Genomic DNA, 72,089 nt, shown 5'->3' with positions numbered 1-72,089 from the left:
ATGGAGTAAAGCTGGAGGGCCCCAAGCACAGGAGCTTGTGTTCCTATGGAGTTGGGGCGTCATACTCCCAGTGCATGAATATATTCACCAACCTGGATGCTCCTCGAACACTTTACTATTGGGATTCTATGAAGACTTCCTCACAAAGACATGATAAATTATTAGCTCCATTTCCAGCCCCTCTCCCCTCTCTGCAGGATAGGGGGTAGGGCTGAAAATTCCAAGCTTCTAATCATAGCTTGGTCTTTCTGGTGGCCAAGCCCCAAACAGGAGGCCACCAAGAATCACCTCATTAGAACTAAAGATGCTCCTAGTGCTCTTAACACTTAGGAATTTACAGGGGTTTCAGAAGCTCTGTGCCAGGAACCAGGGACAGAGATCAATATGTATTTTTCATATTATCTCATATATGCCAGGCACTCTTCTGGGTGCTAGAGGTGGGGAAGGACAGCATAGCCACTGGTCTTGGGAAGTTTACGGTCCTAGGGAGGAAAGACAAGCAATAGAAAAATATATAGAATAATTTCCATAATAAATTCTATAAAGAATATAAAACAGAATATGGTATGATAGAAAGTGATTGGGGGTAGGGGGGTAATACATTAGAAGACAACTGAGCTGATACACGAATCATGGAAACAAACTAGCCATGTGAAGATGAGAAGAGGGTGTTGGGCAGAACCTAATTCAGAGGGTATTTCATAAGGACTCAACGAGATAAAGTGTGGAAAATCTTAGTACAGTGCCAGACACAACAAATGGAAGTTACTCATCAAATGTAGGCAGCCATTGTGATTCAGAGGGCTTGGAAAAGTTCCCAGAGTCAAGTCATAGGGAAAATGAGAGAGGGATTGTCAAGAACACTGGGCAGGAAGTTGCAGCTGGAGGGTTGACTGTATAGCCTCAACCATGGAGAGCAGATGGGACGTGGGAGCGGTGGGGGTTGTGAAGGAGACCAAGGGAACCCGGAGCGCTCACAGCCCATCTAGAAGGAGAAGCCAGGGAACACTCCACTTCCTCCATTTATCCTGATCCCGGTGACTTGAGTTTGCCACCCTGGCCTGCACATGGCATTCCTCTCAACTCATTCTGCCCATCACCTCCCCTCCTACACCTGGGCTGCCTCTGCCCAGCCTGTCCTGGAATCTTGGGCAGGAGGTGGACAAGAAGTCAAAGGCCATCTGTCTAATCTTCCTGTTTTATATACCGATAAAGAAACTGGGGCCCAGGGAGGTGATGAGATTCTAGTAGGAAACACAGTCTTGGCTGAAGACTGTACCTCCCCTCCCCCAAAAGGTTGTCTTCTTCCACTGTGGCTCTTTCTATGTCTGTCTACAGCTCAAGAGGTGGCATGCCAGAGCAGTGGGAGAGAGAGGGACCCCTGCCCAGCCAACCAATCCTGGTGGCCCATGGGACACCAGTGTCACAGTGGGAATATCCCCACACCCAGAGAAATAAAGCTCCAGTGCACCTAGGTTTTCAGAATTGTCAGAAGTATTTTGGGGCAGGTTGTGGGGATAAAAGAGGGGGCCTTGGTGTTATCACCACCGAGGGTGCTGATTGAGCAGGCCATGCACACATCAGGGCAGGACATTGTGCGCAGCCCTGGAAAGCAAATCTGACCAAGTGAACAATTCCATCCAAGAGTGTTGATGGTACGTACAGCCTCAGACACACAACTGCAGAGGAGCCTGAGAAAAGTAGTGACACCCATTCCATTTGAAAACTGCTTTCACATTCCTTGTCTCAGACAGTTTACAGAGGAGACAACCATGGCCCAAAGAGGTTAACTGAGATGTTGTGACTCCCTCGTGCCCTCCTCTCTTAAAAGTCAAAGCCCATGGTATTTGGGGATGGCTTCCATTTGTGATCATGCGTGAAATGATGAGAGAACAGAATAATAACATGCACAATCTCAGGAGGACCTGCTAGTCAGGGCTCCGGACTTTTGAACAACTTCTAAATGTAATTTCTGGAAGACACTGACTCTTCCATCTGTAGGTTTTTGTAAATACCACTTCGTCTACCTGAAATCCTCTTCCTCTACCTGAAATCCTTTTCCTCTCCCCACCATGACCCTCACTCACCTGTCTGAATCCTATTCACTGTGTCACAACTTAAAGCTCTGACACCCATGTGCAGGTGCCCCATCCATGTGCCTCCTTGTCACGTGAAACCTCTTAGAGCTGCGGTTCTCAACCTGTGGGTCGCGACCCCTTTGGGGGTCGAATGACCCTTTCACAGGGGTCGCCTAGAACCATCGGAAAACACATATATAATCACATATTGTTTACAGTAGCAAAATTACAGTTATGAAGTAGCAACAAAAATAATTTTATGGTTGGGGGTCACCACCACATGAGGAACTGTACTAAAGGGTCGCGGCATTAGGAAGGTTGAGAACCACTGTCTTAGAGCATTCACCAACCACACTGTCCTCATAGTGACATTACTGTGTTTCAGTCTTTCCCATTGGACTGATGGCAGAGGCTATGGACTCAAATAGGTACTCACTAGGTTGTCATTTACAGACTCATGAACAGGACCGGAGCCCTCTAAGAGCTCACAGTGTGATGGGGAGCTCACTGCCCAGGATGTTTATTCTACAGCAGACTCACCCTGAGAGCCCAAGGCCTCTTATGGCTCGTACTCTCTCTTTTAGGAATGTCTACCCTCCTTCACTGTCAACAACTCCATGCTAGTCAGATGAGATCTGGATAATGCCAACCCATTCCGGGAGCCAGCCAGCTCCTCTCTGCAGACTGGGCACCAATCCATCTGATTTCTCTTCTCCACTGGCATGAGAGGTCCAAAGGCAGCCAGGAAATCGGTCTTGGGAATGTTTGTCCTTCCTAGGCCCTTGGGAATAAATCTAAAAATTTGATCCAGGGAGACAAGCTAAGAACCCATTCCCTATTTATTGGTGGGGATTCCTTATTTTCACTCACTGGGCCGACCTGTCTTTTCTCTCTCATTCTTCCAGTTCTTTATCACCATTTGTAGGTTAAATTTTGTTTTTGACAGTGACTGTATATATTGGCTACAGTGAACATTTTTTGGGGTGTCTGCCCAGTTTACACAACTCCTTAGGCATACCACTTATTGGCATACCTCATGCTCTGTCCCTCACCAGTGTTGACTGATCCAGGATTGGGCACCTGGGAATTGGGACTAAGAGAGTCTAGTTCAGTCTAAGCTGGTCTCTTAAATGGAGGCGATATAACTAAGCAGCTGCATGATGACCTCCTCTTACCCACAAAGCAGACTGGGCCACATGGAAGGCTGGTCGTCAGAGAAAGAAAAAGAAACCAGAGACACTAGATTAAGATGTCTGGATTGTTTTTCTCATCCCTGGTTGCAGCCTCTTCCTGAGATCTAGTCACTTTCCTTTCCGTAGTTACCTCTTCCACATTCAACAGTTAATCACTGAATACCTACTATGTGCCATGCAAGAGGGTCTAAGCACTTCATCTAAGTGGCAGAAAAAAAAAATAGACAAAATCCCCGCCCTCATAGAGAGTACAATATAATTAATCAAATAATGCAAAACTAAATATATAATCACAAACTGGTTTAACTAGTATGAAAAAAGGACAGGGTGATTTTAAAATATATATGTACCAGGAATACCTGACCTAGCCTGGAGAATCAAGGAAGGCTTCCCTGCGGGAGTGACATCGGGGTGAGTTCATGAGACAGAGAAGCACCCATGGGATGGCAAAAGGATTCCTAAACCAAACCTGTACAGCGGTGGCAGGGTTTCAGAACAGAAGTGACCATGGGAATGCAAACTTAGTCGTCAACAGGGAGGAGTCTGGGAATTCAAGTGAATCTTATCTAGATCTTAAAAAGCAAGATGATACTTGGGTCCATCTGATTTAACTGGTTGGGTGGTGCTTGGGCACTGGGAGTTTTTAAACTCCTCAGGTAATGATAATGTGCAGCTATCGTGGAAAACCGCTGACTCCAGGACCACAGTGACAGCTAACAGACTGCGAAACCATGACTTGTAGCTCCCCAATCCTCACAGTCATGTAACTTCTCCAGCATCATCAACTGGCCCATTCCTGTGATCAAACCTTGCACACTCTGTCATACTGATGAGGCTCCTGCCAGGTGGCATGCTGGGAATTTAGACCAAAAAATAAATAAAGAGAGTGAACCTGAACCAGCCCAAGGTGTGATCCAGGCTCATTGAATAGGAAAGAAAAGCTCAGATTCCAGGGAAAACAAATAGATATAAGGCCAAGAAAGGGAAGGAGGGAGGACAGCTGGACTGGGGTAGGACATACAGAACTGAGAACAATTCTCCTTAGCCACCTAACCTCAGTCGCAGAATCCCAGGAATTTAGGAGGCAGAAAGCCGTGCAAGGGTGCCCCTGGGGTCTTGCATGAGAGCCAGAGAGAGGTGTCGTGTCAGTGGCTGCAGCAATAATGTGCTGGTAAATGTTTAACAATCCACAGTCAGAGAAAAGCCCTGGTTTGTTGCACTTGCTAATTTCCGTGGTGTAAATGCTCCTGCTATGTGACATTGCTGAAAGTGGAGCTGGGAAGAGAAGTGCACAATTGGCACTTGTGAGGTGGTGTGAATCAGCTCTGGCACACCCCTAGCCACAGAAGTAATACCCTCCCCCCCTCATGAGTTTTGTAGGCTGGTGTCACCCAGGAGCTGTGGGAATGTAGCATTCACATTTATTCATTGACGTAAGAAAATAAATAGCACTTTCTGTTCATTGACATTCTAAATGTGAGAAGGGAGAAGATTAATTGTCTTATAGTTTCCCTGCCTTCCTAGGAGGATGAATCCCAAAGAGAATGTGTTTAGGTAGCAGGAGTAGCTACTGAAGGGGGCGGGAGTATATTTGGGGAAGGAGGAGACATGAGGTTGCTTGTGTTGAAAGGAGCTTTGGGAAAACAACAGAGATGCTTAAATTTTTTAAAGTTTTGCTATGTGGTATGCAATATTATCATTCAGATTCCCTAAGAAATTTTCAGTACAGTCTGCATTTATCACCAAAACTATTGGAGTTCAATTGGGTTTGAAGGAGGGACCCAGTAGGGTGCTGAGTTGTTTTCAAGGTGGACACAGAGTGAGAGGAGGGGCTGCCCAAAGGGTCATAGTTACATTCAGGTTAGACGGGAAATAACAATAAGACCACAACAACATTAACAAGCCCCAACCTTGTGCCCAGCTCTGCTCAACTCACTTTATGAATATTAATCCATTTACTCTCACAACATCTCTATGTGATAGGAACTATACAGATTAGCAACTGATCTGAACCCAGACAGGCTAGTGTATCTTTTTAAATAAAGAGTATATATTTCAATATAGAACATCTCAGATCTTTGTAGTTAGGATGCTTGCTCTAAGATTCAGCTATTTCCAGGAGAGCTGGAAACTGGTCGCCCCTTTGGTAAGCTGTTTGAAGTGAAATGAAAGCCTTACCTTAAGGGGGGCTCCAGACATATCTGCCAGGGAGTTGAATATTTTCTTTCTGGGGCTCCTGAAATCGTAACAGAAATGCCTTGTACATCAGCTGCATACAATTCCATTCAACAGACACTATTAAGCACCCTTTGAGGGCTACAACAATGAGAATGACAGTCTCTTATGCATCTCACCCAGCCAGCGAGAGGAGACAGGAAGTGGAGTGGAAAAGCAAGTATCCCTTAACTAGGTGACAGGGAGAGTGAAATGGGTGCATGAGAGGCACATCCAAGGTGCAGCTAAGCATGTGGCATAGAAACCATGATAAAATTAATAGGTCTCCGCTTTGAGGGGTTCCAACAGGCACAGGTAGAGAGTGAGGGCATTTCATGGTGAGAGAAACGCCCAAGCTAAGGTGCTGGGATGGCACTGACCAGGGCAAGGAGTGGGACCGGGGGCACAAAGAGAGAGCACTCGACAGGAATCAGATGCTAGTCTTAGGGAGCTCACAGTCTTCTTCACGTTGTTTTATAATAATAAGCCATGATATAATGATAATAAAGTTATTATGAAAATCTGAAAAGTCAACAGGACTATTTTAATTTTGACAAAATAAAGAGCACCTTAAAGTTTAAGTAAACATAACCATACTTCTATTAACCCTGATTCTAATAATTAAATATCAATTGGTTCATTGAGGTTTAAAATTTTAAAGGCTAAGCATACTCTGCACAGATCTGTGACACGATGCATTTTATAAGTACCTCCATTGCTTTCTCCTGCTCCCCGTCTACATTTTTCCATCTTCCTTTGCCAATTCCTCCTCTCCTCCTCCCCCCCCCGCCCCCCACCCCACCAACACCACCACCTGCTCCCTGCTCAGTTCTTGAGGTTGCATATCAAAAGTTGTCCCTTCTGTGCCAGGCCTTTGGTGTCTGAGATGACCCTAATCGGAGCTCAGGTGATAATGGTTAATTATGATCTTCAGTGGAAATATGTTGGCTTAGAAACCAAAAGTGCAGGTAATGGGAGAATTTCAGGCCAATTAGAGAGATTGGGGTGGGGTCATCCAATTCTCCTCTATCACATCCAAAAGGAGACTCCTTATTCCCCCTACAGGGCTGGCATTGGTTGGGAAACCATTCTTTAGGAAACCATAGGCCAAATTTCTTAAAGGAGAAGATAGAACATGGCTAGAGTGTCCTCTGTGCCCTCTTGTGCCCTGGTCCCTGTTTTCCTTCCTCCCCTGAGGAAATGCAGAGATATTTTTGGAATGTAACTAGATAACTCAGGCTATCAGGTTACGTTTCATCTGGCAATCCAGACAGGCTGCATGAGCCAGGGTAAAGGGAGACCAGTGGTGGGGGAGGGAGGAAAAAGCCACAGGGGACAGCAGGGTAAAAAGAAAGGTGATGACATGAGGAGCTTCTGGAGGCAAAGACCTGGAAATCTGGACCCAGCGGGTTCAGCTTCTGAGCCAATGTTCTTCTGAAGGCCAAGGGCACTGCCAACAGCCCCATGGGAATCTCCAGAATTTCCTAATTGCCTTGGCCAGGGGCCACCACAATTCATTATCTCTAGACATTTCACTGTTTACAGAGCCCTTCGCAGACAGAATGCCTCACAACTGCCCTGGGACAAGGACGGCTGCCATTACTATCCCAGTTACAGATGAGTAAACTGAGGCTGAGGAATCCAGTGATTCGCTCAAGGTTACGCAGTGAGTGAGAAGGGACACTGGAACTTCACTCAAAGTCCACTCATTTTGAAGCCAATCGTCTCCCACCTGCCCCTTCTTCTCCACTATCATGAACAAACGACTACCCAGAATTCTCTCTGATGTTGGTGAGTTGGTGTCCTCTCAGAGATCTACTATAACAAGTCTATGGTACTAGGCAATGTCATAGGAAATAAGGAGATTGGGAGAAAGTGTCCTGTCTCCTCAAGTTACTCACAAACTTGAGCAATTTTGAAATAACGATACAGAACCTTTTGGCCTATGTGCTTTCAAACACAACCATGAACTCCACTCTCCTGCAGTCATTCATTCAACAAGTATGTCTTGAGCACCTGCTCTATGACAGGCCCTGTCCTAGGTATTAAGGTTACAGTGAGGACAGGACAATTAGCTCTTGCTCTCATGCAGCTCATATTCTACCAGCAAGAGATAAATAAGAAACCTGGAAAATAAACAAGTGCGTGCTAAAACTAAAACAGACACAAATAGAGCTTCTCTTGGGCAAAAACAAGCTCAGATCACATGAATATCAAACTGGGCTTCAAAAATCAGCCTACAGTCTTCTAAATTAATACCAAGAGTTCCTTATTTACCAGATCATATAAAAACAAGTTCCTTTATTAGAAAAACCACACACACAAAAAATCACATGAGAACTTAGTCAAACGGGGATGGACTATTACAAGACCTAAGAAAAGAGGTTATTGCTAATAAACCACAGCTCCACCTTCAAGGCTGTAATGGATGCAGAGCCTGAGAAAAGGGCAGACTCTTTCAACAGTGGAATGATCCACGAAGATGACATTATTGTTATGACTTCAGGGTCGAACTGGAGACTCTTGTAAATCAAAATTAAATTACACTTTCAGTATCACAAACAAGGATTTCAGCGTCCAGGGTACCAATATGTGTTTGTTCACATGTGGCTTTTAGATTTCAAAGATAAAACCATCTGAAGCTAGCCCAGCCCAACCCACAGAGAGTGTTCTCTTTCTGAACTTGATGTACAGTGGGGCCTTGACTTACGAGTTTAATTCGTCCTGAGACCGAGCTCGTTAAGGAGCTCATTAACTCAACTTACTCTGTCAACTCAAAGCAAAAAATCGGCCGAGAGACAGCTGGTATCTCAAAAAACTCATTAGTCGGGACACTCGTAAGTCAAGGCCCCACTGTATTTGACATCCACTGTGCTTGTTTGGCAATTAACCAACCATGCACTGTCTGTGAACTCAAATTGTTGTCTTGCATCGTTCCTTATCTCTTCCAATCTTAAACTTCTCATGCAACAATGCCTCATCTACCAATAACTTACAGGGATCACCTCTCACCCTTGTGCTGTTTTAACCTTGCACTATAATATAGCCTTCATTTAGTCCACAATTGGTTGAATGGCCACTACGTGCTGGGCACTGCATTTAGACACTAGGCAGGTAGCCTTCTTAGAGATTTCAGCCTCAAGAAATAGGTATACATTAGTCCTCACTCAAATGAGCCTACAGTTATACATTACAGATCAAGACAAGTACAATGAAGGAAAAAAATTAAATTCCATGAGAATGGCTTATATTCAGGAAACCCGACCTGGACTGGAAGGAAGAAAAGGATTTCCTAAGAAAATAGAACCGGAGCTGAGATGGGAAGCAGAGAAAGAATGTGCAAAGGCCCTGGATGGGGGGAAACGTGGATCAATATGTGCACTACACAAATGTTTGCACTGTAGACCAGCACTGGGGCCAAAGCAGAGAGAGAAATGGGGAGGAGGGGAGTGAGGCAAGAGACTTAGGTGGGTCCTTGCATATACACCTTTGATTTATGTAATGTTATGTAGTGTACATTTTTATACTCACATCTGTATATATAAAAACCTAAGTGACCATTACGACTGAACAACCAGAATGACCAGAACGACCAGTCGACCAGTCGCTACGATGTGCACTGACCACCAGGGGGCAGACGCTCAACGCAGGAGCTGCCCCCTGGTGGTAGTGCATTCTCACAGTCAACCTCCTGTGGTCGGCCAACCTCCTGCGGTCCCTCCCCCACCATCCTTCCCCCAGCCAGCAGGCCTAAATCGGCCGGCCCTAATCGGCCCACCCTGATTGGGATTGGGCGAGAGGGCCCCGATCAGCCAGGCCTAGGGACCCCACCTGTGCACGAATTCGGGCCTCTAGTATACTATATATAGAGAAAAATGTTTAAAGGAATTAATGACAAAAGAAGCACTTTTTAAACTCTTGTTTTGACAAAATGCTGATAATTGTTGAAGCTCAGTGATAGGCACATGGAACTTAATTATTATACTTTCTTTCTTGTGCATGTTTGAAAACCATGATGACTGCCTACTATCGTTTGTTAGTATCTCAAGCACAATACACACTTAGGGTGAGGTTTGTTACCAACAACAGTAGATGTTGTTCCACATTCCTTATCATAACTCCATGAGGTAGTTAACTATATTTGCCTGCATTTTACAGATGAAAAAAAGACAGAGAGGTCCAATACTTGTCTAAGGTCACACAGCATGAAGGATGGAGCAAAGACTGTATTCAAGATAGCAGGGAATAAAGCACACTACACCATATTCAAGAGACTTGAGTTTGAAGCCCAGCTTTCCCAGTTAATATCTATGTGGCCTTGGGCAACCTCAGAGCCTCAGTTTCCTCCTCTGTAAGTGAGGAATGAGATGATCTCCAAGGCTCCCTCCAGCTCCGACATCCTATGAATCTACTGAGATATAATCTTCCGTCCACCTGTCCTCCACCCTAACCACACACTTTCCCTTGAACACAGTTTAACTAGCCACTCTGTGCTCTAGCTCAAAGAACAGGCACTATTTCCAAAGGACAACCAGGTATTACAATGGTTGTGTTTCTTTAATTCTTAAACTGAAAAAGCTGCTCTGGGTATTCAAAGGCCTGGGTGGAAAAGAAATAGCAACCTGCTGAGTGGACAGGGCAATTCGAAGTCACGCTGGTGTGCTATAGCACTGTGTTGCCGTAACCAAGGCTTGGGAGGCTTAGTGCTTCAGCTGTTCTATCAGCTGGAAACTATTCGTGTTTCTCAATTCTCAGTTACTCTGCCTTAGGCAGAATTATTTTCCACACAGACACAGGACAGGTGGCCTGGGGTTCCCACATAGCACCCAGGAAGTGGTAATGACCTTTCCAGAAGAGGACGTGCCTTCTTCTATAACCTGGAGGTATCTTCCTCTGAAGCCTGCCTCTTCTTGATTCATCTCAAGTCTGCTCTGATTATCCCATTAATAAACTACACCCAGCTCTGGCCATGGGGCTCATAAATCTCAGTTTTGCCACTTATTAAGAACAGCACCTTGGTTAAGCCAACTAACACCTCTAAGCCTCAGCCTCCTCACCTGTAAAATTGATATTATAGTGCCTTACAGGGTCACTGAAAATATTAAATAAGAGATTATTATATGGGAACATGTTTAGCATAGGGTTTGCATACTTTACGCATTCAATAAACATTTATTCAATCTGTAAGCTGGGAAGGGAAAGTCAAAAATTTTATGTCATTCAGAGAAAATGATTTTGGAATTTCTTCAACCCTCAAAAGTAACTAGAAATGTAATTCCATTTATTCATGCAAGTCTTTATTGAGTGCCTACTATATAGCAGGCTTTGTTCTAGGCACTGAGGAGAAAGACATGAATAATACACACAAGAACTTGCTCCCATGGAACTGATTTAGGGTAAGCCATTTGAACCTTTCAAAAGTTTAAAGTCACTAAGCCTGGCCTCAGTGGAGGGCAGCCACACACTCTTGCGATACTTTGATTGGTGGCCCTATCAGAGAGCCCTTTCCAGTGCTACAAGGACTACAGCTTTGACTCAGTGTGACATTTCTAATGTCCTCAGGTGTCCTTCCTTGCCTGAGTGGACAGGCAGCATAGTGTAACACAGCCTCTCTCTCCTCAAATATGATCCTCAATGATCAATGAGGAAGAGTTCCTTGTCCACACAAGTTCAAGAAACAATGGATTGAATCAAGTTCAATAGAGTTATTTGCTGCAGACCTTCTTAGTCTTTAGTAAGCTAAGGTACTTGTGAATCTCAGAAAGGATTACAATGTGAAGCCTTTGACCAAAGTCCTGCTTTGTCCATGGAACACTTCTTTATTAGGGGTGTATGGTAAATCTGGCCTTTTGCGGCACACATTTTCAGAAATGCTGGATCCTTGGAAAGAAGTCAGGAGCCCCCAGCTCTGTACCCAGCATGCCACTGCCTCCCTCTGCGATCGCAATCACGTCAGGTTACCTCCTTAGGTATTGGTTTCCTCATCTAGAAACTGTATTCATGGTGTTAATGTGGGGCGGGATGATGAAGAGGAGGCAGAAAGCTGGACCACTTCACCTCAAAGCTCTCCTTCAGGAGAACCAGTTTCTCATTTGGAAGGTCACCGAGCTCCCTGGTGTGCAATCAGGCTTATGTGTTCCAGCGGCCCCTCAACACTCCACACCCCCAGCTTTGAAGAGGATGAGTTCTTCATCTATCCCAAGGATCACGCCACTTATTCCCCTCAATCCCATTAACAGCCTCTATATTCTATGGCCCACCCGTTCTTGAAAGAATTGCTCCACAGCTAGTCAGCTGGGGCCTTAAAGATGCCCCAGAACAAGCAAGAGTCAGCCCAATACCTTCCAAACCACTTCTAGAGGACTCAGTGAAAATTATACAAATAGTATGAGCATATATATATATATATATAATCCCAATGAGGAATGATATATACATGTGTATAGAGAGACAAAGACATATATATATCGAATGGATATATATCATTCATCAAGAAACAGAGAGAGGGGAGCCTGAAGAAAAATACAATAAAATGTTGGCAGTGGTTTCCTCTGGGTCATGGACAATGGATGGCTACCATTTTCTTATTTAAACTTTTCTATATTTTCCAATCATCTGTCAATGAGCATGTATTATTTTTATGATATAATAACAAAACTAACTCCTCCCCCTTTTTTAAAGGGCCATCTAGTGCAGGTCTGGGGGTGAAAGAAGCTTTCCAGCAGGAGTGTTCACATTGCCCCAGCGAAAGTCCTTTGCGTTCCTGTCTCCCATTACCTTGGCTTGCCTCCCTGATCCCTCATCTTCAACACCAACTCCTAAGCAAAGTTTTTAATAGCTCCCCAACTGAGTTCCTGGCATTCCCATGTGACCTCCGCTATCAGCTTGGCAGGTCCCAAGGCCTCCGAGTGGCCACATGTATTTGTGCAGATTGTCCACTGCACAGCTCCAGGGGTTACAACGAAACACAGATGACACTATGAAGGATACCTCCTGAGTTGTGCAGTGCACAATCCACACAGCCCTGCGTGGCAGCCCAGCCCGATGCCCTGAGCCATCAGCATGGTCTTCTAAGCATTCTGTGGGGGAAGTGCTGCTCAGAAGATGGCGGAGCTGGGCTTGGGAGGCAGTCACCTAAGGCACTGCAGTGTGGGCTCCGAAATCAGACTGCCCGGTTTATACACTGCTTCTTCCACTCAGCAGCTGAGTGACCTCAGACAAATTATTTCACTTCTCTGTTAATACAGCTTCAGTTCCTGTAAAATAAGATAGCACTAGTACCTACTCCCCAGTGTTGTTCTGAGGATTAAACGAAGTTAAAATATAGAACATTTAATCAATTTCCTGTCCCAGGGTAAGTGCTCAATAAATGCTAATTATTATAACAGTGATTTCCTCTGAAGTCAACACAGAAAACTAGAGACAAGGTCTTCAATGCTAATTAAATGTTGTATTCTTATTTAGCTTTATCTGGGTGGGGTGGGGGGGAGGCCAGGGAGGGGATGAGTTCCATGGGGCCAGAGGGGATCATGGGTGTTCACCAAGGCGGCATAGGGTTCAGAGAGTCAGAGCATCCAGCTGAGTCGAGGCTGGTTAGGATTACTGCCTAAGAATAGATACCGACAGCTAAGGCAAGAGACAGGAAGGAGATGAGGGCGGTGAAGCCCAGAGTCAGGATCAGGTAGGAGCTCTGAACACCCTTGGGACGCTCTCATCATATGGACACCGGGTCTGGATTAGGGTTAATGCCTTTTCTTTCTATAGTAATTAGGGTCGGCTCCAGCTGTGAGTTTTGAAAACATGTAACAGTGGCTTGAACAAGATGTGTATTTTGTCAAAAAGTAGAAGTAGAAATCCCAAGGCTGACTTGTGGCTCTGCTCCTTCCAGCTCATGCCTGCACCTCTGCAGGGTCTGGCTTCGTCCCCATGGTCCAGTTGGCAGCCACAGCTAGGCAGCAGGATGCAAAGGAGGTGAAGAAAGGAAGTGGGGTGGGGCACTACTGCTGTAACAAATGACCACAAAGTTAATGATTTAGCACAGCACTAACTTATTATCTATAATTCTGGTTGTCAGAAGTGTAAAATGTGTCTCACTGGGCTAAAACCAAGGTGCCAGCAGGACTGGGTTCCCTTCTGCAGGTTCTAGAAGAGAATCCATGTCTTGCCTTTTCCAGCTTCTACAGGCCACCTTTTCCTTAGATCACACCTTCCTCCCATCTTCAAAGTCAGCACTGGCCAGGGGTGTCTGTCTCCCAATGCCATCTCTCTGGTCCTGATTTTTCTGCCACCTTCTTCCCCATCTAATGATTCATGTGATTACATTAGACCTACCTGGATCATTCAGACTAATCTCCTTATTTTAAGGCCATCTGATTAGCATCTTTAATTTAATGTGTAACCTCAATTCCCCCTTGCCATGTAATATAACATATTCATAGGTTCTGGGGATTAGGACATGGGCATCTCTTGGGGGGGGGGGAGGGCATTATTCTTTCTACCACAGGCAACCATGGCAAAAATTCTATCACTATAGAAGAAAGGTACATGCCACACTCCCCAACAAGGCTATGATCTCAAAAATTGGGTATCCCCCCCGCCCAGTTCCACCATAATGATGTGCTCATGGTGGAGGAGGTAAGCCTTCTTGTTTGCCCAGCATCTCTGAAGGATGCTCTTCCCCTATGTGTAGTCCAGCTGGTTCAGGTGGGGCAGGCCCATCCTCTCGGCTGCTGGTGGTGCCAATCTGAATTCTCCTACATACTGCGACTGCTTCAGGAAATGGGCATGTCACCCAAGCCAGGTCTATCATGTCATTCCTGGGCTGGAATTTTGGAAATAATGGGCTCCTTTCAAAATTTCCTGCAGTCGCATGCCCGGGTCCTGAAAACAGTGGTGTGCATCTGTTCCCAGACTTAAACACCCACCAGCACTCTTTCCGTTTTCCCAGGTGGATGGAACCTTCTCTGCTGTGCAGGGCTGGAAAGCCTATAGGACCTATCTGGATTCTAGTGTCTTTGAAGAAAGCAACACCCTCTTTGGTCATTCATTCAATGAGAAATTCATCCTTGTAATCTTGAAATTTTGAATAAAATCAAATGTGAAATCATAGTAACTATAGCAAGTTACAGAGTGCCTCCCATGTGTCAAACACTTTACATCATTATCTCCTCTAAACCTAACCACAACTTATTATCCCCAATTTACAAACTCACAGAGGGTACGTTAATGGCCAGGGACTTTCTTACAATAAGAAAGTATGTGCTCAGAAAGAACTCAATCCCACTGAACTAATTAATACATAAATTCTACCTAACAGTTAACTCAAAATGAGTGACTTGTCAACATATGACAAGAGTACCCATCTGTGCTCCCGATGGGACAGCTCAGCCTCCATGTATCTTCTATATGACTGTTATGAGAAAAGTCCCATGGTGACACATAGTTGGAAGACCACTGGGATTGTAGAAAGAGTCCAGATCTTGGAGGCAAAGGGTCTGGGATTAAATTCTGGCTCTGCCGCTAACTAGCTATGTACCTTTGGATAAGTCAGGTAATCAAGCTGAGCTTCAGTTTACTGAAAAATGGAGCTACAAATACCCATTGCTGTGGAGTGCTGTAGGGATTTTAGAGAGTCTTGTTCAAGTACCTAGCAATGAGCTTATAGTCAATGCTCAATGCATGGATTGATAGTAGTCAGGTACTATACTTGGTTGATCTGAGACAAAGAAATAGTCTCAATGAGTGGGAGGATGGTAAGGGCAGAAAACCTCTTGAAAGAGACCTGGGAGAGGGACTGTTAGGGGACTGTATGGGCAGAGGTCATCAGACAGCAAGGTGAGAGGTACAGGGAGGTTATAGCATGGACCAGGCGCTTTGGGAAGAGTACTGAGAGCCACAAAAGATAAGTGGTTCCATTACCAATGGTGCCAAGGACCCATGGCCTAGAACCCAAGGGCTGGCTGGATTAAGAACCACCTCTAAGACCTTTCTCCCAGAGGGAACATGTGCCCGGATGCTGACCTAATACCAAGACCCTTGGGTTGACTTCCTATGCAAAAGGGCTGTGGCTCTTGAGCAAGTTCACCTGCTCTGCTCTTCCATCACTAGATAAGCAACCCCTCTGCCTCCCACCCACCGCCTCCCTCATCTCTCTCCAGAAGTCCGAGTAGAAACATTCTCTAGAGCTGCCTCTTCTTGCAAAACCATGGGAAGGAAGCTCTTAAAAAGCAAATATTTGGTCTCACAAACATGTCATAAATCCATAATCAGTTCTCTACATTCTTTATGTTTTTATTGATGCATCTAATATTGTTCCACCCTTGACTTTGAACCCACATCTTCTGGATCCAAATTACTAAGAAGTGGCTATTCACAGGAGATTTTATTACTATTTATTACTTTTTTGTCAACGGGACGGTTGCTTCTTTTTTATTTACCTCCAAGAAAAATATATTCCCTGGTGCACCCAGAGAAAATGTGATATTAGATATATTTTTATTTTTCTGCAGAAGTGTGATATTGTCTAACCTAAATCTCCAAGAGGTCAGCTTGCCTTAAGGGATTCAGAGTGGTGTCTATTGCATGGGAACCTACATCAATTTCCTTCCCTTAGAATGAATGAACTCAGGACAAGTGTCATCTGATGTCCAGCACACCCCTTGTAAATCTATAATAATAAAAGCATAATATGCTAATTAGACCAGACAGCCAAACAACCTTCTGGACAACCTTCTGGACAAAGCCATGGCTGCAAGGGCCAAGCTCCTTGCACAAATTTCGTGCATAGGGCTTCTAGTTCTATCATAAATATGCATGAACCACAAAAAGGGATGGGAGCCAACTCTTGATTAACCAGCCTTCAATCAACCAGAACTCTGAGTTAACCAAAACTTTTGTACTTGGCTTCAAAGAAAAAGACTAAGAACATGGAAGAAAGAAGCTAATACTGGGAGGTTAGCTTTAGAAACAAATGTTCCAGTGGCTGTTATTTTGAGCCAATACTTCAGTAGGAGCTTACAGGGTGCCAGTCACTGTGCTGAGTGGCTTACATATATTATCTAATGTAATCCTTACAACAACTCTTGAAGGAAGGAAGTACTGTTATCATCCCCATTCTACAAATCAAAAACTGAGGCTTAAAGTGGTTACATAAGTTGTCCAGTCACAGAAGACTGACCTTGAGCCCAACACTCTAGCTCTAGAATCTACAGGCTTGACTTATACCACCTTATTCTAGGAATCAATAAATTCAGGTCCAATGCCTACACATTTTACAGGGGCACCTAGAACTACAGTTGAGGAAATAAATTCCCAAGGAAAGGAAGGGGTTGGCCTGTGGGCACCCAACCAGCAACTGACAGAGCCAGAATTTGAAACAAGTTCACCTGTAGGACAGTACCCAGAGGTTGCACATTCAGAAAGATGACAGCCAAGTTCCTCAGTTTCCAGGACAGGCCTCTCTACTCTTACCGGGGCTCATTAAAATAGGACAGTGAGACCTTGGCTTTTGGGCAAATTTCCAAGAAGAAAATTTGGAGGGGAGTAAGTTAGTCACTTAATTAACTTTTTAATTTATCAGTCAAATAGCAGGACCTAATTGAAGTTTCCCTTGGAAGTTAGATTCCATAACCAACATAATAGCTAGCATTCAATAAGCACATACAATGTGCCAAGTTCTATCCCAAGTAATTTACATGTTTTAACTTAGTTAATCCTCATACAACTTGATGACATGGGACTGATAATATTATTCCCATTTCACAGGTGATAAAATTGAGGTTCAGAGAGATTAAACACTCTGCTAAATTTATCAAATATTTGTCCAATAGTGCTTCCACATATATTTTCTCATTTGATGTAAGAACAAGCTTATAACTCACAGGCAAATTTTATTATTTTTATCAACTCTATTTTAGATATGGAGAACCAAGGGGGTTGTGTGTGTGTGTGTGTGTGTGTGTGTGTGTGTGTGAGTGTGTGTGTGTGTGTGTGTTTAATTGACTTTAGAGAGGAAAAAAAGAGGGAGAGAGATAGAAAAATCGATGAGAGAGAATCATTAATCGGCTGCCTCCTGCATGGCCCACACTGGGGACGGAGCTGGAAACTTGGGCCTGTGCCCTGACCCAGAGTTGAACCGTGACCTCCTGGTTCATAGGTCAACACTCAACCACTGAACCATGCTGGCCAGGCTGGACAACCAAAGTTTTGCCTGGACCCTGCCACTATTAAGCTATGAACCTTGAGCAGGCTCCTGACTACTTGTGGCCCCAATTTGGGGGCCTATAAAATGGTTTGGGGTGAAACTGGATTCTCTCTAAGAAACCCCCAGCTGGAATACCCAAGATAAAGAGAGATGGCCTTGTGCTCTGGAATGTCCTTCCTCTACAGCTAACAAACCTGAGATCTCTTGGCTTAAGTACAGAGAGCTTGGCATTTCCTTAGCGGTTCTGAATAATTATGCAGCTTAATTATCCATGTGCCCAAGGGCAGAGGAGAGAGGGTGCATTTTTAAACAGATCTAATCAATGACTGCTTAATTCAGGATGAAGCCTCTCTGATGGTGCAATAGCTCTATTTCCATGAGCACCAGATGGATGGTCTGGGGCCAGCTTCCCTGGAGATTCATGTTGAGGGAGTTCACTCATGAAAAGTCCTGGGGACATCAAGGAAAAAGCCACGCGTTTCTCAATATATTCCCCTTTAGTACAAAAGGGGGAGATGGGTATGCCACCAGGCTACTCCCCTCAAGGTCTACAGCAACAGGAGACTCCCCAATCACACATGCATGGCAAGATCAGAGGCTGAAGTCCTCCTGTTTTTCTGATTATCTTTGTGATGTGTAAAATTATTTTGTAAAGCATTCAACTCTGCTTACATTTAAAAAGGCACTGTGTTCTGACAGCATTTGCTTTTAAAACAAAAGGTGGGAGATAAGTGAGAATTAATAGGCCTCCTGAGTACTTGGTGACCTGTCATGGCTTTGACACCTGACATTTGGAGAGTGGGGAGCAGATGAAAAATAACACAGCAAGACTCTCACTGACTCAAAAGGTTCATGGAACTGGGAATTTTTTCAGAAGCTATCAAACAATTAAAATGTATCCAATTTGGAAACCTGACTTTCTACCTATTAGGAGAGTGAAATTTTTTTTTTCTACCCAACACTAAATATCACTGGTCTAGAGAACTCCCCACTAAGAGTGCTGGGTAAGGCAGAGCCCACCTCTACTGCAGAAGTCTAAAAGGCCAGATACTTACTTTCTCACCTTCCTTTGCAACCAACTCACAGCCAATCAGAGAGTCCCCTAGGCTTTCAATCAGAAGCTGGTGATACAAAGAAGGAGGGCCAATGGAAAGGCATTCTGGTGAGGCCGCAGCAGTAACAGCAATGTCTGATATCCAGGGACATGATGGCAGCCGTGGCAATGTCCTATGGTCAGGAGAGACGTCAACAGTGTCCTCACTAGTCTGCTTTTAGACACGATTCTGGCCTCTGTCCTGCCAGCCACCTTGCCTCCTTGTTCCAGCACATTTTCTAAGCCTGTGTCTCCCTGGTGATTCTGTGAATTCCCCAAAAGCCTTTCCTTAAATTACTTTTCTTCTTTTTTAAAAAAAATATATCTTACTGATTTTACAGAGAGGAAGGGAGAGAGATAGAGAGTTAGAAACATCAATCAGCTGCCTCCTGCACACCCCCTACTGGGGATGTGCCCACAACCAAGGTACATGCCCTTGACTGGAATCGAACCTGGGACCCTTCAGTCTGCAGGCTGATGCTCTATCCACTGAGCCAAACCAGTTAGGGCTACTTTTCTTCTTAAATCAGCCAAAGTTGGTTTTCATTGTTTATAATTAGGAAGCCTGTTGATGTACTAGTTACATGATTTGGGCAAGTTGCTTAATCTCTCTGACCCTCAGCTTCCCTGTGTGTAAAATGGGGGTCATACTCCCAGGTCTTTCATTTATTTACTCAGTAAATGTGTAATCATGGAGCATCTACTAGCTGTTAGGCACGGTCTAAACTCTCCTGGGGAAGACAGACACCAACAAATTATCATAGAAATAACTTATTATAATTGTGTAAGATTCTATGAAAAATTCCTAGCAGGATTATTTATAATGGAAAAAAAGAAAAAGAAAAACACAAGGCAAATGTCTATCAACTGATGATGGAGAAAGAAAATGTGGTATATCCATACAATAGAATATTATTGAACCATAAAAAGGACTGAAATACTGTTACATGCTTCAATATGATGAACCTTGAAAAAATTATACTAGGTGAAAGAAGGCAGGCACAAAAGGCCATCTATTATATGATTCCATTTATAGGTAATGTCCAGAATAGACAAATGTGTAGAGACAGGAAGTAGGTTAGTGTTTTCCAAGGGCTGGGAGGAAGGGAGAATTGGGAGTGACTCGTTAAAGGTCACAGAGTTTCTTCACTCTGTGATGAAAATGTTCTGGGATTAGATCATAGTGATGTTTGTATAAATCTGTGAATAAAGTAAGAACCACTGAATTGTACACTTGAAAAGGGTCCATTTGTGGTATATGGAGTATATTTCTAAAAAGGACTCTCGTTCTTGCTCCCTTACTCATCACTGCTTCCCTTGGTGCTGGGCCTTCTTTCTCTCCTAATGCTCATAGTTTTCCTCAATGCTGCTGAGAAAGATGGCCTCTGGTATCCCGAGATGCACATGCTTCTGGCCCAGCGGCCCCCTCAGAAAGACCCTCCCTCTCTCAAGGTCTCTCCAGATGAATTCCAGAGAAGGCCTGATTGGCCGGCATGCCTACCTATGGATTCATCACTGTGCCGGGTAGGGACTGATTGGCTCAGCCTAGTTACCTGGCAACCCCTGTGGGGAAGGAGGCTGGCACTGCCATTAACAACCCCACCAGAACCACACAGACAGGGGGAAATTTCCCCCCAAGGAGGGGCTGTTATAAAAAGGGGTGAGTGGGGTGAGACGCTATGCTTGACCACCAACATCTGCCCTGCTTCACTGTGCTCACTCCAGGAACCAAGCTGACCCAGGGGTGCCAGAAACCCTCCCTAAAGGACATCCAAGATAAGACCTAAAGAGTAAGTGGAGCCCGGCCGGTGTTGCTCAGTGGTCGAGCATCAACCCATGAACCAAGTCACAGTTCGATTCCCCGTCAGGGCACATACCCCGTGACAGGCTCCGTCCCCAATGTGGGGCGTGCAGGAGGCAGCCCGTGCATGATTCCTTCTCATCACTTAATGTTTCTCTCTATATATCCCTCTCCCTTCCTCTCTCTGAAATCAACAAAAGCAGTTATTTTTTTAAAAAGTGGAAACTAGTGAAATAAAACCCAGTCCCTGAGGAAGAATGCTACAGGCGGCGGGAATAGCTCACAGGGGATAATACTATATGTGAAAACGCACCAACTCTAAACCACTAAGTAACCGAGTTGTTCTTCTGGGGCCCGGGGATCCTGACCCCCAGACGAGGTCTCCTGTGCTCTGGAGAGCTGGGACCCAGAACCCGGCCTCAGCTTGAAGGAGGGAGCGCCACCCCGCGGGCCATCACTGCGCGCACCTCACCCGATTCCTGAAGACGCTCCCGCTGTTTCCATCACGAGCAAAATAGGTACAGCCCTGCACCGAAAATGATCTCCAGGCCAAGGGAGCGCACACATGGACAGTGGTCCCATAAGCTTACAATGCAGCTGAAAACCCCCCACTTCCTAGTCATGACGTCAGGCCGTGGTGACGTCACAGCCATCCTGCCGTCCCACCTGACGTCCCAGCAACGCATTGCTCGCGAGTTCTTGGTGACGCTGGTGCGAACGAACTTACTGGGCTGCCCGCAGTGTGGAAAGCACAGCACACCCAAGTATATGCAGCACATGATGATAATAAACAATTCTTTCTACTTATAAAAGAATTGATGCAAAACGGTATGCCTTGCGCTGGCAGCAGCCTCATCCTTGTTGAGTTCACTGCGTCTCTTAATTGCGTTGTTTTCTCTTGTGCTGGATGTGAGCCCGTGCTGTTCTAGAAGTTTAGTGTAGCCTAAGCGCAGTGTGCATAAAGTTCCACGGTGCCCAGCGATGTCCTAGGCCTTCACGTTCACTCATGACTCGCTCACTGACTCACCCACGGCAACTTCTGGTCCTGCAAGCTCCATTCATGGTAGGTGCACTATACACGTATACCATGTTTTATCTTTTCTACCATACTTTTACTGTACCTTTTCTATGTATAGATATGTCTAGGTTCCCAAGTATTTACCCTTGTATTACAGTTGCCTACAGTATCCAGTACAGTAACATGCTGTACAGGTGGTAGCCATGTGGCCTGGGTGTGTGGTAGGCTAGACCATCTAGGCTTGTGCAGGTGCACTATGAAGTTCATAGAATAAAATCACCTAACGATGGATTTCTCTGAAGGTTTCCCCATCGTTGCAGCGCATGACTACACTATGTTATGCCTAGGGTCCCACCTCTCTTCCCAAGGAAGAAGCGTCCCATAAAAGTTGCAAGCAGATATGTTCAGTCCTTATTTTCATCGAGGTATGACTGTGCTAAAGGACGATAACATCAGCTCAAGCACATCGCTTGCATTTTGGAGCACCTTGCAAAGCAGGTTTGTTGTATTTTCATTTGAAAAAGGGAGAGGAGGAGTTTGCAAGACTGGACTGATACAGAGGCATAGTTTTTACAGGACTGAAAGAGAGCATAAAAGTCATCTACCCCCTCATCTCAAAGATACTGGAAGACTCCAGTGCCTGTCCCCTGAGCTGCCCACGTCTGGCTTAGTCAGGACCCATTTGCCTGCAAAGGAGAGAAGCCAGTGAAAAATCCACAGGCAGGGCTGGATCAACTGAAAACTTGGAGAGGAATAAATAAATGTTTGGTGAGTGCAGATCCTAAAGGATTATAACTTAATGACAGTCAATTGGAAAGGTAGAGTAACAGCAAAATTCTACTACATACCTGTAGTAATCAACTATATGGCATAGAAATGATGTAACTTGCCATTTTAATGCTAGGAGGAAAGTATATTTGCCTAAGTTTCTTAGGTAAAAAAGACTTTTAAAATAGCCCCCTCCTCTTATTTTATATTATTCCTGGCATGACTTCTTCCTGGAAGGCTGCATGTGAATCAAACATTTGTAGATGAAATTGATATAAATATTACAGGAACCCTTGCTTTTTCAAGAAACACCACTGCCTATCCTTTGGGAAAATTAAGGCTGCTTCAGTAGAATAAATAAAATGGTCATTTTATGCTTCAATAAAATGAAATCAGCTCCTAATTTGTTCCCACAGGGGCCCAATAGGTTATGAAATTCTGCTCAAATAGTTTAACTTAAGAAGTTTAAAGAAGGGATCAGGTACAGAGGTGTGGACAGAGTTAAGGGAGCCTGCAAGAGGTGAGGGCAGCTGGAAGCGGTTGTTACCTCTGTGTCTTAGGGGCAAGAGGAGGAAAGTGATTTCGCAGAATCCAATGGGAGCTGAAATCAGGGCAGAGAAGCTGCTGGCAGGAACCAGAGTCGTGGAAGGGCTCAGCCTAGGGCGCTGAAACAAGGAGGAAGAGAGGGAGAAATACTCTGACTGGTCTCCTCTCACTGTTTAATCTGTTGCAGGTAATTTTCATTGACCAAACCCAACAGAAAACCAGAGGACAAGGAGCCTGGGGAGGTGGTGTGTGGGGCTCTGCCTACCTGGAGGACGCTGAGAGGAATCTGCAGGCTCCACCACTTCCACATCCACTGAACATCCATCGTGTCCCCCATTCAGATGAAGAGACTCTCATCCCCAACGTTACTGAGACACGAAGTCCCATAAACTGCCATGTCATGGTAAGGAGATGTCGATACAGTCGCACTCTCAATCACAACCTAAACTGTAACATGCCCTTCACTCCAGGTAGCAGAGAGGCAAGCAATCAATTAGAGAAGACATGCTACAGTCCACACCTCAGCCGCTGGTCATGCAGCAAAAATCAATAATCCTTCTTCCACCACCATGCCACCTTCTCCCTACCCTCAGCACCTCAAAGGCCTGGAATTTTGTTATCTGATAGGATAAAGCCAACCTTTCATTTCCATAGGATCAGAGCTCTTAGTGATCCTGTACATGCTGAGTTGCCACACTTTTCCACTAACCATTCTTACTGTATATGAGAGTAGTAAGAAGCAACCCAGTGAGTTTTCTGGGCTCTGGATATGGTTCTTCTTGCCTTCATTGGGTAGCAGTAACCTAATTTCCCCTGTTAATGAGAATCAGTTGCTCTACTTAATACAGTAACCTTCTGTCTGCTTGTTGGTTCGGTGGCATGAATAGTCTAAATATTCAAGGACAATTTCAACTTCAATGGAACCATGTCTGTGCTTCCTCCTGGGCCTCCAAACCCACCAACCCAAGATTTCAGGGATGGGAAGCCAAAATGCTCTAAGTGAATTGTTAGGTGTAATAGTCTAACATGAGGTGGGGCTACTGCCATCTCCTTCTTTGTTTCCAAGACCATGCATTCTGGAAATGGGAGAGACACTGCGTTTACTGAATTCTGTGGGACAGGAGTCCCAACTTTGAGGATGTTATTTCCTGGCGGTCTTTAATGGTCATTCCAGGTTCTGTAAAACTTCTGAGTGATGGGTTACACAGTAAGATCAGCTAGCCCTTGCTGGTTTGAGCTCAGTGGATAGAGCAGTGATGGCGAACCTTTTGAGCTCGGCATGCCAGCATTTTGAAAAACCCTAACTTAACTCTGGTGCCGTGTCACATATAGAAATTTTTTGATCTTTGCAACCATAGTAAAACAAAGACTTATATCTTTGATATTTATTTTATATATTTAAATGCCATTTAACAAAGAAAAATCAACCAAAAAAATGAGTTCGCATGTCACCTCTGACATGCATGTCACCTCTGACACGCATGTCATAGGTTCGCCATCATTGGGATAGAGTGTCAGCCTGCGGGCTGAAGGGTCCCGGATTAAATTCTGGTCAAGGGCACATGCTCAGGTTGCGGGCTTGATCCCCAGTGGGGGGCATGCAGGAGGCAGCTAATCAATGATTCTCTCTCATCATTGATGTTTCTATCTCTTTCTCCTTATCCCTTCCTCTCTGAAATCAATAAAATATATGTATATATTTTTAAATCAACTAATGTCAGCACGAACCCAGCACTAAACTTCTTTTGCCATCAATGAGTTCCTCGGTTACTTAGAGGTTATATTATGTAGGACACCAAGACAATCAAGGTCCCTTCAGACTACACAATGGCAGCTATGTTAATAACTGTTATATTATGTTAATATCAGCTATATCTCTGGTCCTGAGTCACTTATATGGAAGAAGAATTTTCTTCCTAACAGCTCCCTTCTCTGCCCTTACTCTCCCTGTTGCCCTCATGTAACTTTCAGGAGGCAAAATGGTGTCATAGGAAGAGCCCTAGCTTTGGAGTCAAAAGTCCTGGATTCAAATTCCAGCTCTTCCCCTTGTGAGCTGTGTGATTCTAACTGTGCAGTTTCCTTGTGAATAAAATGGAGATATATACCATGTAGGGTTTTGGGGTGAATTAAATAAACCAATAGGCACTCAATAAATATGACTCCTTCCAGCTAAATTCCACATCTGAAACATCAATTTCAGAAACAGTTTATAACAAAAGGGGTACCTTAGGGAAATTTATAAAATATCACCAGTTGAACTTTCTCTGGGCTTAGCCTTGCTGCCCTGATGATGTTCATTCCACGGTTTTATAAGCAAAATCTAAAGCTCTAAGCTTTTCAATTCCTCATCTTTTGCTTTCGCACATGGACAGCTCAACATTCTTTTCTGTCTCAATATTTCTAAATCTGCCAATTTTGTGTAAACTAAAATCCCCTGTCTGGGCTTGAGTCCAGTCTTCTCAGCAGATGATTTCTTTGGTAAGTCCTAATACTTACAAATCATCCTCTCTGTTCTAATTCAACTCTTGGCCCAAGTGCACACATAAGCACATGAGACTCGGGGGCTTACAGGAGTGATGGGTGGAGGAGACATTATGTGTTGGTGTGTAACCCAGTCTCTGAATAGTTCTCCTACATGGAAGTTCCACACTGTCAGGATTAGTGTTTATAAGCAACAGAAATCGACCCTGACTCTCCTAAGACTATCAGGGCCCATAGCATCGTCATGAGGCTAAAGAAATAGGCATGGAAAACTGAGGTGGGAGCTAAGAAGACCAGACAGCAAGGACCAGGGCAAATCTGCTGCAGCAGAGACCACCTGGGGTCAATACTCCTCCAACCATGCTGACCACAAATGCCCTCCAACAAGGAGCCACCAACCTCCTGTCACTCCCCCCATCCCCCCTCGAGAGTGTGTGATCGCTTAAGCTTATCACATGCCTGCCCCTGGCTAGACCACAGCAGGGAGTGAGAAGATCTGGTCCGTTTAGGTCCTGTATTTGAAAGTAAGCACAACCTTCAACCAAGACACAGGAAGGCATCCCTCTAAATCAGAAGGCTAACAGGAGGTTCTAACTGAATGGCCTAAGCCGGCAGTCGGACCTCCTTAGCGCTGCGGTGGAGCTGGGAGACACTCCTGCCACCGCCACTGCACTCACCAGCTGTGAGCCTGGCTTCTGGCTGAACGGCACTCCCCCTGTAGGAGCGCACTGACCACCAGGGGGCAGCTCCTGCATTGAGCGTCTGCCCCCTGGTGGTCAGTCAGTACACATCATAGCGACTGGTCATTCCGCTGGTCAGTTAATTTGCGTATTAGCCTTTTATTATATAGGACTAGAGGCCTGGTGCACAAAATTCAGGCGCGGGTCGGGGGGGTGTCCATCAGCCTGGCCTGTGACCTCTTGCAATCCAGGGCCCCTCAGGTAGGGTCCCTAGGCCTGGCCAGCGATCAGAGCCTATTGGGGCTTTCCTTCCCCTGGCTGCCAGCAGCTGGCCCCACCCACCTGCCGCAGTGCTGCCAGCTGGGTGGCCTGGGCCTCCCTTTGTGGCCACTGGCCAGGATGCCCCACCCACCCACTGCCATCGGCCAGGTAGCCTGAGCCTCCCTCTTTGGGGCAATCGATCGTGGAGCTCTACAATCGATGGCCCAGCAGAGGGAGGCCCTGCCCACCCAGCCAGGGCTCTGCATTTACAGGCCTCCTCCCTTCCCCCCTCACCCCCTATTGACCACCCCGCTGGCTGGTGGCCTGGGCCTCCTTCTTTGGGGCAATCGATCGCGGAGCCCCCCCATCGATCTCCCCACAGAGGGTGACCTGGGCCTCCCTCTGCAGGGTGATCATGGGGCGATGGCGGGGCCCCCAACCAATCATATCACACCTGCCTTGGCTGGCCTGGCTCCAGTGCATGTCATAGAGTGATCATCCAGAAGGTCGTCCGGACGGTCGTTCTGCTGTTTGGTAGTTCAGTAGATTTGCATATTATTATTTTATTATTATAGACACACACATACACACACACACACACACACACACATATTTTCAGCACACACCCATTCATTTGTTACTTTTAGGCAATTTCATCTTTTGCTTATTTGTTTAAGTTTTTCATAACTGATCTGTAGTGAGAAATAGCACTATTTATAACATGTTTTCAGGATGTGAAAATGGAACATTTCATTTCATGGTACAGGACCGTGTGCTATGACCACTAACAGAGGAAAACCATCTCCTTCAAGATGGGTCAGATCAGTGAGCGCAAAAGAGATGATCCTTCTGAACATTGTTCCAAATGGAGTTCCTGCCTCCTCAGACCCAGCTGAAGACCAACTCCAGGAAGCCTGGCCTGATAACTCCAGCCAGGTTGGGTAGGTGCCTTATCCTCATGGATGTCCCAACAACCCATGTGCAGATCTCTATCGCTGCACATGTCACAGATTTGGAAATGCATACTTATGTCCCTCTGTCTCCCTGTGGCCTATATGCTCTGAGAGTAAACGTTTGTGTTTGTGTTTCCTGAGATGCTTTAGAAGAGCACCAGAAACATAGCAAAGGTCTGATATATCCCTGTTGAGACAATGATATTCTATAATAAATTTTATAGCCTGGCCCTGGCCAGTGTGGCTTAGTTGGTTGGACATTGTCCTGTGCACTGAAAGGTTGCTGGTTTGATTCCTGGTCAGGGTACATGCCCAGATTGTGGGCTGGGTCCCCAGTGTGGGGTGTGCAGGAGGCAGCTGGTCAGTGTTTCTTTCTCTCTCTCCCTCCCTCTCCATTCCTCTTTCTCTAAAAAACAAAACAATAACAGATCTTTGAAGAAAAATAAATAAATTTTACAGCCTTTAAGATGCTTTTTAAAAAAATAAACAGACCTAAAGATAACCACTCCTTTTGTTTAGTTGACAGAGGAGGGGGGAAAATCCAATTTATGTACCATCTCTTCAACACATACACAATTTGAAGACCTTGAGCAAAGACTTTTCTGGAATACCATTTTTAGCCAAGCAGATATTTTAAAGACTAAATTATTTCTTAAACTATTATCAACAGTAAACCCTGATTGAAAATATTATGTCCCTTAGGGACTGAATTTCTCAGGCAGTAGTCAGAATGGGAAAGAAGATGAACATTCTGTACTTCTTGTTAAATTATTTTCTTCTTCCTGAAATGAATAAACTGTTGTCTAAAAGAAATCATGGGCTCTTTTTTATTTTTATTGCTATGGAATCAGCTGAGACAAAGGGTAAAATGGTTTTCAGCCCATGGTCCACAACTTGGACATTCAATTCCACATACACTGACACCTCATATGTGCCAGGCATCAGGCATGCATACAGCAGTGAACAGAGTGCATCTGCAGACTTTTGCTTTCTGGGGGAAAAAGATGGGTTTAAGGCAGGCAGAGATATGCAAAGCACCCAAGAAAAAAACAAAAACGGAAGACTGTATGTTTCTATTTCCCAATGAAAATTCGTAATTATTGTTAATGATTGCCCTTCAACCAATGATGTCGCAGAAGCATACAACCATCTCTATAACACGTGTGTGTAAATAAATGTAAAAACTGAACAGGTTAAGTGACTTCTCCAGAATTTGACAAATCAGTAGCTGACTCATATGAGGAAACACATTTAACATGACTCAGAAACCTCTTCTCCAATCACTAGGCTTGACAAGTCCAAACATGCAGTGACTATAGTTTGTCGAAATATAACAAGCTGCGGATCTGCATTTTATCTGATGGCCAGGTAAGGACACACAAAGCACCTGATTGTTCGATTCTGCTCTTTCTCTGGATCCTGGCTGACTCTGAATAGTAGCCTCTTTAGGAGCACAAATACCTTTATTGCTTTTCTTGTACCCATTGGACCAAACTCATTGATGAGAAGTCCTGATAATATCCAAACACTGGAATGTGTAAAACATAGGATTTGAATTTTATGTTGAAATTTACATTTCTCAGGGACATTGGCCGGTCCAGCAAGATTCACGGAATATTCTAACCTTTGGATTTGATCTCATGGTGCCCACTAACCAGGACTGCTACTAACTAGCTCTGTGTTTGAGTGAGTTTCTTTCTTTGGGCCTTAGCCTCGTTATGGGAAAAAGGAGGGAATTGAACTAGGTAACCTCTATAAGTTTGGTTTGATTTCAAGCAGACTTTTGAGTAAGTGGTTACTAAACATAGCTGAACTTCAGTCTCCTCATCTGTAAAATGGGGGTAAAAATACCTACTTTGCAAAGTTCTGTGAACATTAGTGATGACAGCAAATAAACTACCAAATACAATGTCTGGATGAATTTTAGTCTGAGCTTTTGTTGCATATGAGAAATCTCAGCACTAAAATTTGCTGCTCAACCATTCAAGATACCATTTGAAGGGTTGTAGATAGGCTTGCTTTGTTTTTGTTTTTGAATACTTTTATTGATTTCAGAGAGGAAGGGAGAAGGAGAGAGAAATAGAAACATCGATGATGAGAGAGAATCATCTATCGGCCACCTCCTGCACGCCCCCCGCTGGGGATCGAGCCCGCAACCCAGGCATGTGCCCCTGACCAGAACTGAACGCAGGACCCTTCAGTCCGCAGGCCGGAGCTCTATCCACTGAGCCAAACCAGCCAGGGCTAGATAGGCTTGTTTTAATCAATTTCAGGCACTAACACAGTATTTAAAGCTTTACATCCATAATAAATTTACCAATTGGGCTATGAACGAAGGAGGATTATAGCAAAATATCCTTAGCCCTCTCTCACAAACAGAACCAGGACCACATTTGAGGAATACCAAATGATTCTCATTAAAGTAATAAGAATTTTTTTTGGTGACATGTGTCTGACAGATTCATGGCAGCCAGAGACCCAAAAATAACACACAGCCGGCAGTTCCTGCTCAAACACACCTAACAGACGTATTTCACACTGTGTCAAGGATGCTCCACCCTAGACAGACTGGGTGGGAGGTCATATGCAAATTGTTGTGGTATTAAGCATGCATTCCTTGTGACAATACTGACAAGTTGGATTTAACATACTGAGTTCCTCCAGCTCTTCCTTCAAAAAAGTCGCTCTAACTTGGACAGGGCGAGCCAACAAATTTGGTTGATTCCAGCCCCTGCCCCACCCCACAGCTAAAGTTATTTTTAACTTACAGCTACTGTTGATAAGTATTTTTCATACACACACACCCCCACCCTTTCAGAAAGAGAAACTCCGAAAAAACAAACATCATTACATTTCAGTGACAAATGGTCAGTCCCTGGGTCAAAGCTATAAACGAATGTCATTTTGGTTTGTAAACAACAGAGCATTTCATATGTATCCAAGTTTTTCAGTGCTCTTTACAATTTCTCTAAACTGCCTTATGAGGCAGTGAGTAAGCTAAAATTGTACCAGGCCTACCTTTGAATAATCTAGAATTCTGAACCAAATAAGACCCATTTCCATAGTTCAAGTGCAATAAACAATAACTAGTTATATGAAAACTATCATTTCATTGTACAATTTGCTCCAATCAACACATTTTCCTATATCTGGAAATTAGCTGAGTGAGCTACACTCCATGACCTCAAAAGTTAAAATATGGTGGGGAAGATAGACAGGGCCTTAAGTCAAAGATGGGGGTGCCAACTTTGCATAAAAATAATAATAATGACTACCATTGGTGTCAACACCATCATGGGTACTTTATACAGATTATCTCAATAAATCTTCTGACACCCTTTACGGTAGCTACTGTCACTATTCCCATTTTACAAATGAGAGAAATGTGGCACAGAGAGGTTAAGTAACCTGTCCAAGGTCACACAGCTATTTAAGTGGGGAACTATGATTTGAACCCAGTCATCTGGCTCTAGTTGGAATTGGCAATAGACATGGGTACCAGCTTGGATTCCACCCCAGACTAGCTGGGGGTTCTTAAACAGGCTATTTAACTTTTTTGAGTCTCAGTTTTCTCATCTGTAAAGTGGAAATGACAATACCCAGCTCACAGGGTTTTATGAGGAGTTTTAAACAAAATGACCATTGCAAAGTGCACAGAGTTGGTGGACTGGAAGGTATGGATGGCTGCAGAGGAAGGGATCTGGATGAATCAAGCCGGAAGCTAGCAGAGGGACTTTTCACTCTGCTGTGACTGCTCTGTGCAACCTAAGCACCAAATGGCTCAGCCTGTGAAGCATCAGAACTACAAGTCATGAAAGGCCAAGAAGCTACTCTGATGCCAGTAGCCTCTCACATCCATTCACCTGTTCATACTCTGGGCCTGGCAAGGTGCTGGGATGCATCTTGTACAGGATAGATTCGCTCTCATGGAGTTTACATCCCGCAGAGAGGAATAGTTACCCACCCACCCCCAACAAGTGAAAGCAAACAGTTTAATTTCAGATCCTACTAAGGGCGGTGAAGAAATCGCCTTGTGACCTGGGTAAGTCATTGGCCTAACCTTCTCTGGGGACCTCGCCCGGCATTCACAGCGCAGTTCCTTTAGTCCCGATCAGCCCGGGCGCAAGGGCATTCTGGGCCCCTCTCTCTCCCTTAACCCTCATCAAGACGAAAACTCTTGCCCTGTTATTTCCCAGAGAAAACTCAATAGCCCACAGGATGCGGAACAGTGGGAAGGGGAGGAGGGTACAGCGGTTCTTCAAGACAAAAGCCCAGCCCCAGCGGCCTGAAGGAGGCTGGAACCGAGCGCGGGGCTAGGACATCCCTAACCTGCTCCCGGCGGCTGTGCCGGGTCAGGCGCTGCTCGCTCGGGGCGCTCAGGGTGGGCTCAGCGACCGTCGCTGCTCTCCGCTCCCAGCCGACAGGGAGCGGATGCCACTCGGCCTCCTTTCCCCTCCTCGTTCGTTTGACACCCGGGAGACAAGCCTGAAAACCGACCTGGGACCCGTTACCGACAGTTCTTGGGGCAGGGTGGGGTGCGGGGCTGTCCCTCCTCCGTCCAAGCGCGGGGTCTAGGCTAAAAGGGGTCAGGAGGCTGCGCCCCCCGCCCACCCTGCTCCTGACGGCGCTGCGCCCGGCCTTGCTCTGACTGCCGGCCTCGACTCTGACAGCTCGGGGTGCTGTCCCTCCTCCTCCTCCCGGCCCACAGGGACACAGACGCCTCTCTGGCCTCCTTCAAGTCGCACCCCGCCAGCCGGGCGCAGAGGGAGGGTGGGATGCCGCCTCCCCAGCGCCCGGCCGAGCTCTCGGGGAGGCGGTAGCTGCGCCGGGGGGAAGGGGGGGCGGGGGGGGAGCGCCGGGGACCGGAGCGGAGGGGCCGCGGGAGCCCGGGCCTGGCAGCTCGGCTTCAAGTTTCCACCCGCGCGCGGTTGTGCAACAGCTAGAGGAGCAGGAGCCGCGGGCGCCTCGGAAAACAAGCCGAGCTCATAAACAAAGCCACGTGGCCTCCGGGCCGGGGGCCGGGCTAAGAGCAGGCGGCTCTTCCGGCAACAAAGAGCGGCGGCCAGCGGCCCGGGATAAATAGCGCGGCCCGGACGGCGGCGCCGCACTCCGCCAGCCCCGCGCCCCTCCCCGGCGCAGCGCCCCGCGCCCTCTGCCCTCTGCCCTCCGCCAGCGCCGGCACTCCGCTCCGCACCCCGAAACCTCAGCCCTCGATTCCGGTTCCCGGCAGCCAGTCCCCCGGCGGCCCCCGCACCCTGAGCGGCCGCCCCGGGCGGCGCGTCCCCGAGGCCGCCCGGCCGGTCCCGTCCACCGGGTCACGCGCACATCGGTGCGTCCGCGCGCGGCGCCATGCCGTTCCTCGGGCAGGACTGGCGGTCCCCCGGGCAGAGCTGGGTGAAGACGGCCGACGGCTGGAAGCGCTTCCTGGATGAGAAGAGCGGCAGTTTCGTGAGCGACCTCGGCAGGTGAGCGGCTGTGCCACCAACTCCCAGCCCCGCGAAGCGGACGCCGGCTGGTGGCGGGGACGCGGGGGGCGGGTGAAAGGGGGTCAGGCGTGGTTGGAAGAGGGTGAGGAGGAGACCCCGACCCGGGAGAGGGGAGGGAGTTGTCTGGTTTCTGCAGAGGTCGTGAGAGCACGGGATCGGGGAATTGGATGTCTCTTGTTCAAGGTCAGCGTCTGCAAGTGGGCACTACTTACAGAACCCTGGGAATTTGAGGACAAACGCAGATATTGTCCACAAACATCCAAACTTAAGCACCCAACTGGAGGGGTCCCCTGCCTTCAGGACAACGGCGTGGCGCAGTTTGCAGGTGTGGGGGCGCGGGCGAGTGCGCCACGCGCTTCCCCCGCTGGGGTGGCGGGGCTCCCAGAGCCCCAGCGCTGTGGGTACAGTCAGGTGACGGCATGGGGTGAGGGTTCCGGCCGGAGCGCCGCCAGGCTCTTCCCACGCACAGGCGACCACAGAGTGGGCTGGGAGGATGAGTAACCAGGAAGGGGCGGCCAGATGGCCCTGGGGCACCGGCTTGCAGCGCGGACTTGCTTTGAGCGGTGGTGAGGACTGGGGGCTGCAGAGCTGAGCAGGAGGGGAAGGAGGAGGAAATGCACACCTCTTCTGCTTCGGAGACGACCAACCATTTGCACCTGTTTCCTCCGTGACGCTTTGGGTTAATTTTCTTTGTACCCCTATTTCAATGGTGCCTATCAAATGCAGAAAGTCCACCTGGCTCAGCTGAGCCCCTCGAGGTCCCACCGGAGCCCTGTCTGGTGGAAAACCCGAGGCCCGCTGAACCGGGAGTTATGCGTGGTTAACAACACAGAAGCACTTACTGAGGTCTGGAATCTGTCAGTCTGGTTTTTAACCGTTGACTTCCAGATCCCTGGCATTTGGCCCAGGTGAGGAGAGCAATGAAAGTGGGTCCAGAGGGGGTCTGTGCAGCCTGGTCACCCTTGGGTGCCTTTTCTCACCCACTTTGGTTAAAACCCCTGCCTTCCCTCCTTGAATTGACTTCAATGGACAGTTTTGTAAGGGTCAGGTTCCCACTTACAGAAACCTGTGGTTGTTTGGCTGGTCTCTTGACACTTAATTTTAAGGAAAACAACCAAGAAAAGACGGTGATTTTGACAGCTTGACCTCCAGAGCCCCCCATCTGTGATTTGTAAAGCATCAAACTCTTTGTCTCCCAGTGGGGGAAACAAAAAGGCCTGTGTGACAGAGACAAGAGCATATTGACCTCTATGCTGAAGATGCCTGTGGGCAGATCCTAGGCAGGTTGGGGAGCACTGCAAAGAAATTTTATTTATAGAAAATTAGATATTTACTTACAGAAAAACACTGTGGCCCTAGCTGGTCTGGCTCAGTGACTAAAGCCTCGGCCTGCAGACTGAAGGGTCCTAGGTTCAATTCCGGTCAAGGGTACATGCTGGGGTTGCAGGCTCGATCCCCAGTAGGGGGCGTGCAGGGGGCAGCTGATCAATAATTCTCTCTCATCATTGATGTTCGTCTCTCTCTCTCCCCCTCTCCCTTCCTCTCTGAAGTCAACAAAAAAATTTTTTTAAAAAAAAAAGAAAGAAAAACACAAAGATCACCTGCTGTCACCAGACTATGTCTTTTGGGAACTCAAGTTACCAATTATGCCTAAATTATTCTGTCCTGGAGAGAAGCTTGCTTCCTTCTTCCTCATTCCTCAGGAACGATGATCTAATATTTGGTACTTTATTTCTGCATAACAGTCCAGATTCTTTCTAGGGAGCCATGTCTCAGTGAGTCACCCAAATATAATTGCAGGATGCTCCTCAGTGGGAAGCAGACCACGGGGTTCAGCAGGAGAGGATTCAAAATAGAGCCTCTGGTTCATATAAATACTCCCACTGTCCCTGCTCCAGGAGACGAGACGGCATCACTCTCCTTTCCCAGTGAACAGTGGTGCCTCTCTCTCCGTCCTATGGGAGACCTGAAGATGGTTTTAACTTAGCACAAACATTTAACCCAGACTGAGATCCCTCGTGCCCTTCCGGAGTCTCCTTTCCTTCCTCTCACTTCACACCCTCTGAGCTAGAGCTGTGGCACTGGCTGTCATTATCACAGCTGGTGATCAATATAGCGACTGCCTATGATTCTTTGATGAGTCAGAGTTTAGGAATCATTTGGTAGCTCCTAGCAAAGCAGCTGGCTGTTTGTTTGTGGAGTCCTGTATTTTTCCCCCCAGCAATTGTAAACAATCCCTTCCTTACTTAGCATGAGAAGTCTGCCAACTTCTTAAAAGAGGTTGGCCTTCTGAGACCTGAGTTTAAAGTTTCAAATATCCTCACTGTTTTTGGTCTTCGTGATGTTTCTCTGTGATGTCAGGTTTGGGCTGAGTGCCTGCCGACACAGGTGAAGTTGAATGCCTCTCCTGTTAGGAGAAAACAAAAGGCAGTCCCTTTCAAAAAGGAAAAGGGGAGGTGGGGGAAGCATTGTAAAACAGAGGACTACAGAGACATGGTACACTTCTCTAATTCCAGGTCGCGCTCTGTGGCCTGCCCCAACAAGATCAGGGATGAAGTGTGCACGGGGACTGTTTCAGCCTGGGGCTAGTGTTAGTGTTGACCACAGCTCCTCTGCACAGTGCACCTTCTCTGGACTCTGCTGGCCATGTCTCTGTGATCCGAGGCCCTGGCCTCCTCCAGCCGCTGAATGTTACAAAGCCCACTGCTGCCAAGAGCCCCGAAATGAGATCATGAAGGATTTCAGATAAGCCTAAAGCAGGGCCCCTTCTCAAAAAGTTGAAACTACACAAGACAGAGAAGGACTGACAAGTGTTAAATTTGGTGAGACAGTCCTAGCTGGTTTGGTTCAGTGGGTAGAGCGTCGGGCCACAGACTGAAGGGTCCTGGGTTCTATTCCAGCCAAGGGCATGTACTATAGTCGCAGGCTTACCCCTGGCCCTGGTCAGGGCGAGTGCGGAAGGCAACCAGTCAATGTGTCTCTGACACATCGATGTTTCTCTCTCTCTCTGTCTCTCCCCCTCCCTTCCACTCTCTAAAAATCAATGGGAAAATATCCTCGGGTGAGGATTAACAATAAATAAATAAAATCTCAAAACAAAACAAAAAATTTGGTGGGACATATTTAAAATTCAAGGAAAGAGCTCAGAATGAGTTGGGTGATCCAAGAATGTTTCAAGGAAGTGTTGGTGGAGGCACCTGAGACAGCCCTTCTCACCAACAACCCCCCTCCCTACCCTCATCCACCCCCAAATGAGTAATCTCAGCTGAGCCATAGCCACCCTTCTCCAGGCCTCCAGTCCTGCAGTCAAAAAGTTTAATGTTGCCCTAACCGGTTTGGCTCAGTGGCTAGAGCAGCCCTGGGCAAACTACGGCCCACGGGCCGAATCCGGCCCGTTTGAAATGAATAAAACTAAAAAAAAAAAAGACCATACCCTTTTATGTAATGATGTTTACTTTGAATTTATATTAGTTCATACAAACACTCCATCCATGCTTTTGTTCCGGCCCTCCGGTCCAGTTTAAGAACCCATTGTGGCCCTCGAGTCAAAAAGTTTGCCCACCCCTGGGCTAGAGCGTCGACCTGCGGACTGAAGGGTCCCAGGTTCGATTCCAGTCAAGGGCATGTACCTTCGTTGCAGGCACATCCCCAGTGAGGGGTGTGCAGGAGGCAGCTGATCGATGTTTCTCTCTCATCGATGTTTCTAACTCTCTCTCCCTCTCCCTTCCTCTCTGTAAAAAATCAATAAAATATATTTTTTTAAAAAGCTTAATGTTGCTTTCCAGTATAGCTAAGGCTGAACCAGGAAGCAGGAAGTTTACCTTGGTGCCCTGGATGAGTAGGGCATAAGAAAAGAAAAATAATAGTTAAGATTTTTATGCGTGCTTACCGTGAGCAAGGCTGTGTTCTGAGAGCTTTATACACTAAGCAGGCTTTTTTACCATGCAATCCCTGTACTAACCATATACATTTGGCAATTTGGGTATGTAACAGGGCAAATGAGCATAGAAATCTCATTGGCCTTCATCTACAACTGAGCCCTTCAGAGCAGCCACCGCTTTCTTAAATGGCCTGTTGTTGCAAAGAAAATGAGAAATAAGGCTTGTGCTTTTCTGCCCCTCCCTTTATCTCTGCTGCCAAAATAATCTTACTTTGAAATCTTTCCACCTTTTCTAAAGTTGTCTTCGAGTATCTTGGAATGTTTGGTGATATTATAGGGCTGGGAGAGGCCTTATTTCTTATTCTAGGCCTGTGCCTATACAAATCAACAATAGTAAGAAGTGACTACAAAATAGCAACTTACTGGCTGTGCTTGAAGCAAGCAACCTCCTTCAATGGTTTTGCTTTTTATAAATAAATAAATAAATAAATAAATAAATGTCATGGGTTCCAGAATGGTGGTGGCTATTCTTGTAAAAAAAAAAAAATTCTGTTGAAATGGACATAATTGAACTCTCAAAATAGTCTCTGAGTATATTATTGCTTAAAAGAAAACATATAAGCAGGCAACATAAATAAACTCCATAACCATACTTTCTAGACCTTCCCTTGGGGGTCCCAGAACCTAATAACCAAGAGAAAAATATACGGTTTCCGCTTTGGTTCAAGCTTCTCTACATTCTACAGTGAGAGAGCATCATCAGTTATGTCAAATTCTTCTGAAACTAGCCTTGAGAATGACTCACGCGGGCTTAACGCAGGTTATTGTCGTTTCCTTGAGGAAAGCAAGGGCTTGAATTTTTTTTTTTTCAGGAATGTTTTCAATTAGAAAGGAATCAGGTGAAATATAAATATTTAAAATTTCTGAGGCAAGGTCACAGTCTATGGCCCGGGCTCTGAGATGTTTCTGCTCTACCTTCCAGGTATGATCCAGAATAACACAGCTTTGTTTTATATGTGGAATGTAAGCTCTAGGGTTTTGCTTGTGGCGCATGTGTGTGCTTCCTTTAAAAATAAGCACACAGAACGGCCTCGCTTTCTAAAGCTGTTCTCGGCCTTCGTACATCATGGATCGGTCAAGTGACTTTCCATTGCTCCCTTCTCCTCAACCTTGATTGGAATTTCTTAAGTTAGCTTTAAGGACTCAGAGTTCTGCCCTCCCTTTGTTCTGCCCCTCTTCTGCTGCAAGTGGACAAACACACACTCCTGTGTGACACAAAGCTGGCCCGGAACATTCACCCTCGACCTGCGGGAGAAAGTACCTCCCAGAGAGGACATTTCTACACAATCTCTCTGAAACCTAAAAACACCCTGACTCTCTGAATGAAAAGGAGAAGGCTAAGATATTAGGAAGCGCAGTAAATGGTATTAAGCAGGGCCTTCCGAGGGAAGGTTGACAAACGATCGGTTATCCTTCAAGCTTATCCCGATGGGGACACTGAGTATGTTGTTGGTATTGTCACATGCAAGCATTTTAGCAAGTTACTCATTGTACTCATTGACGTGCTATTTGAGAGACCATTGTAGCAACAGGGGGCTGGAACTTGCTTCAAACCCTCTTTTCTACCATTTACACAGCGTCCACAGATTGGAGAAATACAGATGTGTCTGATTTAACTCAATCGGTGTTTGTCCAAAAAAAGATAGAAATCAAATCACATTTTAAGTTTAGCAGAGGAACTGAGGGAATTGTGAAGGACTCTAATATATTGGTGGTGTAGTTTTTTTTAAACCTAATTTATGTTTTACTCCTTGGCGTTCTATAACCTACCTTGCGTATACCTACGTACCCCATGGGAGCTGGGAGAGTTGGGAACCTACCTTCCCATTCTGCCTCAGTGTTTCTCCTGCTTCCCTTCTGTGGAAACGCTGCAGAGGTTGACCTTGAAGTGACATTGTAGAGTAGGTCAGAACTCGGTCAGTCCTCCCTAATGATGGCTCAGCCTAAGAGGGAACAATCCACGTGACCCAGGTTGACGCTGCGATTCCTCCAGTGACCTGGGACTTGGGCAGTTCTGTCTTTCGGCCCTTCTGAATGTATGAATTGTGGACTCGGCTCGTTTCCTTTGGGATCCAAGGTCCTCACCTCACAACGTGACGCCGGATGTTGGTCCATTACGTGAAAACTGAGCAACCAGCTCGGTTCACAGATCATCTCCTAGAAATGGAGTTTGCAGGTCGGATCTTTGTAAATGTGATCACGTTTCCAAGGCTTAGAGAGGCATGCTAGTTTAAAGCAGCTTGGGTGCACTTTCAATAAGAGAATCGTATGGTAGGTGAATTCTTTCTTTTTGAAAAACGGCTTGGGGTGGGGGCTTTTGCCAAACGAGGGCAATGTGCTTTACAGGGATACCAGTAATGGTCCCTCTCCCACTCCCTCCATTCATCCTCTTTGCTTAAAGTAATATTGTAGCGTCCTGTGTGCAGAGTGCAGGGCTGTGTCACATACAATGGCAGGCACTGTTGGGAATTCAAAAGCAGCAGCAGCCCCCATCCCTGCCTTCCACTGAGATGTGACAGTATCTGATCCTGAAAGAGGGATGTCTGTGCCTGGAGAGACCTCTTTGGAGGGGTATTTATTGTTGTGTTTGAGAAGCGTGTTTTATAACCAGTAAGCTACTTAGGGAAACAGGCTCATGTTAAAGTATAGCTGTGACAGCGCTTCCCCTCTGGCCTTGTTTTTCCTAGCTACTGCAACAAGGAAGTGTACAACAAGGAGAATCTTTTCAACAGCCTCAACTATGACGTGGCGGCCAAGAAGAGAAAGAAGGACATGCTGAACTGCAAAACCAAAACGCAATGTAAGCCCTTCGTTTTGAACTTGGGAACACGGTTTGAAGATGTTACGGTCGGCTTGGGGAGCGGGAGGGGAGTAATCACACCTCCTGTTAGACATCTGCCTCGATGTTTACCGTGTCATTGACGGAGGATGCTGGGATCTTTGCACTCAGAAACCTGTCTGTGCATTTTACGAGCGAGATGAATGTGTTCTTTATAGTCTTGTTTATACAGTCAGTTGCTAGCTGGGGTGTTTTTTTCCTGCTTGTCACTTATATTTGACATAGTTGATTTAGTTATGATACAGCGATAAGGTCAGCTGAGTCAATTCCAGCGCGTGCTTTTATTTTGAACTGTTTTGAGGCTTTGAAAATGGATTTGTTTCTCCCTCTTTCCTTGTATAAATATTAGGAACACTTCTAGATGCTGTACGTGAGTGTCAAAGGAGAGTGTAAAGTTCTGTTAATAAGCAGGAATTACAGATCTTTAGTTTAATCCATCTGCACTGCATAGTTCCCTTGTGTTATCTGTTTTATTTCTACTTTTTATGACCTTGCATAAGTTGTAGGCTTGGCATATAAAACACACTTGTACTTGGGTATTAGATTTTTTTTTTTTTAGTTTGGAGCTATGAGGCATTAAATTTGAGTATCAAAGATTTGGAGTGCTTCAGACAAAGTAGAATTGTAACTCCAGTATCTATACACTGCAGAAACTAGGGATTTGCAGCCTCCTAGATTGTCAGTAGAGTCCTGTGTGTGTGTGTGTGTGTGTGTGTGTGTGTTCGAGACTTTTTACACTCTGAGATAAATGAAAAAGAAACAAGTTTACAATCTTGGGCATGTTCAAACTGGGTATGTTTTCTTATTGTCTCTAGATTTTCACCAAGAAAAATGGATCTATGTTCACAAAGGAAGTACTAAAGAGGTGAGCATCATCTGTTATTAAAGAGTACGCTTAGCTTTACGCCTTTCCCGACAGAGTGGGGGGAAATTGAGCAACAGTGTTATTTCAAATCATGACTGTCTTCTGGGGTGTGGGTGATGGTGACGAGCAGCCCACTAACTAGCCAACCCTGAGAATCTAGGGCTCCAGAGAGAGAGAAGCAAAAGTCACTAGTTGCCCCTCTCCCCCCAGTCATTAAGATAATGTATGTAAAAATAGGCATAAAGATGCCCACCTCACATATATTATTATGAATCCCTGGCCTTTTTGCCTCAAGACAGTCCCTCCTTTTTGTTCTAAGATCTCTTTAGATTTCAACGCAGTTAAGTTTGAGCCCTGGAAGAGCTAGTCACTAAACAGAGCAGAATGTTTTTGCCTGATCCGTGTGAGGCACCGAGCTAGGTGCACTAGTAGAAGGGGACCGGACTGTAATTACCACACTTGATGGCACTTTATATAACCCTTTGTGCATACTTCTCTCTGCACAGGCAGTATTTGCTCAGACAACTAGGATACAAGGCAGTAGGAGAGAATGATGGACTTTCTATCATTGGAGAACATCTGGTTCCCTCTGTGATATGAGACCCTGAAGGGTCAGTGAGACACTCAGATACCCAGAGCTGAGCTGGGACTATGAGTCAGGGCTCTCTACTCCCAGTTCCTTATGGGTTCGTAGGTCAAAGATCAAAACTTCTTTAAAAAAAAAAGTTTTCGTTGATTTTAAAGAGAGGGGAAGGAAGAGAGCTAGAGAAACAAAAATACTGATGAAAGAGAGACATCAACCGGCTGCCTCCTGCACACCCCCTACTGAGGATTGAGCCCGTAGCCCAGCATGCGCCCTGACCAGAATGGATCCATGACATGGTTCATGGGTCAACGCTCACTGAGCCACACCTGCTGGGCCAAAACTTTTTGCTTCTTCATGAAGCCTTAAAAACCCTTCTAATGATCAGATTGAGAAAAGTACTGGCGATGCAAGGCAAGGTAGCAGGCAGAGTTGGCAGGTAGGTCTGCTGCTCCTCCCAGGAGTATGTTACCATGAGCAGCTGCCACCGTCTCACACATCACACATCCAACTCCTAGCCTTTCCTTGATGAGCAGCTACTTATAAATTTCCCCGGCTACTCTCTGTAGGGAACAAGGGCCCAAATGGTTCAAGTCACAAAGAGGGGTGTTAACCTGTGAGTCACTGACCAAAGCAGCTGCCAGCTCCACTACCCCCATATTTGTGGCTCTCAGGGGGTTCCCAGAAAAGGCATGTCATGGCACAAGAAAGGAGGAAATGGTCATGGTTACCTAGCACAGGCACCAAGTGTATTCCGTCCAGTCCGGTGGATTGTCCTGGAATAACCTCTGCATCCTTCTTCTCATGTTCAGCGCCATGGTTATTGCACGTTGGGGGAAGCTTTCAACAGGCTGGACTTCTCCACCGCCATTCTGGACTCCAGAAGATTTAACTACGTCGTCCGGGTAAGTCCCAGGAACCTGAAGGCTGACCCAGCCTCTCTCTCAAGTCGAATTGTCTTTTCGGGTTGTCTACAAGTAGTTTCCCCAAAGAAGTAACTTTTTAGGACCCTGAGAACTTTGAGGAAAGCAGAAATGGACTCCTCAATTTCCCCCTTCCCAATGTACTTCTTATGTGGGTTGTTGGGGTGTCCCTGAAATTGACCCCGATAGAGGACAGAGGGCAGATGGGATGCCAGGATGCTTAGGGAGCCGCCCCCCGCCCCCGTGGGTAAAAGGGAGCACGTTGCAGCCAGCAACATTAGAGAGAGAAAACTGAGCAGTAAGCAAGCCATAAAGCACCTTGGCTGGTTTTGAGAACGTTCTGCACCTCTGACTGTTCTCACGGTCCAACTCCTTGACCCACTGCACTGCCTCTAGGTGAGCCCAAGGCTTTCTGGGTTCAGACCACAACACTGGATGAGTTCAAAGCACCTCAGTGCTTCTTTCCCGTAACTCCCTCCCACCGCCACCCTCGTATGATAACAATAGCCACTCCTGTGTTTACCTGAAACTACCTGTCTGGGTCAGTTGCTTTCCCTTTGTTTTTAATGAGCTGTCGCGAAATACCAATGATGATGATGGTCAAGCAAGTAAGTCTAGCCATGGCCTCCAAGTCAGGGATTCTTCTTAATTGGTTTATTATTGTGCGTTTTTGTCAGTGGTGCAGCCTGGGAGGTAGCAGCTGTTTGGATTTTAGGCTCAGGAGTAGGAGGGAACGTGGGTGTTGGTAGGTTTGGTTTTTATTTTCTTCTTCCCGGGTTGTTGTGCTCCTCCGTGCCATGTCATTGAGTCAGATGATTGCGAAGTCTCGGCCAGAGCGATGACATTCAGGCCCCCTTGAGGCCCGGATCGTTCACCTGTCATCTGGGCAGATGCAGGGCTGTCATCCCAGCTGACCTGATGAAAACCCAGGCCTCCTTAGAGGGAGGAGCTCTGAGCTGAGCCGGGGCCACGTGAGCAGATCTGTCCACTCTTCAGCTGAGCCCTTATTCCAATCCAAAAGGGTTGAAAATAGGAGCCCGTCTCGATGAAACGTTCGTGTCATTCGGTGTGACTCCATCACTTCAGGGAGGTCACTGCGGCCTGCAGCCCAGTGCAGGCTGGTTGGAGACAGGCCAGGAAGATCTGGACACTGTTGCTAAGAATATGAATAGTTTCCATCCTCTCAGTGTTGGAGCCTGACACCCAGATCTGGCGTCTTCGTTACAGACTGGTCAGCCACCTGGCCAGTTTTCAGACGGTTCTCCTTCCCACCTGTTACTCCTTTCATAAGAAAGAGAGTTACAGAGAGGAGCCAGGATCATAACAGGGAAAATCTGTTTCATGCAATCATGCATTATCCTCCTTTATCCTTTCAATAACCCTACAAAGTGTAGGTACTTTTTAAAATATATATTTTATTGATTTTTTATAGAGAGGAAGGGAAAAGGATAGAGAGTTAGAAACATCAATGAGAAGAAACATCTATCAGCTGCCTCCTGCACACCCCCTACTGGGGATATACCCGAAACCAAGGTACATGCCCTTGACCGGAATCGAACCCGGGACCTTTCAATCCGCAGGCCGACGCTCTATCCACTGAGCCAAACCGGTTAGGGCAAAGTGTAGGTACTTTTATTATCTATGTTTTAACAAATGGAGGTGTAGCCCAGCAGGCATGGCTCAGTGGTTGAGCATCGACGTATGAACCAGGAGGTCACGGTTCAATTCATGGTCAGGGCACATGCCCAGGTTGCGGGCTCGATCCCCAGTGTGGGGCGTGCAGGAGGCAGCCAATCAATGATTCTCTGTCATCATTGATGTCTCTATCTCTTTCTCTCCCTCTCCTTTCCTCTCTGAAATTAATAAAAATATTTTTTTTAAATAAACAAATGGAGGCGTAGCAAGATAAAATGAATTTTCCAAGGTCATGAAGTTACATAAGTACAAAAGGAGGATCTGAAGCCAGCGCAGTCCACAGTAAGTTTTATGTAAGCAGAGGACTGTCAGTAAAATGGCCCGGGGTCAGAGGATTGAAAGCTCCTACCACCTTCACTGTTTCAGCCTCTCCAAGACTCAGTTTCCCCCTCTGAAAGATGACGGAATAACCTCCGCTGCACAGGATGGCTGTGAAACTCAGTAATGCATTATATATGGAAATAGTCTGCGGACCAGAAACTATTATGCAAAGTCTGCTACTGATATTTACTAGTATTGTTAAGTTGATAAAAATGTTTTTTCTACTTTAAAAATAAGAGTTAAGTAGTAGATCTTGCAGTTGATTAAGACTCAGCACGAAGAACTTGTGTCTGATAGTGTCTAATTGCAAACTGTCTCAGGAGCACTTTCTCTTCAATAATTTTGAAGTTAGAGAAACTGCCCAATGCTTTCAGAGTTGTTAGGTTCAGAAGTAGTGGAAAAATATTACTGTTTTGGAAAGAACAATCTTTTTTTTCCCCTTCACTGTCAGAGCCCTCTGTAATTTGAGAAATAATATGTTATTTTTATGAAGAGCTTAAAACAATTTAATGATAGGCACTGCATTTTGAGGCTTTCTTCTGAGGAACTCAATACACTTCTCATATATTCTCCTTATCCTTAAACCAACTTTGCAAAGTGGCTTGCCAGTATCTTCTCCCCATTTACTACTTCGACCTAATGGTTTCTTGATGCTGCCGTGATTTCTTAGTTCCAGTAAGAAGCTGAACCAACTTTGAAGGCCTTAAAAAATTGTCTTATTCTCTTTAAAGGCAAAGTCCATTTTTTAAATATGTTGTGTTCATGCTGGCTGACATCTCCAGAAGAAGAGACGCAGAAGGAATCGAAGAGATGGCCAGTGCTGCTATCTCAAAAAGTTATAATTTTGAATAGTAAGCACAGGAATTTGTGGAAATTTTGAAACCAAACATTTTGAATATAAATTGCAGAGGTTTTATATTTTTAATATAAATTGCATTTGTACCGGAACTGAATTCAAGCTACACCTATTGACATTATCCCCTTCCCCACATACACCCAATGGCTTGAATACTATTTTAACTGTGGGTTTAAAGATGATTTAAAGTCTTTAGAAGCAGCAACTGACTCATTTATGAATGGTCATTTTTCAAGAAATTGTTTACACCATGCCTCAAGACCAACACATTCTGGAAATTGCCCTTGTCGGGGGTGTGTTGGAGAGGATTCCAGGAGCTGGGCCGGTGGTGGGGCTCAGACTGGGTAACCACAGGAGGGAAGTGCTGACTGACTCACCCAGGGCCCAGAGAAAGTGAGGACCCGGTAAACTGGGAGGGGTTCAGAGACCACACACTGCTCATGGCTCCATGAAGTGAGCCGGCTGTGACCGTGGCCCCAACCCTGGCTGCGTGTTAGAATCACCTGCGAAGCTGGTCTACGGAAGGCCACCTCAGCTGTGGCGGATGGCATTGGCTGAAGTGGTGCCCAGCATTGCTATGAAAATGTATCCACCAAGTGATCCCAGTGTGTTTTCAAGTTTGCAAACCAGCTCAGGAACTACTTGGGGGCCCAAATGGTATATTTTGCACACTAGGTTTTTAAATAGATAGTGAGGCAGGCACCCGGGATGCTTTAATGTCAGGGTGGCCTGTGACCTGGTCCTCCCAGTTCTCTCTATGGAATGAGACTGTGACCACGTTGATGGTCACCACAGACGCCATGTGCAGACCAGGAACGTCCTGGAGAACCTTGCCTACCAGTTTCCTGACTGGGATGAACAGCTAGTGGATCAGGAAGGACAAATGAAAGCTGCCCACTCTCTCTGTCCCTCTGCAGCAGAGAATCACAACCTAAACCCATGCATGTTCTTATTTTGTCCCTGCATCACCACCCCAAGTCCATTTGGATATTTCCAGCAAGTTATACATTCCTACCACCTCCTAAAAGTCTCTTCCAAAAACATGTTTTAGTTTAAGTTGACTGGCGGTTTGGCAAACAAAGGCTGAAATAGGGCACCATGACTCAAATGCAAACCCAATGCCTTCAATTAAGGGCGTGCTGTTGCCAAGCCCCTGGTGGGGCGTGATGTGCATGGGCAGCCAGCCCCTCTGCCACTGTGACCTTGGATTAATTTAGTGCTACACACACGCGGTGGCTGGCCTCCCTTTGATGGCGGGTGGCCTCTGCCTCTTGGATCTTAAAACTGATGTTATCTTTTTCCATTGCGACTGAGAAGCTGGGAGGAAGGGAAGGTGTCCAACCCTCGATGGCAACAGAGTCAAAATCAAAGAGCCATGAGCCCATTTAAAAACGGCTCACAGAAATGGTAGGGGGTCGTGAGAACCCACTGCAGGCCACCATCAGTGAGGGCACAGGGCTGTCCGGCAGTGAATGGCCATCAGACTGCTAGTGATTTCCCAGGACAAAGTCTGCGTGTCTTGGAGTTCCTGGCCTTCTCAGTCGGAGTAAGCACTGAGACAAGCAGAACCTGCTATGTCTGGGAGCCCACAGAAGTGAGGAAGCGCATGTAGAAGTGGGGGGCTACCTGAAGACGTGAGGGTGCCCACACAACCACAGGAGTCATTGCAGAAGTAGGAGGGTTCCCACAGAAGTGGGGGCACCCAAAGAAACAGGGGAAGGCTGACAGACGAGATAGCGGTGTTTTTGACCATGGACCCCTAACAGTAAATAAATATGAAAACATGTGCTGTCCGTGTATGTCTACTCATGAATTCAGCTTGTAAATCACATGCCTATAGAGAAGGTGCTGATAGTGGTATCTCCCATTGTGTTGCTGTGAGAATTAAACTGAATACAAACAGGTAAAAGGCATTCAAACAGTGCCTGGTACATGGTATCAATTGTTGCTGTTACTGTTATCTTTGGGGTCCTAATTACAGGCATCAGGAAATTCTCAAAAAATAGAAATTAAAGATGAAATAAAATACACAGATTGATTTTTTAAAATTCTTTCCCATCCTGCTTTGGAGACTGCTGGATCAAAGGTGTGCCTGTTTTTTTGTATGACATTTTTCTTGAGGATTCAGAATCTAAACATATCCCACCACAGGTCCAGAAATATATTTCAGACTAAAAGTCTACCTAGGTTTCTAGCCTAACCCGGGTGCTCAGTACAGGAGTTGTGCTACACTGGACAGGTGAGCGGAGTTTTAAATGCCTGGTCAGCAGACGTTTCTCCCAGTCATGGAGGGAGGCCCCGAGAGCATTCGACACTGTGTTCTGAGTTGCTGTGATTGAGGGTAGGACAGAGTTTTATTTTATGTCTCTGTGACCTAGGACCCGAAGGCCCCTGGAGTCCACTGAAGAAAGAGCTCTCCAATGGCCAGAAGTTGGCAGCATCCTCCTGCTAGGTCCCCCATACCTAGCAAATTGTTTGGGGCAAATGCTTTCGACTCCCTAAACTGTATTGTAAACCCATAACCCTTCCCTGGTAAATCCATAACCGTATCCCTAGCGTTGCCATAGCCATTTGAGAATCATGTAGGACCTGGCCCCTGCTTGTCAGGAGCTTCTGGGCTACTTTGGGGAACGAGGTACAGCTCCTGACGTGGCAAGTTGAGTCTGGTCCCTTTTGGAGCATGGAGGGGGGAGCACCGGAGACAGCATCTTGGAGGAGGTAGAACCCGAGTGTCTCCTTCCTTGAAAGGTGGCCAGGTACAGAGGAAGGTGGAAGGCTTCGCAAGGACAAATGTCCCGAAGAGAAACCTGAGATGGGGAAGAACAGAAGCAGAAGGGAGTGATGGTGGGCCCGGGGCTGAGGGCCATGTGACATCCAACCTCGTAGAATCAGAGGGTAGAGGTGAGGGGCGCTGGAGCAGATGGGGAGTCCAACTTAAGCAGGGTCATTGAGTCACACAGAGCTGTTCAGACTGATACAACAGAGAGCAGGACGCCATTGCAAGTTCAAAAATATCTGGATGGATGGAAGGCAGAGGCAAGCTTCTCTCGGCCGAGAATACAATTAATCTGTGTAAACTTGGCCCTCCTTCTTAGGATCTTAACGCCCTCAGTTAGAGAGATGTTTCACTTGCAAATAATATTTACCCAGCCTTGACATGCCTGCAGATTATTAATGTAGCTGAAAAGTTTCCTTCTTCCAACTTGTCAGTGTTCAAGCTCAGCGTCAGGACAAAACTTTCCAGGTTTTTAACTTGTTTTAAATTTTATTTACCCATTAAATAAAGTACAGAGCACGCGGTGCAGGCAGAGGCATTGCCTGATGTAACCAGGAGTTTATTGCAAGAGACATTATCTTCCTGTGGGTACTGGGCATGTGAGAAATGGCAGGGGCTTTCTTGAAGCTGCTTTTCTACCTCTGATAATCCCGTGGCATGTTTTCCAATCAGACTTAGAATTCAACGCGCAGAGCACACTGTCATAGGAGACGGAGGGATTTGGGGATAAATTTATGTTCTTCATAGTCTATGCAAAATGACTGTACTTGGGCAATAGCCTGATGGTTAACCTTGGTGTGGTTTTGTTTCAAACTAACAGGTAGGGCAGCTGCTATTTGTTGTTGATGCTTCTGAAGCCCCCATTATTTAGGGTCCCTCTAGATCTCAGCTGCTTGCCCTCCTGCAAAGTCTCTGTGATATGTTTGCATTGTAAGTAGAGGGTAGAGGTGGGGCATCAGTCTGGGACCAGACCTCATATGGATGCCAGCCTGACAGTTCAGACCATCTACCGTTGACCTTGATTGTGTCATTTGACCATGTGAGGAGCCACCTCCTCTAGAGCAGGAGGAATTTGGGTATATTGTTTCCCAGGTCCCTTCCAGCTATAACACTCCCTGATTCTAATCTCATGTATTAACAAACAAATACTGGGTGAGCACTACCTTGTGCCAGATTGGGGTGGAGGGATAAACAAAACAATGCCTGCTGTCTTGAGGGTCATATCCCAACTAAACAATTAGTAAGTAAACAAGTTCATGCCAGATATGTATAAGATGGAACAAGGAAGAACAATGAAACCACAGTAAGACAAAGATGGCTACTGGGAGGTTTCCATATAGGATGGTGATGGGGGAAGGTGGCTCTGGGCAGGTGACATTTGACTGAGACCTGAGGGATGGGATGGAGCCAGCATGTGAAGACAGGCAAGGGCGAAGGCTGGTAGGGGGGAATGAGCCTGTTCGGGGAACCTACGGCAGGCTGTGTGGCCGGAGAGGAACAAACTGGGGAAGCACTGTGCACAGTGAGGCTGGCGAAGGAGCAAGAACCAGATCAGGGAGGACCTTGCCATTCATGGGAAGGAGATTGGATTTCTTTTTTTAAGTGCAAAGGGAAGCCATTTGAGGGTTTCAAGCAGAGAAGTGACATGAACTGATTCACTGGTTAAAGATAAACTGAAGGGAAGAGAAGAGAGGAAACCTGCTTTTTCTGTGGGTAAAGTGAGGTAGGAGGGAAATCTCTTTTCTGCCCATTCATCTTCAAACCGTGGTTGATATCCACTCTGAGATTCGCTTAGATGCTGTTGCTTGCAACTAGATTTTTCTCCTACGTGTCCAAACGAGCATGAGCCCAAGCTCAGGGGCAGGATGTGGTTTCGGCATGCGGTGACCACCCTCCCTTCCTCCGGTGCCCCAGAACCTTTCCTGTTACTGCACAGCCAGTCGCTGCAAATCATGCTACATATCCCACATCCCACAACCCACACGGTGATGACACCATGGAATTCAGGAGCCGAGAACCGTCCTCCTCCTCCTCCCCCTCCACCCTCCTGCCTCTCCTTAAACACGGCCACAAATACCTGGCACCTGGGCTAAAATCTGCCCAGCAGAAACCAACAGTCACTTCCAAACAAGACATTTGCTTCCGCTCTCCTTTTCTCTTGTGGCAAAGAATCCAATTGGCTAAGGCCCAGCAGTTCTCAACCTGTGGGTTGCGATCCATTTGGGGGTCGAACGACCCTTTCACAGGGGTCACCTAAGACCATCGGAAAACACATATATAATTACATATTGTTTTTGTGATTAATCACTGTGCTTTAATTATGTTCAATTTGTAACAGTGAAATTGGGGGTCACCACAACATGAGGAACTGTATTAAAGGGTCGCGGCATTAGGAAGGTTGAGAACCACTGGGCTAAGCCATCTTGGTAAATCAATGGCTAAATACAATTCTACTCTCCTAAGCACACAGCTCTCTTGACACAGAAATTAATAAATCCTGTCCTCTTGATCACTAATTTCACACAGTACTACCTACCGGTTGGTTCTGGGCCTATTTTTCATGCTGATATGAAAAATGGGCCTAAAAGGTTTACCCAAGGCTAATAAAGGTATTATTAACACTTCCTGGGTGTTATTTCTCCCTTAATGTTAAAAGCTGATTACCTATCACAAGGTAATATTGATAAAAAAAATTTCCAGACTCTGTTTCCCAGAACAGAACCATACATAGTATTGCTACTGTTTTTAGAGTAAAGTTTGGCCCTAGATGCAAATTTGATTGGCCTTGAGAAACTGAAGTTTTGAAGCTATCAAAATACATGTGTTCTGTTAGACATATCTGGGCTCAAGTGCTGGTTCCGTCACTTACTACTGCTGGTATGTCTTGGGTGAGTTACATAACTTCTCTGAGCTGCAGTAGCCTCTGTTGTCAAATGGAGAACCCATCCCCATTGGGTTACCATTGAAGCTTAAAGGAAATCACACATGTAAAGTGCTTAGCACAGTTACTGCCATGTAATAAACATCCTTTATTATTATTAGTTAAATAAGACTTCATGGTAGATGCACCTATGTAAGTCATAAAATGTATCAACATTAACTTTTATTAACAGAGAGGGAGATATTAAATGTATCACAAACATAATAAAAATGACATAAAGGAATATTAAAATTTTGAAAGCATCTAAGCAGTTGGTTGACAATACATAAAATTGAAATAGAGGAGTTCTGAAAGTCTTTAAACCAACAGTAATTTCACCTAGTAATATTCTCTGTATTGTAATAATAATTCATTGAGTATATTCTTGGTACCAGGCACTATTATACGTGCTTTATGAACACATTTTATCTTCACAGCAACTCTGAGACAGGAAATATTATTATGCATGTTTTGCAGATGGGAAACTGAGGCAGGCAGTCTGGCTCTGCAGCCCTCACTCTTGAACCCTATGATGTATACAGCAGAAGTTGGCAAACTAGGACGCAAGGGCCAAATATGGTCCCCCACCTGTTTTTTAAATAAAGTTTTATTGGAATACAGCCACACCTGTTCATTTACATATTGTCTACAGCTGCTTTCATGCAACTGCTGAGCTGAGTAGTTGCAGTAGAGACCATATGGCCCAGAAAGACTATAATATTTACTATCCGGCCCTTTACAGAAAAAGTTTGCTAATCCTGATATCAACTTTAAATTTCACTGAAAGATTGGGGTTTGGAAGGGGAAGAAATAATAACATAATACTAATACTGTCTTATATTTTGTTTACAGTGGGTTTTTTACATATTCATCTCATTTAATTCTCATAACAACCCTGTGATGTAAGTAGTCCTTCTATTCCATTTTAGAAATGAAGAAACTGGGGTTTTGAGAGGTTAAATGACTTGAATCATAGACTCGACAGTAAACTCCATGAGTGTAAGGATCATGCGTCTGTATCCGCATGTCCACGTCACCTACCACAACACCAGGATAGAGGTGCCACTCAAAAAACACTTGCTAAATGAATGACAGACGTAAAGGTCACCCAGGAGGGAATCTAGGTCTCCTCCCGACCCCACAGCTGCCCTGGAGGTGAAGAGAAGGACTTTCCAATTAAGATAGGATTAAACACAGGGCAGTGAACATGTCATTCTGCTGTCGATGGACAAATTTTGGCTGCTCTATTCCTTCTCCTCCTCAGAGATCATTTCAGTCAGACCAAAGATTTTTTTCTTTTCCCTCAAATGCACAGTCATGGTTCTGAGATCATTCTTGTCCTTGTGATTGGCACATTTTTAGACAAAACTAAAAGTGACAGCCTCATGAGATGGTAGTCACATGGACTCAGTTTGGGATGGATTCCAGACCGAGCTCTGCCCGCCCTCCTCCCACCCCCTTGACCCACCTCCCACCCCCTCACCCCAGTGAGTCACACAGCCGACTGCCCTTCCAAGAACGACTCGAGGCTTTGTTTTCTTTCATCATGCTTTGTGTTGGTCATGTGAGGCTCAGGGTATTAATAGACCATCGCTCGGCCTTCTGAATCTTGTTGTTGGTCCGGGAGATAAATGAAAGGTCTGGCCAGTCCCTCTGTGCCATTTTTCACTCCTCTTTTGACTGTCACGTGCTGGTTGGTGACAGAGCTGAGCCAGACAGGCAGAGGGCATCCAGGGTGGCCACTGCCCATGGACGTTTTGAATTCTTGCCTCTCTTAGTGGCCACTTGGTAGCTCCTGACTTCCGACCTTGGATCACCAGTACTAATCTTAACAAACCAGCCGCTGCCTTTTCCAGGCGCCTTCTTCCCAGTCAGGTGACAGCGTCTCTGCCTGCATGTGTGTGAGAGAGAGATGCCAGGCAGGGAAGGAAAGTTTTGGGGGTGGTTCTTTTTGTTTTTTATTTTTGAACTTAAAGTTATGCTCAGCAAATTAAAAGCCTGTATGTGGTTTGACAGGCTCCCAAGGGGCTCCATGGGGACAGAATTTTTAAACAAATGCTTTGGAAGCAGAGGTTCTTTGAATTGCTTGAGGGCTTGAATCCAACAGTTTCAGTTCTCCTCTGCAGCCCAGTTTTTAGAATGTCACTTTGCTAGTTCCCTCAGCCTTGATTCCAGCACGCAGCACAGTGTCATATCCAGTGTTTACTGATCTGAAGGAAAGTTCAGTTGGGGCCTGGCCAGGAGATGAAACTCCCCTGGAAAGTTTCCGAGGAGCAGGGATTCAAGCTTTCAAATAAAGCTGAGATCTTGGTTCTCTATGTCTAGTTTACTTTTTAAGACTAAGGCTAGTTAGGTTTTCCTGAGGCCTATTGGATTCCGGTAAAATTATTTTCACTTTACATCAACCTCTTTTGTTGATGACTCTGTGAAAGCATGAAGAGTGATAAGGACTCTGCCAAGGCCTCTCACTGCATGTGGAGTAATTGGTAAGGATTAGTTTCTCAAGCCTCACTTTGCCCATCTGTGAAATGGGTCACTGAAGTCTGCAGTTTTACTTTTCAACAATAGAATCTTTGAATTTTTACAAAAATCTTTCCACATCTGTAAAGAATCTTGCTATGGAAGGGAAGGAAGATTGGGCTGAGGGTGGATCAACTTAAGTTTCTCTCTTCTTAATTGCTGATCATGGGGGTGGTGGGAATGGGACATACTTCTTCAATGAACAAACTCACCTTTATTTCCCACCTAATTAATGCCAGCCACTCTGCTCAGGGCTGTATGTGCATGCCCTTGTGAAAAGCTCTCAATAACATCGGGGACTCTAAGTATTAGTAGTACAGATGAGGAAACTGAGGCACCAAGAAACTCAGTCATTTTCTCATAGTCACAGAGACAATAAGTGGTCAAACCAAGACTTGAACCTAAGCCTACAGCTGCAAATATCCTAGCCTCTTAGCAATAGATACTCTACATCCCTGGATTTCTCTCTCTTCCAATGATTGGACTCTTTCTACAAAAAGTTAAGTGCAGTGAAAGAGTGTAATTAATAGGCATTTTCATTGAATGCTGCATAAGCAGGAGATATATCCTGGTAAGAATGGCCACTTCCTTGGAAAGTGCCTGGGAAAGGTGAGCATGAGCATTTAGGTGCCTTGCAAGCAGTCGGTGCCAGTGGGGAAGAAGTTCAGTGCGGGTAAAGAAGTCCTGCTTGGAGTGATTATTCGGAACTCAGACATTCGCAGGTCATAAGAGGTTTTGTTCCCTTCAGAGTACATCAGCTCCACTTGCTGAAGTAGGACAAGCAGAATGAATTAGCCCCGGCTGCAGCCAAACTCTTTATATGTAAAAGAAAAAAAGCAATTAAATATTCAGTCTGATTCTTGGGTTTTGAATTACCCCCATTTGTCTTTCCCTTTGAGCATCTGCTTTTTATTGCATCGTGGCCCTGCCTGCCGTTTATCTCTCCCCGTCAGTCTGTATCTACGTGTCATGTGACTCAAAAGCAAAGATTAGAGGAGAAAAATATCTCTGTATTCTAAGCCTGGCAACTTCTATTTTTACCCACAGCTGTTGGAACTGATAGCGAAGTCACAGCTCACATCCCTGAGTGGCATTGCCCAAAAGAACTTCATGAACATTTTGGAAAAAGTGGTACTGAAAGGTGAGCTCTCTCTCACTCTCTCACCCCTTTTTATAGGCATGGGATGGACAGATGGGTTTTCCAGCAGAGTGGACATGTCATTAGATGTAGGGGAATGTGAGTGGATGGAAAGGAGTCACTCCAGATGCATCTCAGATCCCAGATGAGAAAAAGGCACAACTCCTGCCCATGGCAAAGAGTAAGAGCACCACACTCCTGTCCTTTTCCTGAAATCATCTACCCTGCCGTAAGCCTCTCAGTTTTCTCAGGGTCAACACCTGTCCCCACCTTGGATACCAAGCCTCTGGAGCCCAAATCCCTAGAAAATTGAGCTGCGTACAAGGCAGAAGAGATTCCTGGGCTCTTGGAGCTAGAAGGAACCTTGGGTTTTTGGATCAACTGCGTCATTGTACATATGGGGAAACGGAGGCCCATGAGAAAGAGTGATTTGTGCAGATCACACAAAGAGTCACCCATCCAGGATTAGAACCCATGCTCCCCAGCTCCCCTATGCTCCTACCAATAACCGTCTAAACGGGATGCAAAAGCACCTGCTTTCAGGTCAGGTGAACCGCTGGTGTGGGTGGAACAATGAAAAAGAAAGAGTCTTTGTAAAAAACTAGGGAGACTAGAACAAAGAGGGACCTAGATAACCGAAACTCTGCCCGGTAACCTCGAGTGCAGAAGCTTGTCCAGGCCGAAAGAAAACCGGATCCCCAGAGGCCGTACCCCGGTAACACGAGCAGAATACAGAAGAAGAAAGGCCCACTTACACAATGTAGGGTGTCCCAGTAGCCTAACTATTATTTCTCTTTTTCTTCCCCACCCAAGTCCTGGAAGACCAGCAAAACATTAGACTAATAAGGGAGCTACTCCAGACCCTCTACACGTCCTTGTGCACATTGGTGCAAAGGGTCGGCAAGTGCGTGCTGGTCGGGAACATTAACATGTGGGTGTACCGAATGGAGACGATTCTACACTGGCAGCAGCAGCTGAACAACATTCAGATCACCAGGGTAAGCAGGGCCGCCCAGCTCCGGCCTGGCAGGGGAAGTTGCAGTCAGCTCTTTATCTCCACTCTGGTGCTGAAGAGCCTGGACCGTTCTATTCTGATGCTGTCTACTGAGTGCTGGAGGGGGCCTCCTGATAAAGGGAGGCTGGGAAGAAGAGCTTGGCGAAACAGGATCAGAGGGTGTGAAAGATGAAACGCGGTGGGAAACCCGGCAAGTGGGCTTTGGGGAAGAGGCTGACTGTGCCGCTGAAATCGTTAGTGCTGTTTGCGGGTCTCTCCTCTTCGGCCTTTTCTTCTTAAAGCCTGTGTTGTTTGCAGCTTTTGGATGCAGCCTTGGATACAATAGAGCGGTGGTGGCCGTGGCTTGAAGAACAGGTCCCAACCTTTTAAAATTCTAGTTCCGAATCTCAAGGGTTAGGACAAAGGAAGCCTTTGATTAAAGACTATGAACATACATGTGAGAAAACACATGAGCAATTCTAACTCAAAGCCTCACCCCATTCTCCCCCCAAAAAAAGAAAGAAAAGTCCTATATTACCAGCTTAACTACTATCAGTAGTTTCTTTTCGGTTTTAACTTGGCCCTCGGCTCTCGTCCTCTCACCAGTGAGCAGGAGGACCAAGCCCACAGAAGCTGTGAGGAGATGCGGGGTAATCTCCCAGGGCTCACTAATGGACAGGCGCACTTAGGCAGCTCACGTCGCACTTGGCTGACTTATCTAACCACTGACCACGGCTGCTTTAAGTGGTTCCGGGACCCACGCCGATAAAGTGTGGGTCTGCCCCACCTCTCCAGAAAATAACATGAAAAACCCCTTTGACCTCTTTTAAATGATTCTTTTGCTAAATGAAGTTTTCCCAGTGCAGTGTCCTTGACATTACTGTTCAAAACCTCTGTGTACCTTGGTTTCTTAAACTCTGAAACAGAGGCTTCATAGTATGTGACTTCCGTAGAATCACACACATGCACACACATACATGCATACACATACACACATGCATACATATACACACATGCACCCATCCACACACACACACAATGCAGAGCACAAGCCCAAGTAATCTATCAAAAGTGATCTCAATTCTTTGACTATTATAAGAGAATACAAGACTTTCTTATGAGCGTTTATCTGATTTTTTTAAAATTATTCCATTCCCATCTCTCAAGGGTAGGCATAGTTTGACGATGTAAATTTGAGACCCAAGTTTCCAGCTTATCTCTCACAGAAAACCCACTTACACTTTCTACCTAATCTCTGGCATTCTCTGTAGCCTGGACTTAATACGTCGTGTTTTTTCTAAGCACAGAAGAGAATTACCCAGCCAGTGATATAAATGAGCAAGTCCCATTTGTCCCAAAGCCATCTTCCCTCCAGCAACTTTGGGACACCAATTGGATGTCACTCTTGCCCAGAGCTGGCCTCTGTGCCCTCTGTCCACCTCTCAGGTGCCCCTTGGCCACATCCACCCACGTACCTTGCACTTCTATGGGCTGACTTTCCCAGGGGCCCTTTCACTTGACCCACACACACTCTTGGGAAGTAGCCCTGTAGTTGCTATTTCTTCATTGGGGGGGTGGGGAGACCAGAGAAGTCCAATGACTTTCCCCAAGTAACTCAGCAATTAGAGCAAGGCCAGAACCCTGGACTCCTTATTCCTAAAATGGCAAAGTTTTCTTAACATCAGTGCTTTCCAAACTTTCTTTCAATCCAGTTTTCTTCCAACTATTTATTCAGTGATTCAGCTTTTTGCAAATCTTTTAAATCCAAAGAAATCCCACATAGAGCTGATTAAATACTGAAGTTCATCTCATTCTGCTCATGCCAAGCTATTCTCTGCACACTCTCAGGTTGGTCCTGGCTTGGGCCTTTTAACTTGTCACCTCCCCTGACCACCCAGTCTGTTGAAGCTACTATCATCTCACCTCCTTCAGAGCAGTTATTACCATCTGAAATGACCTCATCTGGGAATTCACTCTGTAGTCTCCATCCACTGTCTCATCAACTCCACAAAGAAAGGACATTACCTTCTTGTCCCCTGCTCTGCCCCCTCTATCTGGCATAGAGTAGAAGGCAGTCAATAAATTTAGCTGAATGAATGAATGATTGAAGGGAAGTTTCCTCCCACCGCCTGCCTGAAGTACTTGTTCAAAGGTCAGAGTATTACAATCAGAAAATAATGCCCTGTACTATGGATGATGATGACGATTTACCAACTGCAGGATTCGGGGCAAATTATTCAACCACTTCATGTCTCAATTTCCTCATTTGGAAAATAGGGCAATAAAGTGTATCTCATAGCGCTGGTGTGAGATTTAAGAAGTTAATACATGAAAAGCACTTGGAACTGTGCCTGCCATGCAGTAAGTATTATAAATGCATCAGCTGTTATGATTATTAAGGGCTCACTCTGTGGCGGACACTCTTCTAAGTCCTTTACATACTGCAGTGCTGGGGTCCAACCCCAGCAGGTCCAGGGGTCCCCAAAGGTGTGGACGGAGTCGGCGAAGATGGAACGACACAGAAGCAGCGTTCAGTTGATCAGCAGCCTAGCCAGGATCTCTAGCCAAGTTCTGGTCAGGATCTCCGGCAAGTTCTGGTTAGGATCTCCAGCCAGGTTCTGTGTCCATGTTCTCTTGCTAGGCTCTCCAGCCAGGTTCTCCAGCCAGGTTCTGTAGCCATGTTCCCTTGCTAGGTTCTCCAGCCAGGTTCTGTCCAGGTTCTCCAGCCAGGTTCAGTCACCAGGTTCTAGTCAGGTTCTCTTGCCATGTTCTAGCCAGGTTCTGTAGCCAGGTTCTGTCTCTAGGTTCTTCGGCCAGGTTCTCTCGCTAGGTTCTGTCTCTAGGTTCTGTGGCCAGTTTCTGTCCAGGATCTTTTGCCATGTTCTCTCCAGCGAAGTTCTTCTGTCTCTAGGTTCTGTGTAGGTTCTGTGTGTAGGTTCTGTGTCTAGGTTCTGTCTCTCTTGGTTCTGTCTTCTAAGTTCTGTCTCTATTGTCTTGTTACATCTGTATTTATACCAGTTGATTCCAATCCTATCAATCTCTATTCCAAAGGTTAGGGCGTTTCTTATCTCTATTCCAGGGAGTAAAGATTATGTAGCTTAAGCATGATTGTTCGTAGTTAAAGTGATTAATTACCCGCCTGGCACTTAGTTAAGGGGTTTTATTCCCTCCCTAACTTGAGGGGAAAATCCCTACCTGGGGAAACAATCTTTCTCAGAGAGGTGACCTTGGTTAAAACACATAGTGCCAAGAAGGTGAGCAAACATATTAAGAACAGTATGCCATATATGCCAGGTCCCTTGAAACAGCAAGGATGGACCGGCTCCCGGCACTGCAGGATGGGGCAGAAGTAGGTTTATAGTTGTGTGTGAAATAGAGTCTATTCTTGTATTATTCTTAGTCGTATTACTTTCTGTATGAACAACTGTAAACCCACTTTTGCCCCACCCTGTATATCAACCCATCTAGTGAATAACTAACTGTAAGTAGGAGTCATCATAACAGCTAATAGTTCCTGAGCACTGTGCTAAGGACTTGCATGCATCCGCTCATCCATTCCTCCCAGCAACACTATGAGATATGCGTTTCCTCATTTTGTAGATGACTAAGTAGTTAGGAATAACCTGGCCGGGGTCTCACCACCTTTAAGACAGAGCTTGGGGGTTGAACCCAGACCTGTCTGCAGAGGCTGTGCTTTCATCAATGCTCTCTCCTCCCTCAGGCCCTCCTTCTCGACCCTCCTTGGCCATGAGCTGCAAGATTTTGAGAGCAGGAAACCCTGAGAGTCATGAGGAGCTTTTCATGCAAATGAATAGAGAAAGAGAGAGGGAGGGAGAGAGAGAGGAGAAAGAGAGAAGGGGTTTAATTACTTCAGTCTGGACTGTATTTAAAAAGCTTACTTTTTAACAGTTTGGACCAAAGAAAAGTACTTTATTACACGAAAGTATTAACAGGTGACATTTACATGAATTGCTTTCAAGTTGTCAAAGTTCTATCAGTATCTTGTCCATAAAAATTTTATATCTAACTCTATGGAGTCAGGTTTTTATTGGCAAACTAATTAGTATAATAAAGGATGAAAAATGAAAAGAACGTGGTTGGGGGCGGGGGGTTAAGTAGAATCACAGAGCGCTGTGAGCGAGGCAGGGTTTTGAAGCCTGTGAGCAGGGAGGACATAAAGGATTTAGCCAAATGCTCGATCAGAGGAGCAAGAGTAACTTATTTTTCTCTTAAATGTTTATATTCAAGAAGAAGAAGGCACACAAGCAGTTAACCACGTATCAGGAGTAAGGGCTCAGCATGGGGTCTGGGCAAGAATTTTGGAAAAGTTCAGGTTTGAAAATTCGAGGGTGAACTCTGCCAAGCGGACTTTAATAGGAGTTCATATAATAATTGGCCTGGGAGTTTTAACCAAAAAAGTAGATGCTTTGAAGTGCTGGGAACAAAGAGAAAACCTCTTGGCAGTTTTATTAGCTCACATGATCAGCAGCAGATGATAAACGACAAATAGGTCTCGGGCCTTCTGCAGCCAGGCAGAGCCCTGAATTTTACAAACAATTGAAAGTTCAACCCCGCAGCCTGAGCAATAAAAATTGCCAAGTCATAGACACTTCTGATGAGTTAGGATGCTGAAATGGCTCCAGACCTGAGCTTGTCGGAGCTAGAAAGGATCTTCAGAATCTTCTAAACCAATTAATTTTGGACATGGGCAGACAGACCCACACTTCCCAAGGGTACCTGGGACCCAGATCTGTTGCATGTCCATCCCGTGTCCCTCCCATGTCAGTTCCCATACTTCTTCATAGGCCATCCTTCCAGGTCCCCCGCCACTGCCACCTTCCCTCTACATGCCTGTCCTGCTTTGCAGGGGACACAGGATGGAATTGCTAATTGCATGTCCCCCAGGAATGCTGGTGGTCGGGCTTTGATGTGCTCCTACGGAGTCTAGTTCCCTAGAAATTTGAGAAGGAAACTAGATACCCATTCCCAGGATATTTTCCCCCGAGCTAAGGAAGGGTTTCTTCATTCTGTACTTCTTTTCCTGTGACCCGCAGAGGTGACAGAATATTCAGCTAAAAATGTCAGTAGTGCACACTCAGAAAGCCCACCCAGGAATCAAGAACCACAGTCTCAGGTGATTTGTGCTGACTTCTTACCCAGATGGCAGCATCTAGTTGATGCTCTAGACCTGTCGGCAAATACTGAGGACTGTCTATGTAGAGACTGCTCGCAGAGTGCTTCCTGCATGCCTCCTAGGTAGTATTTAACAGATTTTCCTAGAAGTATTTGCTTGTTTCTGGGTCTCTCACCTGCCTAATGAGCCATTGCAGCACCTCCAGGGCCAGCCCATAGTAAGCCCTCAAAAAGTGTTGCTTGTGCTGGGCTAGTCAGCAAAGAATACTAAGTTAGACCCTAGCTTCAGGGATGGGGGTCTGGGTGGGTTAACATGAACTCATCCAATTTAAGCAACAAAGGGCTTAAATAAACGTTCAGGAATATAGTTGAGAAGCTCGTGATTAATTACCAAGACATTATCCACAGACAAACAGTGTTCAAAATGTTCCCTGGGGCCCTAGGTCTGAATAGAGATGCCTCCATGGCTGGTGGCATTTAGGCTACCAGGGTTCTGGGTGCCATATTCACAGTGCGAGTACATGTGTGCACACACACAAGCACACACACACACATGCACACACATACACACAGACACCAACCAGTGCAGGGTCATTTTGCTGCTGCTGTTGACCTATTTAATGATTCGGGTGTCATTCATTCCACAAATATTTATTGAGTGCCAACTATATGCTAGGCGCTCTTCCAGGCATTGGGGACACAGCAAAGAAAAAAGATCAAACGTCCTGCCTCCTTGGACTTACATCCTAACAGCAATGTGGTATCCCGGCTTCCTTTTGTAAAAGGCTGCATTATAAAACCAAAGGGGGCCTGCAGCCAAAAGCACCTGAGAGAGAGCGTAGGGATTCTGGGGAGATGCGAAGAATAAGGCCTGAGGGAGTCGCAAGCTCCAGAAAGGCCTTTTGGAGGAAGCGTACCATTTGGATGGGCAGAGAGGGAGGGCAGGGGAAGCGGAGGCCTCATGGGCAGCGTGTTTGGGGGCTGGTGAGCAAACCTGCTCGGGGGGTCGGTGGTCACCAGGGGCCAGTGAGGTAGGAGGCTGGGGCGGCGGGCAGGGGGTACTCTGTCCAGGACAGTGAGCGCTCACAGAAGGTAGCGAATCTCCTAATTGAGTGAACTGACTAAAGCAGGAGAAGCCAACATGTGCTGCTGGGGAAATCTTGAGTCAACGCACGAGGCTTTGTGAAGCAGGAAAATCTCCTGGCACCATTCAGCTCCAGCGGTCCAGGCTCTTCTCTGTGGTCTCAGCCATGGTCCTGTGTCTGTGCTTAGGGCAGAGGGAATTGCTGCTTTGATGTCTGATCAGTAAACCAGCTTGAAGATGGAGGGTGAGGGGACAGCTGCATCCTTGGGGGCTGTGGCCTGGTGACCTGCTGCTCTCTGCCCCAAGACTTAACATCGCCCTTCTCCCCACAGCCTGCCTTCAAAGGCCTCACCTTCACCGACCTGCCTTTGTGCCTGCAACTGAACATCATGCAGAGGCTGAGCGACGGGCGCGACCTGGTCAGCCTGGGCCAGGTGGGCCCCAACCTGCACGTGCTCAGCGAGGACCGGCTGCTGTGGAAGAGGCTCTGCCTGTACCACTTCTCCGAGCGGCAGGTCGGTGCGGCCCCGCGGGCACTCCTTCCTTCTCCCCCCTCCTCGGTCCCCACCTCAAGCTTCCTTGGCGTCTCCTCAAGCTTGAAGTGTGGGTGCCCACCCTCCAGGGCTCCCTGGTTTGACTGGAAAACAACAGTCGGAGGACTTTCTAAATTGTGTGTGTGAGAGATTTTGGTATTTTTTAGGTGGTTTTGATGGGGGGAAAAAACACACCTTCATAACCATCCACATTTTACAACTTTCTAAAAAAAATATTTCACAAATTGACCCCAGTCCTTCTTTTCTATAACAAAGTAACTTATACTTTTATGATATACTACAGCTAAAGTACTTTTACAGGTATTATTTCATTTTATATTAATGACCCCAGGAAGGGTGGGTATCATGATGTCCACTTTAAACAGATGAGGAGATTTGGGCCACAAATGGCTAAGTAACATCGAAATTAGTGAAGGGGTTCTCTAGTTGAAGAAACTGGCCTTGAATTTGAACTTGGGCCTCTTGACGCCAACTCTGGGCTCTTCCCCCGCCTCCTGCTGCCTCAGTCTTGTTTTCTAACTTCTTTATATAGAAGTGTGAGGTCAACTAGTTCTGCTCATGAAGCCTGTAATGTTTACATATAAAATAGAGCCACTGTGCCAGGCAGTCACTGCATCTCCCTGGAAATGATCACTCAAGCTAGAGCAAAGAAAAGATTGACATTGTTCATTGAGATCACCTAAACTTTAATTATTTTAATTTATTGATTTTGAGAGAGAGAGAGAGAGAGAGAGAGAGAGAAACATTGATTTATTGTTTCACTTACCTATGCACTCATTGGTTGTTCCTTTTATGTGCCCTGACCAGAGATCAAACCCACAACCAATATTGGCATATTTGGACGATGCTCTAACCAACTGAGCTACCTGGCCAGTACTAGCCAAATGCAGTTTAGTGGAGGTCACTAGAACAGTGGTTCTCAACCTTCTGGCCCTTTAAATATAGTTCCTCATGTTGTGACCCAACCATAAAATTATTTTTGTTGCTACTTCATAACTGTAATGTTGCTACTGTTATGAATCGTAATGTAAATATCTGAGATGCAGGATGGTCTTAGGCGATCCCTGTGAAAGGGTTGTTCGACCGCCAAAGGGGTTGCGGCCCACAGGTTGAGAACCGCTGCACTAGAAAGATGTCACCAACCACCTGTTTCCTTCAAAGACTGATTAAAAGCTGTTTATCAGAAGCTGCTTCTTTCTATCTTGGCTATTTCCCCCTAGCTATTATAGGGTAGAGATGAAAAAGGAGGGAAGCAGTGGGAGCAGAACTTTCAGAACCAGAAAACCACAAGCCCTCTCCTTGCTGAACTCTCCTGCAACGACTTTTATTTGATATTTAGATCCGCAAGCGATTGATTCTGTCGGACAAAGGACAGCTGGATTGGAAGAAGATGTATTTTAAACTCGTGCGATGCTACCCACGGAAAGAGCAGTATGGAGACACCCTACAGCTTTGCAAACACTGTCACATTCTTTCCTGGAAGGTATGTTCCTCGGAGGTGGCAGCCACAGACCCCTTGCCCAGCCCCTAAGAGCCAATAGTACGAGCCATTACGACACCAACTCCTTTCCTAATTGCAACCTCCAGCTGAAGGTGAAGATAAAACCAGTTCTGTCCCTGGGGAAAAAACTTTCAAAGACTATAATTTCCTTAAAACCCCCCTTTTAAGTTTATTTTTTTCTTCAACCCACCCACCCCCAAATTCTCCCATCTCTGAACACAAGTGCATATGCGTGCACTCACGTGTGTGCGCTCATGTACACACACACACACACACACACACACACACCTCTTTAGTTTTTGCAGAATTTATGGCATTCTTGGCAGAGGGATGTTGTTTTGAGTTGGGCAATGCCTTATGGTGCTCCAAGCCAACGAGATGCTTCTGAGAACTCAAACCTGACCTTGATGTTCCTTTGCAGGGCACCGACCACCCGTGCACAGCCAATAACCCCGAGAGCTGCTCCGTTTCACTCTCTCCCCAGGACTTTATCAACTTGTTCAAGTTCTGAATCACAGCCCATGACAACACTTCCGAAGGGCTCCCTGCTGATTGGATGTTGGGAATACAGAGTTTGGACACTTCATTTGTAAATAGTGTACATTTTAAACATTGGCTCGAAGCTTCTGAGATAAGTCACGGAGAGGACACTGGAGGGGAGAAATACAGTCGCTGGCTGGGAACTTAAGAATATGGACTTCTCATTAGAATTGGTATGGAAAAGCAGAGATACTGTAAATAAACTTTATTCTCCCTAGCGATTTGCCAGCAAGATGATAAGGGCAGGAGTTCCGTGTCATCGGTGAAAATGGAATTCTCTTGGTGGTCACGGGAACTCCTGCATATAGAGTTCCTCAGAGATGCAGAAGAAGGGGCAAAACTCGAATACAAGAGAGAACACACTTTGTTTACAACGTGAAAATGTGTTTAAAAAGAAAGAAGAAAAACTGCAGATGAGAAATCCCTGGGCTTTTGGTTTTGGTTTGGGGTTAGCTTTGAAAAGGCAACGGAGTACCACCCATCTTACCCCCACACATAGGGCCTTATCTTAGGAAGATATCACACAATAGTCTACCTCGGAAAGCATACAGCGACCTCTCTGACAGTGCGTCGTCCCGTAGGCAGTGTCTGTGCGTCTCGTTTTCTCATCAGATAAAAAGTGATTGAAAATGAAGGGGGTCTTGGAGGCAGTCCTCATTAGGCTCCTTGGGAGGTGAAGGGGGCAGTCTTCAGAGTTGCCTCTCTGCTAGAACCACCTCAAAACATGCAGGCCTTTTATCCTTCTGTGTCATAGCTCATTCAGGGCAACAGAAGGCCAATTAAAAACCATCCCAGAGGATGTCCAATCACAGAAAAGATCATTAGTCACCCCCTGCTGTTTAATTTCTTGGCATGTCTGCTTCCTGGGGCATCTTCTCGGAAAAGTGAAAGCGTATCTCTGTGGACTGGTCAGAGCCAGAGTGCTGATAAAGGCCTGTGAAGCCGGTGTGACATGTCAGTGGAACCCTTCCTCTTGATGGGTGATGAGCTGAGGAGCTTTCTTTTCGTTACGCCCCACGGCTACATGTGGTCGACCTGAGCGAGGGCTTCTTGCAGGGTGATAACATAAAGCCTGGCGTTCCAGCCAAATAGGGAACAGAGGTGCTTAGAGTTCGTCCTAAACATGCTTTGTACCCCAGGGGATCTTGCTTGGCCAATACCAGTAGGTAACTATGTGGGAGAAAAATCTCAGGATGTAATGAGTTCGTTATCAAATATTCCTGGGATAGGGTGGGGAGTGTTTTTGTTTTTTACTTTTTATAGAACTTTGCTTTTCTACAATAATGTACATATTTTTGCCATTGTATTTGCTTTGCCCTTTTTTTTTTTTTCTTGTAAATAAAGTTGCCACCCTGCATGTGCTTGGAAAATAAGTGAAGCAAAATAGGAACTTGGTTCACATCCACTCTGAGAATCAGTGAATCCTTAGGGGTTGAACTTGGGGTGACCTGAAGAGGGGAAAGATGGGTAGGCATGTACAGAAACAAGCCCAGGGACCAGCTAGTGATGCGGGGCCGTCGCATGCCCTTCCCTCAACACGCAGCTCAAGTACCAACATTTGGAAGAGAAGCCAGCTGTTAGTCGATGCTCCTCACTTTGCAATGTTTGTGCCCACACCAGGGCTTCTCAGTAATTTTTTCATGATCACCCTCCAAGAAGAAAAAATCAAATTGAATTTAAATTCTCCCTAATGAGAAAAATTAAATATTAGACAAAATCTTATTGGGTGATATTGAGCTGTGGGGTGCCACAAACCATTGTAATACTGAGAGGTGTTTGGTCTCCTCTCCCCGCCGAGTCAAGGTCACACTGAGAATGCAGGGTCTACACTGAGGAATTAAAAAGCTTCCATAATTCAGACGGCTTTTCTCAAGTGTCTCGGCTTTCTTAAAGATGTGGGGTGAGAGCTTTGGAACCTTTGACTGTTTATAATTTTAGGGTTAGGTGTTCATGGCCTTCCACATCTTCCCACCAACTCGTGACCTCTGACCCTTCATGTTGATCAAGGAGGTGGCAGCTCAAGGGCACCTTCAGGTTTACAGTCCCAGAAATGTCACCTGCTCTGGACTCTCAGCACAAAGCTGGCGAACCAGCCTCGGTGGGACTGTCCGCAATCCTCACGCTTGCTCAAGGCAAGGTGCGTGGGTGCAAGGCAACCCCTACCATAAGTGACAGGGTTATGGTTTTCTGAGATGTTTGCCTAGAGGGTGTCTCGGCTTTCCCATCTCCTCTGGCGTCACTGGAGGTGGTGTGTGACAGTCAAGAGGAATTTTTAAGGAAGAAAAGAGAAAGCGACATCTGGTTCTCTTTCAGTGGAAGAGGAGACTAAGAAGGAAATGGCAGGTGCAGAGGGAGAGGGAAAGGAATAGAAGTGGCATCTCTTGGAAGCTGTGGTTTGTGTGAGGGCAATGGGGACGCGCATAGCTGTCACAGAGCATCTGTGTTGGTAGCAGTGCAGCGTGGTCAGAGCCTCCCCTGTAAGTAAAGTGAGGTAGGAAGAACATTCGTGTTCCCTGGGCACTATCATCTATAGAATGCCTAGGCAAACCCTCCTAGGACAACCCCAGCTAAAAAACAAAAACAAGGAATCCCTGTCTCAGAACTGCAGGTCTAAAAGCCAGAAGGGACATGCCAATGGAAATCGCTGGAAGAGATAGACCACTCTGCTCTCTTTGCTGTACACCCCAATCCTGTGGAGTAACATTTGAGATTGATGGCAAATATGAAGTAATTTGGACTTCCAGAAAAGGAAGGAGTTTTGTACAGAGGAGTGTGAGCAAATCCACAGGCATGTTATCATTTGGTCCAACTCAAAGGTCGATGAGCAAGAGCCTAGAGCTTCTTGAGACTGGAGAACAGCATTTGAGGAGGGGAGAATATGCGAAGCTTAGGAGTGTTCACTTTATAGCGAGATCCAGAAAAACGTGTAATGACACCTTAAACTAGACTGGTTATTACTCAACGCTGTTACTTTGAGCAGATGGATCAGTCGCGTGGGAGGGCCAGTGGCAGAAATTTCAAGGTGTCAGTTGTGCGGTGACATTTGTTTCATGATGATCAATTTTATATTGAAGTGGCTCAGAGCAGATATTTTAGATGAGCTGGGTTTATACTGCAAAACTCAACACAAGCGCGGGCTTTGCTTGGCGGTGGTGAGGTAAGACAACGAGTGTGTATTGCATTACTGCCACAGCTGTCATCTTTGTAGATTCAAAAACTTTTTCACGACAAGCTTGCTGTTACCACAGGCTCCTTGTTCCCGTTGTTTTTGTGGGCGAAGAGGAAGAGTTTGGAATTTCATTTGTCTGAGCAAGGGGTATGATGTACAAGAAGGTCAATCATTTCAAGACATGTTCAACGGTATCTCATCCTTAGCGTTCAATACAGAGTTTATCAAAATATGCACCTGAGTTTATATTTTCCTGCCAGGCTGTAGGGCAAAAAATGTCTTGCTATGCAAATACTCTATTTTATGTGTGAATTTTTTAAACTGTAATTTTATGTGTGAATTTTTTTCTAACGAAACTATATCATCAGTTTCTATGTCGACATCTGTTGTTTTGTGTGTGTTTTTAATCTGTTTCCAACTCCCTGAGTCTGTGAACCATCCCTCTGACTGGATGCTGGCCTAAAATCCTATTAGTGTTTAAACAGACCTCAGAGATACCTTGAACCTCTAGCAAATGCAGACCCGTGACTCTTTGATATATCTTGGGCTCTTGATGTCTTCAACAAACAAGATTGTAATCCCTCTAAATTCGTTTTCTGTAGATGCTTTCTTCTCTGTTTTGTTAAGGAAAGTAAACCCCCCATGGTTTTCCAAGGGAAGGAAAGTCTTACCCCAGACTTTAGTGCTGGAAGGGAGGTTAGAGATGTTGAAGTCTGGTCCTCCCTGTGCCTCAGCCCCCCTGGTACTCAATGGTAGACCCGACCATAAACCTGGGATGTTCTGAGGCCTTGACTTTGTGCCCCCTGCCCCCACACCTTTCTGTGTGGCTGGAGACACGTGAAACCAACCTGATTCTTCTCAAGGCCTTCACTGAGGAAGGCAAGCATGAGGGTCCAGTGTTAGGCATCTGGCCGTCACTTTTAAGTCCCTGGTTCTTCCTGGAGAAATCCAGGAGCCACTTAAAATTTTTACAGACGTCTAACTCTGTGCGAGCACAGCATTCTAGTGAGTGCAACCTGCCGGCCACAAAGTAAGCAAAGTGTTTTGACAAATTCATTTTCCCTGGGTACTTACATTTTAATTATAAAAGTGGCCCTTAAGACAGATAATAGCTGAGCATTTGGCTTGCCTTCTAGAACCTGAAGTTCTGATGATTACCAAGCAGGCATTTCCTCTCTCCTTAAACTGAGAGGTACATTTAATCCACCCCCTCCACCTCCCTGTCCTCTGGTACCTGCTGTGGAGCCCATCCCGGGAGCCTCTATCCCCGCGGGAGTTTGCTCTCTGCTAAACCTCTTCTCTACTAAGTGGGGGGCGGGGGGAAGGATTATTCCATGAGACAGCAAGGAGCAAGGAACCACGATATTCAAGTCTGTCTGCTGGACATTTTCCAAAGTGTCCTTGAACTCAACTCAGCAAACAAAACTTCCTGAAAAACCTCTCAAAACTTAGGCCCTGCTCCATTTGGCCAAAAATGGATGGCTGCTCCAAAACTCTGAACTTCTTGAAACTCCATCTGCTACAACATTACTTCTGGAGTCTGAACGTGACTTTTTCTGTCTTCGAGTATAGAAATGTTTGTTTAATTAACGATACACAGGCCTGTGAAGCAGAAGGCTCCAAGCGGTGTTCTACCCTTGAGCACTCTTGGCGCCATCTTGATTCTACCAAGTGCCAATCACCCTGGCTCAAGGGGCTATATTCAAGTCCATGTCCTGAGCTTAGACGCGTTTCTTTTTTAATGACAAATAGTACAGGGGGTTGGACATTGTAACTGAAAGTATAAGGTTAGATCAATTACATGCAAAGATGTTCCTTTAATATCGTGTGAGCTGAGTCCATCTGTATAAATTATTTGCACACTTTTCTTGCATGATGAACTGACATTTTTATAGTTTGTACCAGACGGTGGCATATTTTTGTAAAACTTTTTGACACTGAATTGCAATAAATGTTTTTCCAACAACACACACGGGTGCATTTTTGGTGTGTATCAATTCCAGTTGGCTTTTTATCATACTGAGTGTGTTTATCTTTTGCCTCACTATGCTTATATGCCTTCTCCCAGAAACTTCTCATTGTTGTAAAATTTCTAGGAATACATAGAAAAAGAAGCTTGCTGCTGGGTACCAACCTGAGTCAGTAATACAGCATTATGCTTACATGAGATATTTCTATATTTGCTGTTTGTATAGTACAAAGATTAGGGAATAATGAACTTTCAAGTCGATATCAATGTACTCACCAACATTTAATGAATAACTACTATATGCTAGACCAGCCGTGGGCAAACTACGGCCCGCGGGCTGGATCCAGCCCGTTTAAAATGAATAAAACTAAAAAAAAAAAAAAAAAAAAAAAAAAGACCGTACCCTTTTATATAATGATGTTTACTTTGAATTTATATTAGTTCACACAAACACTCCATCCATGCTTTTGTTCCGGCCCTCCGGTCCAGTTTAAGAACCCATTGTGGCCCTCGAGTCAAAAAGTTTGCCCACCCCTGTGCTAGACTCTGCAAGGCACTAGGAATAGGAAGATGAACAAAACTCACATGGTCCCTGCCTTAATGGAATTTAGGTCCTAGTGAGAAAGACAATAAAAACAAATAGGAAAAAATAAAATTTGTAATAAGTGCTATGAAGGGAATAAAGAAGGGCTGAGACCTGAAAGGGGAGAAGGACTTGGCCCTAGAAGAATAAGGGCATGAGCATTCCAGGAAGAGGAAATGGCTTGTGCGAGGTGCAGATCATGGCCCTGCCAGACAAAGACCACACTTACCCCGTCTCAATCTCCTCAACTCCAAGATGATGATGATCATTTATTTCCTATGGTTGTGGGGGTCAAGTGAACTAGTACATGTAAAGTACTTGGAGCCAGGCATATAATATGAGTTCAATTTACATCAACAATTATCATTCCCTGAGCCTGAAAAGGGGGTAAAAATTACACTGTGTTCTAAGTTGGGTGCGATTTGCTCAGGTGACTTACTTGTGGGTAACTGTCTCAGTACATTCACTCTGGAACGTACCCTGATCCTGCCACTAACTCTCCACCACAAAATGACACAATGTTCATGAGCGGTCATTTTTTAAATTTCCACCAGGATCACAAAATTTCACCATTTCAGAAATAGCCCATGCATTCTTTGCTCAGGCTGTTCCAACGTGCCTAGAATGCTGTTCCCCCGCCCCTCTGTCTGGTAAGCTTCTATTGCTTGTGGGGCCACCTCCTTGCTGAAGCCTCAAGTAAATCTCATCTCCCAGAACATTCTAATCCTTTTTGTGGCTGTGTCTAGTACCTAGCACAGTGCCCGGGCAGAATGAATGAATAAACCCACATCATATATTCATTAAATGCTTTTAAAGTCTCAGTTATAACCACACACTTACCTTTGGCTAGAATGAGAATCAGCATGAGTTTATGTATATAGCTCCTCAGTTAAAAATTAATAGTAGTTGATAAAGTAACAAGTGTAGAGACTCAGTATTCATTAAAGTTTCTTTTAAGTGCAACTAAGTCTTTACAAGTCTAGTAAATTTTCATACAAAATAAGAGGGCCTTCTTTTACTGTTTGGAAAAACTCAAATTGAACAGACCAAAGTTTCTTTAAAAAAAAAAAAAAAAAAGTCCTTTAGCAAACTTAATAAAAATTCCTTTCAAGATTTTAAAGCTGCAATTATAAATCTAATGATTTGCTTTTTTTATAAGCACTTCAAATAACTGCTCAGAGAAGCTTTAACCCTAATAAGCAAAACATTCCCAAATAAAATTCATAATTTATAAATTTAATAACTTAAGCATAAATATACCTCCAATTTTCTTTAAAAAAAAACCAAAACTCTAACAAGGTAAAATTATTATACCTTTCCACTTAAAATCACATCTTGCACTAATTATTATTTTAAATGGACATAAATCATGCAGCTATGGTAGGCAGAACAATGGCTACTGAAGATGTCCACATCCTACTCCCCAGAGCCTGTGAACGTTAGGTTACGTGGGAAAGGGGAAACGCGGGTGTGATTAAATTGGGTGCTTTGAGATGGGGAGATCGTCCCGGCCTCTCTGGGAGGGCCCACTGCAATCACGGGGTCCTTAAAAGTGGAAGAGGGAGGCAGGGCGGTGTAAGTGATGCAATGTGAAAAGGACTCATCCCGCCATTGCTCCCTTTGAAGGTGGAGAAAGGGGACCACGAACCAAGGAATGAGAGCAACATCTGGAACCCGGAAAACGCAAAGGCAAGGAAACAACTTTCCCCTGGGGCCTTGGTGGGCAAACTCATTAGTCAACAGAGCCAAATATCAACAATACTTCTTCAAAATAGACTCGCCCAGGCCGAAAACCGACTTCTGCGCATGGGCCACGAAGTTTCAGTCGCACTGTACGTGCGCGCCCGCACGTGGTATTTGGTAGAAGAGCCACACTCAAGGGGCCAAAGAGCCGCATGTGGCTCGCGAGTCGCAGTTTGCTGACCACAGCCCTAGGGCCACAGGAAGGAACACAGCCCTCCCAACACCTTGCCCAAAGCCCAGTGAGATCCTTGTCAGACTTCTGAACTTCTTGTGCATATGTGTTATTTCAAGCTACTAACTTCCATGGTAATTTGTCACAGCAGTAACAGGCAACCACGCCAGTGAATCTCACAGATTCTGTAGGGTGCTCAGCAACCCATCTCTACACAGCTTTTCTCTATCTATTCAAATTTCCTTTCAAATTCCCACTGGCCATAGCTATGTAGATGCATAACAGATAGATAGATGATAGATAGATAGATAGATAGATAGATAGATAGATAGATAGATAGATAGATAGATAGATGATAGATAGGGATAAATATGCTGTTGATTCTATTTCACTAGAGAACCCTGACTAATATGAGCTCCTAGAAAGAGAACAAGGGCAAGGACAGGCTAGAGGAAGGCTTCAGAGGGCAGAAGGGAACAGAAGAAAAACCAGAGGGA

At 45.7% G+C, this 72,089-nt stretch overlaps 1 protein-coding gene across 1 annotated transcript; it reads left to right on the top strand.

The window, feature by feature from the left end:
• The first annotated feature begins 32,637 nt into the window (after window positions 1–32,637).
• On the top strand, window positions 32,638–69,095 carry FBXO32 (F-box protein 32). The gene is made up of 9 exons (XM_036338620.1): window positions 32,638–32,753; window positions 39,402–39,514; window positions 40,369–40,418; window positions 41,814–41,906; window positions 54,060–54,153; window positions 54,964–55,148; window positions 61,694–61,876; window positions 63,255–63,398; window positions 63,838–69,095. The coding sequence occupies exons 1-9, from the start codon at window positions 32,638–32,640 to the stop codon at window positions 63,925–63,927; spliced, it is 1,068 nt and encodes a 355-aa protein (XP_036194513.1). The 3' UTR covers window positions 63,928–69,095.
• Window positions 69,096–72,089: the final 2,994 nt, after the last annotated feature.

Source organism: Myotis myotis, unplaced genomic scaffold, assembly GCF_014108235.1.
Source record: "Myotis myotis isolate mMyoMyo1 unplaced genomic scaffold, mMyoMyo1.p scaffold_m19_p_16, whole genome shotgun sequence".
Taxonomy (NCBI): domain Eukaryota; kingdom Metazoa; phylum Chordata; class Mammalia; order Chiroptera; family Vespertilionidae; genus Myotis; species Myotis myotis.
This window is presented reverse-complemented; position numbering and strand designations above follow the sequence as displayed.

Coding starts and splice junctions, on each gene's coding strand:
- FBXO32 (XM_036338620.1), top strand. CDS start 32,638: ATGCCGTTCCTCGGGCAGGACTGGCGGTCCCCCGGGCAGAGCTGGGTG. Junction 32,754..39,401: donor TTCGTGAGCGACCTCGGCAG/GTGAGCGGCTGT, acceptor TGTTTTTCCTAG/CTACTGCAACAAGGAAGTGT. Junction 61,877..63,254: donor ACCACTTCTCCGAGCGGCAG/GTCGGTGCGGCC, acceptor TTTGATATTTAG/ATCCGCAAGCGATTGATTCT.